The following is a 72089-nucleotide window of genomic DNA, read 5'->3' as shown; positions in this document are numbered from 1 at the left end:
ACCCAGAGCTTCAGCCCCAGGCCCCAGCAAGTCTAATGCCAGCCCTGGTGATTCACGACCCATTTTGGGGTCCCGACACACAGTTTGAGAACCACTGTTTAGCGCAGAATACAGCACTTCCAGGACTTGACAGGGAGCCACAAGGGGACCAGGCCCTTGTTTAGCTAAAGAGAGGCCCGGATGCCAAGAAGTATTGAGTGTCCACAGCTCCTAGTATGGAATATGGCCTCTCAGTCAGCAAATCTCCTGTGCCTCTGGTGTGCTACCTTAGTCAACCAGAATACAGTGTACACTGCACAGGTCGATACCTGTGTTCATCAGGCATGGACACAGCCTGCACTTAGATAAGCATTTGGCTTCTAATCACGTCAGCAAGAGCTGTGGATGCATGTGCTGAAGGCAGAGTATGGCCAGAGGTCAGAGACAATAACGCAATACCCTGAAGAACACCAGGCAGGCCCTGCAATGGAAACAAGCAAGACCACCATTATCAAAGATGCTTTCTAAAGTTAGGTAGCTACATTTTTGTGGTGTCCAACTTGACACCCTTGGGCCTGATTTGAAGAGGTGTGGAGCACCCAGAGCCCTTCAATTGCTTTTGAAGGCGCTAAAAGAATCCGTGAACGTCAAGGCCCAGCTGACTTGCGTTGGGAGCCCAAGAACTGGGGTACTAAAAACAAGTGGCCCCCTGTTGAAAACTCTGGCAGCTTTAGGGTGGGCATTTCAAAAGCGCTCACCACCCACCCAGCGCTGATGTCAATGGGAGTTTTACCGTTGGCTGAAACGGGAGTGACACTAGGACACCATTAAGGGAGCTTGAAAAATCTCACCCTAAATTTCTTGTCTACAACATCTCCCCTGAAGGCTGTTGCTCTCTCTGTACAAGGACTGTCAGGCTTCTTCTTGTTCCCAACCTGGAAGCTTTCATGGGAGAGACAAATATGTAAGCATATGTTTTCTAGTGTCTGTCTCTATTTACGCATGTCTCTGGATGCCTGACTGGCCTGGAGAAATAAAGATGGCAGCCGGGGAGGGTGTGCCAATGTGCTCACAGAAATGATGTATTTGTTCTGCATCTCTAATTCTCTCACACACAAAAGGAAACAGAATTGTTTTTTTTTAAAAAATACAACTAAAGAGGAACAAGCTACATGTTTCCAAATGCTTCTACTCCACAAATATAATGCTCACTATCAGGTCATCTCTCGAAAACTCGACTTTTCTGGAAAAAAAAAAATCTGGAAACTCTTGGGGTTTGTTTTTTAATTTAGCTGTAACCCTCTTGCTTGCTCTGTGTGGTGCTCTGTCCCCCACTAGTGGTGCTAGGTCTCCTACAGAATGAGCAGCCTGCTACAGCGTTGGCTCACAGACATGCGTCTTGTGGCTCATGCAGTAACAGCTCATGCGTTTAGTGCCAAAGGTCCCACATTTGAACTTAGATTCATAAGAACTTAGGTTCTTAGCTGCTGCATAACCATGTAGGTTCCTAAATTTTCTCAGCATCTAAGTTTTGCAGTAAAAGTTTCCTCAGCATCTACGTTCCTTCCTCTCGGCATACGCACTGCTGCCTCCCTCTAGGTGTCTGCACAACTAAGCCCCAGAGTTATCCATAAACCATAGGAATGAGAGGTGTTCCTCTGCCTAACTTGTGTGTGAGGCCTGATCTCATGTGTAAACTTGCACAGAGGCTGTCTACCTCCCCACAAATCAATTGTAGGAGGAAGTACCCTTATAACCTTTAGCCAAGTGCTTGGTGTACTCATCTGGGATGTGGGAGACCGCCGGTTCAAATTTTGGGATGTATACGTAGGGGCATGGCCAGCAGATCAAGGGACGTGATCGTTCCCCTCTATTCGACATTGGTGAGGTCTCATCTAAAGTACTGTGTTCAGTTGTGGGCCCCACACTACAAGAAGGATGTGGAAAAATTGGAAAACATCCAGCGGAGGGCAACAAAAATGATTAGGGGACTGGAACACATGACTTATGAGGAGAGGCTGAGGGAACTGGGCATGTTTAGTCTATGGAAGAGAAGAATGAGGGGGGATTTGATAGCTGCTTTCAACTACCTGAAAGGGGGTTCCAAAGAGGATGAATCTAGACTGTTCTCAGTGGTAGCGGATGACAGAACAAGGAGTAATGGTCTCAAGTTGCAGTGGGCGAGGTTTAGGTTGGATATTAGGAAAAACTTTTTCACTAGGAGGGTGGTGAAACACTGGAATGCGTTACCTAGGGAGGTGGTGGGATCTCCTTCCTTAGAGGTTTTTAAGGTCAGGCTTGGCAAAGCCCTGGCTGGGATGATTTAGTTGGGGATTGGTCCTGCTTTGAGCAGGGGGTTGGATTAGATGACCTCCTGAGGTCCCTTCCAACCCTGATCTTCTATGATTCTATGATCCCCCACAGCCCATGTGTAGGTTGGCATGACATAGGGTAAATTCCCCAGGAGAGGAACAAGTAATATGGACTAGAGCATGTGTGTTGGCACTGTACAGCAGCAGCCGTTTATCCTATGAATTCAAACCCTGACACACATTCCCTTTAGCATCCCAGCCTTCGAGCGAGATTGGACATTTATAGCAAATTTTGTGGCTGTGGTGCGCGCAATAGCAGCTGAGCCCATTTGATCTAAACAAGGTATGCTGGCATCAAAAGTGAAGGACAGATGTACTGGAAAGAGGACTGATAACTAATGAGTCGAATGGCTCAGGAATGGGATGCAGGCGACAACACATTCCTGCTGTGGGTCAGTTCAGCTCTTAGTTTAGCTCCTAGCAGACGTGACGACCGGCAGTCCTAGCCCAGACTTAAAGTGTTAAAGCAAGTGGAAGACAACTAAGCTTTCAGTTCCACAGCTGTCCCCCTAGAACAGGAAAAGATCCCCATCAGCACAGAGGTAGGGGAGAGGACGCTTGCCCAACTGCTAAATAAATAGCACACCATTGCAGTGCCAAGAACGGTCAACCAAGCACCTTTTCCCACCATTAAAACTCACAGAATGGGCTTTTTAAGAGGACTGGTTTCAGAGTAGCAGCCGTGTTAGTCTGCATCCGCAGAAAGAACAGGAGGACTTGTGGCATCTTAGAGACTAACTACAGCCACCGACACTTTGTGTGGGCTGTCACAGTGTTACTCGCTCACTGGGGATTCACGGCTGCAAGGAGTAACACAACTAATTTGGTATTCATAGTGGCATTATTATGCATTTTCAGAAGTGTAGATTTAGACACTGTAATGGACAGTGCATTATCTGCAAATGTGTTCTCAAGATCAGAGCTGGTTTAAAGGTTATTCAACCTGGGAGAAATTATGCTGTAATTAAATTTACCTTGCATTTATCTATTCAAGGAAACATAACTGCAGTTTAAGGGGGGCGGGGGGAATACTTTAAGAGCTACATTTTTATTATCAGTAGCACAGAGGATACAAATTAGTCTCTCTCCCTTCACTGAGCAATGTTATTGGCCATATAATATAGGAGCTGGCTCAAAATAAATCTCCTTTGAGATAAGGGCAATGGGGGGAGCGGAGACAGCACACAGCAAGGTAACAAAATCAGGCTATATATTAAAATAGAACAAAACTGGGATTTGGGAGTGGGAGGGGTCAATGGGGGGATGATTTGTGTTGTAATTTTCAATCCCGACAAGGTGGACAGAAGAGAAGGGGCAGTCCTACCTTATAGTCTGTCCTTTGCCACCCTCGCTAGACAGCTAGACAGGTGTCAAGTGCATCCCTGGGCGATGCTTATGGAGGCCCTGCTCTGGCTGCACCCCCTCCCTACATTCACTGATCACTCCTTTCTTTAAAGGTGACCCTCCCCCATCTAAAGTTTCCATCCCCCGCATGGTAACATGAGCCTCAGTTCTCACCTACTGCTTCCTTCAATCCCTCTCTCAGCTCCCTCAGGCCCTTCCCAGCAAACGAACAACCACTGCCCCCAATTGCCCAAGCTCCCCAAAGTCTGCAAAACGTAAGGCCCCTGCAACTGTTTATTCACCTACAGTCCAATCCCACTCTCCTAATGGTTTGAGGCCCACCAAGGGCGGGACAATAAAACTCTTCCCTTGGAGTACATTTTACAAAGCAGCCCTTCAGCGAGATAGACTCTCACATGTCAGGAACTTCCTGAGCCCCAAGTGATTGCAGCAACTGTTGTTTTAGCAACGCTATAGTCCTTGAGCACAGTCAATATTTGGACAGCACAAAAAAAAAAAAGGCCACCGAAGCACTGCCCAGAGACCCACACGCAAGGGGCGAGCAAGCCTTGTGTTTGCAGTGTGTGTTCAGGAATGTTCTCCAGCACGACCTTGCCTTAGTTAAGCCAGTCATTATGACAATGGAGACGTGGTCTGAAATCCCAGCTCTGGGAGCTTGTCAGCCCTCTCAATGCTAAGAAGAAAACAAACAGACTGCAGCACAGCTCTGAGTGAGCCAGCATTACCCAGCCTGTGCTCTGAGGGGAGAGGGCACACTGATATTCAGCACAAAGGAGGATAGGCATCTGGATAGGCACAAAACAGAGACAAGCCTGGTCTCTAAGCAGGCAGATTGCCCTTGTGGTTAAGGAACTGGACTAGGACCCACAGAACTGGAGTCAAATCCCAGCTCTGCTACAGACTTCCTGTGTGACCTTGGGCAAATCATTTAATCTCTCTGTGCCTCCGTTTCCCATCTGTAACACAGGGACAATACGTCCTTTCTCTGCCTCGCCTATTTCATTATAAACTTTTTGGGTTAGGGCCTCTCTTTACATATTTGTACAGCACTTTGCAGACGGGAGCTCTGTTCTCAGTCAGAACCTCTAGGCTCTGTCATAATACAAAGAATTGGGCAGATTATATAGATACACAGGCAGGGTACTGGGAGAATGAGCACATAATGGTTGGGAGTCAGGGGGGTCCTAAATTCTAATCCTGGCTCACTCATAGGCCGGAAGGAACCATGTGATCAGCTAGTCCGACCTCCTGCACATTGCAGCTCACAGAATCTCACCCACCCACTCCCGTAATAGGCCCCTAACCTCTGGCTGAGTTACTGAAGTCCTCAGATCATGATTTAAAAGCTTCAATTTACAGAGAATCCAGAGTCTGCCAATCTGACCTGGGGGAAAATTCCTTCCCAACCCCAAACATGGCAATTAGGTGGACCCGGAACATGTCAGCAAGACCCACCAGCCAGACACTTGGGAAAGAATTCTCTGTAGTAACTGAGAGCATTCCTCCTGGAGCGTCCCATCTCCGGCCGGCTGGGGATGTGCGCTACTAGCAGTCGCAGATGGCCCCCGACACCCTATTGCTGCGTGGCTTTGAACAAGTCACAAAGTCCCTATACCTCACTTCCTCCCCAGTCAAATGGAGCTAATCCGTAGGGACACAGTGACTCAATGTTCGGGAAGTGCTTTGTTTGAACATCTAAAGGCGCTATATAGAAGCTACCTGATCCCATTAGGTCAAGACAGAATGAGTGCTCAGCTAACACAGCAAAACCGTCCAAAGGAGACTATTCTACACTTCCTTGGAGGATGAGTCTTCCAGTCCGATATTTTGTTGGGGTTGGGGGGCTCGGCAGTGGCTAGAGGAAAGCCCATTAAATAACTACGGAAGCACCAGGCACACGCAGTGACAGAGACTTTCAGAATGCTTTGCTTCCCACTGCTAAAAAGTGCTTCCATGCGTCTATGAGCTCTTTAAACAGCCACCCTGCTGAAGCCCGAAGAAGCCTTCTCCCAGCTGACTCATACTGTCGGAATTGCTCTGCTCACTGCATTGTGCTTCACATTAAACTTCCAGCTCCTTAGAGGGCACATGCTAGGCGCTCAGGCTGCAATGTCTGTGAAAAATGTAAACACAGCCCTGCGCGGCTTGCCACTGCTGTACATAGCAGCTGCTGACCACGGTTCATACTGTCCAATCAGGAACTTAGAACAGTTCAAATGCCCATCCCTAATCTTAGCTCTGCACTGGTTTACTGAGGGGACGAGGGGAAATAAAAAAAATAGCAATGAGGTGGCTAAAATCATGCCGAAAGCCTTAGGAATTCTTTGAGCTTTAACTAAAAGGAGACTTTCCTCTCCTAATCTGGGTTTCAGTGTGTTTGCATTCTTCACGCTTAGGGCTTGATTCTTCACGGCACAGTCAGATGCTGAGTGTTGAGGCCAAAGAAAAATAAAGCAAGGAGCAGGACAAAGAGCATAGAGGCCCTGACCCTGTGTTAATAAGAGGGCGGCAACACCAATGCCAAGTTACTCCTGGAGGAACGAGGTCGCAGAGGGGAGTGTGTCCAAAGTCCAAAACTTCCCCAAGGAGCTCAGGGGGAGTAGGTGTTCACTTGAGTATTTTGCCTGGTTTCAAGGTGCACATGAGTTTCTGATGCAGGCTGCCTTCCTGATCTCAGTGGTATAAAGTGAAACTAAGGAAATTCAGTCCGACAGAGGTAGATGAACCACACCCATATTTCAGGCTTGATTTTCTCCATTGTGCACCTATTTTTCACATTTTATTTGAACCCCAGATACGAATCTAAGCCCTTGTCCCTGATGTGGGAGAAAGCCAAGTAGTTGGAGTCATGCACACTTATTTTCACCTGTCAGTCATTCAGTGGTTGCAAAGTTATAGGTACACATCTCGCAGGCAGAAATTGCTCACATGGAAAGAGATGCCAGGCTTCATCCAAGCGGACTATTTATGCCTGTGGAATTCACTGATAACTAGACATACATCTAAGCTTTCATTTCGCTTGCAGGCTGGAAAATGCCAAAATGCTATGGGTTAATAAATTAGAAGAAATAGCCTTCAGCCACTGGCAAAACCAAATAGTCCCATAACCTTTATTTTAATTTTTGCAGAGTACATTATCTTCCAACTTAATGCATCATTGCCTACAGCCACCCACAGCCTGAAACCACACATTCACAAAGCCCAGACAATTTATAATATATTCATGCATGCAATTTCAGGTCTCTTGGCTTCTCAAGAGGTTTGCCTTGTGACTCTTCCATAAGGTGACAAGAGCACTTCACGGTTCTCACACCTTGACACAAAGCACAAGGCACCCACAGCAGACAAGCCCAGAGACGCAGAAGCATGTGCATTGATTGACAGGGCAGAGCTTGAAAATCAGCTGGATGGAGAACAAGAGGCAAATACCTTGTCAATATAACAAGACTTGGTGGTGGCTAAGCAGTCATTATGGGTAACTGGAGTTTGAGTCCCTAGTTGAGAGCCAGATTTCAGTGTGATGCTGTCCCCAGCTAAAGATTAAGATGGAAACAATGGGAAGAAAAGCAGAACTCGATTGCACACATCAGAATGCCTGCCCATGACTCTCAGTGGCCACCTAAATCTCACCAGCTCCATGAGGAACCCTTCCGGAAGCACCGCGTTCTTTGATGCAGATCTGGGCCATGCAAAGAGCAGTGGTTGAAGCAGGGACATGTATTAGAGGATAGCCCCTGAGGAGTCTTGGGATTTGCTGAGCTGTGGATTGTGGGAAATTTGAGCATTTTGTGTTTCCTTCCACAATATCCTTGCAGGCACATTAGGTCTCAGAAGGCCCAGGAAAATCATCCACAATGCACCACAGGTAGGAACAGTGCTAGGAAATCGGGGATGCATGCCCAGCAGTCAGTGTGGCTAACACCGCTGAGTGCAGCGCGGGGCGTAACCATGAGTGAGAGAGTTCAGCAGATGAATGCGTTGTTCATGTTATCTGGTCCCACGTTAAGCCCAAGCGATGCAAGTCTGTAACCCAAAACAGAGCCATGAAGGGGAAGCATGTTGCAACCCTCCCTTGTTGCCATTGAAAGAAGACTAGGAGAGAGGTGTTAAAAACATGAAACCCCTTTCTTTGAGAGGCCCCTGGAGAAGCTGCTTTTCTCCTGTCGTGATTGCCCTCTGCACTTTGCATCCTACACTGCAGCCCCTGCTTACGGAGGTGTTTTAATCAGGCCACGAGTTCGCTGCGTATTGTGTGGTGCTGTGTTGCATGCAGGTGTGAAGTCACAGCATTTCTGCCACAAGTAAATAGCTACTCCCGCCCCCCCCAAAAGTGTCACTATTCTGCAGCTCCTTCTGGAATGCCCGAGGCATTCAAAACACAAGCACCATCTGCATGGGGTGAGGGCTCTGCAAGAGCTGACAGACACTGCTGTCGACATCACACGTTTTTTAAACCTGACCCTGGGAACTTAGTACAAAGGCATTCAAAAGAGACAGTTAACACAGGTGACTGGAGCACTGAATGTGATCATAAATACAGTAATGGCCTCTTCCTGCTATTCCGAGCACAGCAGAAGCAGTGAGAGTGATGTTCAATGAGGAAAAAGGACACAAACACAGGGAGAGCCGAGAATATATTGAAGTGGCACAAATAATGTGATAAAAATATGCAATTTATGTGGAGGGAAAAAAAATCTATTGAAGTCCCAGCAGGGCCTGTGTGGAATTTGACCTAGGTTGAGTCTAAAAAAAAAAATAATAATAAAATAAAAATAAAAAATCACCCCTCCTCAAAGAGCACAGGCCAATGCCTGAAGCAGACTTGAGAGATACAGGGTCCTTTTTGGCTGATCCCTCAGCACAAAGCGAAATTCAGGCAGAAAGCAAACATAACCTGGGCAGATTCATTTAACGATTCTGAAAAATTGCTCTGCCAGACTTCCCCAGCTCTGCTTAGTTCTGCCCAATGGTCATTTCAGCAACAGAAGGATTGAGCCCAAGAGGTAGCCAGTGGCAAAAGTGTCCTCTGAGTGAATGACAACAGTATCAAGGTTCTTTTTAGTGATGATAGAACGGCCTCAAAATGCCTCTGAGAGGTAGATCGGTGTCATTATGACCATTGTACAGAACAACGGAAACTGAGGCACAGATTACGTGACTTGTCCATGATCTAAGGACAAGTCTGTGGCACCATCAGGAATAGAACCTAGGACACTGGCCCCCAGAGCACTGCTGTAACTTCTAAACAACACTGCCTCCCAGTTGCCATCGTATCCCAATCTGTCTTTGTACAGCTTTCACACCTTGACAGGTAAATTGCTTTGCAGGTTACACTGTAACTCCCAGTAACCCACTTTTACAATACACAGTCATTCATTTCCATAGCTACGATACTGTTGCCATGGTGATAGCAAGAAGAATAGTAGAAGAAAACAAAAAGTTGAGATGCACTATGTTCCCATGACAGGGGGAAAAAGGTGACAGATGCTTGCTGTAAAAATTGCATGATAGGTTATGGCCAGTCTCATATTTTAATCCTTGAAGAGCTTTGTGACTTAGTAGATGGGGTAGTGAATGGAGGAAAAGGCTCATCTTTGAGAGAAAGAGAAAAATTGCAAGGAAACCCCTATATTAGCTCCATTAGGCCCAATCGTCCATAGGAGCTGAGAATGCTCAAGACCCCCCCAAGAAGTCCTCAGTAGTTTCTGATCTCAAGCGTTTATGCAGTTGTGCTAAGACAATGCAAACAAGTCAGCCAAACCCAGAATACTGTCACTTCCACTCAAACTTGAGGGGGTCCGGGAAAAGGCAAACCAGTTCTGGTTTTGTAAAACAAAAGCCAGAGCAATAAGCTCGGTCAAATCCAAGTTTACCCTCAGTAAGGATTTCTCAAGTATTAGTGTCTCCCAGCCCTACAGAAACACAAATGGCATATGAGACACTAGAGGAGTCCAGTGAGTAAAAAAACCTCCCCCCAAACATATCATATGCAGACAGGCATGCCCTCTCCTTAGAGCTAGGTAGTGCTGTGTGACAGGAAAATAAGCAGCAGCTCGTTCAAGATGGCCATTTAGGGCTTTTTTTTTTTTTTTTTTTTTAAGTTTCTGGCAACTGAAACGTTTTCAGCAGTTGGGCAAACATTTTTGGTTTTGTGGAACATTTTTGCTCAACCAGCTGAGATTTTTCAGCTTTCAGTTGCCAAAAACTGAAGGGGGGGGTGGGGGAGAAACCAGGTTTCACGTTTTCAACAAAAGCCTGAAGAAACAAAGCTGTTGAAAAATTTGACAAACTTATTTTTTCCTCCCTTTTCATTTTCCATCCATTATTTTCCATGGACAAGACACCATGTTTCTTGACCAGGTGTCCAGGAGACCCAGGTTGAACTTTCAGCACTTTTATTGGCTCTCTGTGTGGCTTTGGACAGGTCACTCAAGCATCTCGGTGTCTCAGTTCCCCGTCTCTACAACAGGGTAAACCGTCCCTACTTCACCGAGGTATTGTGATAAAAGCCATTCATGACAGTGAGGTGCTCAGATACCATGGTGAGGAAATCCTGCATCTTGGCAGGGGGTTAGACTAGATAACCCTCGTGGTCCCTCCTAACCCCATGATTCTAGCTAGGTAGATATCACCGCTACATCTCACCTACCGCTTACGCAGCTGTTGGTTAGTCCTCACAACGTCCTGCTTTAAAGCTCATTTTGTACTGTAAATTGTTGCGGGCATTGAAACAACCAACTGTGGGCTGGATTTCAGAGAACAAGTGTCCTCAAGGGTTTAGTGTAGAGAATTAGGCGTCCCGTGTACCAGGCTCTCTCCTTGACTCTGCCACCACTTTGCTATGAGGCTTTTGGCAACTCGCTTAACAACCGATTTTTCAAAGGTGGCCTCAAAGTTTGGTTGCTTCTTTTTTTGAGTGCCCAGCTTGAGGCACCTTGGGTGTGATTTTCAAAGGGCCTGGGACCTGCTTCTGAAAATAAAACACAAGGGACCAGATATAGGTGCCTAACTGCCTCTTCAGGGACCTTAGGCCATCATTCAAGTCCCACTGATGTCGTCAGAACCACTGCTCAGCTGCTGCCTATCCCCGTAGGTGCCTACGTTTCCCAGCAGCAGGAGGATACAAAGCCACCTCACCTACCCCAAAGCAGGATTCTCAAGCTAGGCATTCCTGCACCTAGCTTGCCAGCCAGGCCCAATGTACTCAGAGCATGGCAAAGACCTGACACCTGTCACAAAAGACAGCTGCAAGGATGTGTCCCCCCTTGCTTCGTGGTTAGGGCAGTCACCTAGGAAGCAGAGACCCAGGATCAAATCCCTGCTCTGACTGATTTGGAGCCAGGCCCTGAATCCAGGTCTCCCAACATTCCAGGTGAGTACCCAAACCACCACGCTGTTTGCTATAATAGTCCCTCTCTTCTTCTTCTCCCTCCGTGGCAAGAAAGGTCTGGATTTTGGCTATTAGGGCATGAGCTACCATAGCAGCTTAGATGTCTACCTCCAGGAGAGGGTTCACAGGTGAGGGGGAAAAAGGGGAAATTTAAAAAATGAAATTTGAAGGGAGAAATTTAAAAAAAAAATTAAAAAATCAAATTTTTCCCTCATTATTTGAACAATTGCAACCAGCTCAAGTTCTTAACACCGCAGAGGCCCAATTTGCCATTTGTAATTTCATCTTGATACTTTTAGCAAACAAGTGGTGGAGCCGTGAATTAAAACCCAGCTCTTCTATGTCCCAGTCCAGTGCTCTATTCCAGCTCTGACAGAGACTCCCCGTGACCTTAAACAAGTCCCTTAATATCTTCCTGCTTTACTTCCCGGTCTGAAAAATGGATCCAATATGCCCTTTGTCTCGCTTGTCTATTTAGATTTCACGTTCTTTAGGAAAGAGACCACCTCTGACTATGCTTGTACAGTGCCTAGTATAATGGGTCCTCTAAGTGCTAATATAGTATCTCTACTAAGAATATGGGATAACGTTATAGGATATGTAGCCATCCGTGCTGCGTATGTAAGATTTTCATCAATGTTTTTTATATTACTTTTTAGAGTGGGAAGATGCAGGAAGTTGGGTTCTTCCCTTTACTATGGAAATGCCATTCATTTTAAAGCCTGCAAAGTGCCCCTGTACTGCACAGTAGCCCATGGAAGTTATTCCTGACTGCACTAGTCTCAGAGGCAGCATTTCAGGGGATGGTGGCATCATTTAATGAGTTGTCATACACACAGGATTTTTGGAGGGGAGGGGCAGGAGCAGACAGACTATTTGAATGCTGTATCCTTAACTGAACCCATCGCTCAGCAGAAAAGCTATATCTCCACTTCTTATTTCAAATTTTGCATTGCCACACGTACCTGAAAAAAGCAGACAGACTAGGCTATTCTGTCTGCTGGAAACATGCATCAGGTCAGGGGAGAGCAAACAATAAAGCATTGTTTAATACACTGTAACGGGCCCGGCAAATATTTAACTGTCTTAATATAAATGACCTCTGTGTCATTTTATTAACTTGGAAGACACTGTAGTCTCTTGTGCAGGAGGCAGAAGAAAATGCATACGCTGTACGAGAAAATAAAGAGGAAATTGAGGGAAGATGTTATCGTGGCTTTTTTACAGAGTCTGCGTAGGGCTGCTTGGGAGGTGCAGTTAATACAATTTTAATAGATTATAGACAGTGCCCATCATGTCCTGCTTGTTTACAAGATACCTGCATTCATCCTGCTCACTCCAGGAATAGAAAGCGTTTAAAAAGAGACATAGGTCACGCATTTCAGCATGAATAAACTGTGAAAAGACAGACCACACCCAAGCAGAGCTTTCTATAAGCCAAAGGGAGAGCCACCATAGACTCCATACAGTCCAGGAAGGACTTTGCTATTGACAGCCTAATGGATGTGAAAGACACTCAGATACTATGGTGATGGGCAGGAGTATAAGAGCCTTAGATAGGTCGCTCTCTCCCTTGCACTGGGAAATGCAAGACTACTTGGTACTCTAGACAATTTGGGTCACATCATCTACTTTCACAAGCGGTACGCACTGGGATGTGCTGGTGCAGCATCAACTCCCTACAAAGCAGCTGAAATCACTGCAAAGCGAGCAGGTTGCACTACATTATCCATTCCCAGGATGACTTCCACTGCCAAGCAGGGTTCGTTCAGAGACATTACTGTAGAGTTATTGTCCCCCATTTACTCTGAGATACATTATAGGATGGTCCCAGTAATTAACATTCACGTTTCTCACGGGGACACCTAAGGAAGCTGTTATGGAACCAAAATGATCATGTGGCTTCACAGGGGCCGCATGCTTCGCTTCATGGATGTGAAGTTGCACTGATTTTGGGAAGACTACTCCCACGGGAAGAGGAGCATGCGCATAGTTTGCGGGATGCAGGCATACATCTAGGAATAGGAGCGGCTGTCTTATTCAAGAAGGTGTACAACTAAAAGCCTTCCATTATTTACAGTGAAATTGAAAAACGAAATCCAATAGCTCTAGTATGAAGTTTTCAGCAACTCCTTTAGTCATACCTGTAGGGTCTATTCCGACACGTATTGTATTACAATAGCACCTAGAGGCCCCACCTGAAACTGTGGCCCACGTTGCTGGGCACTGTACATACACATCATATGAGATGGTTCCTGCCCCAGAGAGCTTACAGTCTAACTAGACAACATGAAAAGTTGAAGAGGAAACAGAGGCACACAGAAGTGAAATGACTTGCCCAGCCCCACAGCAGGCAAGTGTTAGAGCCGGCAGGAGACCCTTTTCTTCTGATTCACAGTCCATTAGACCATGCTGCCTTCCATCCCCTCCCTTCTCCCATGATTCCACAGCAATAAAGGGACATCTCACCTGTTCTCCGACTGAATCACTAAACTTGGTCGATCCAAAGAGAGAGACAGAGTGCCTTAGTCTGTAAACTCCTAGCGTTTGAGGCAGTCAGGCTGGTACAACAGTCTTACAACTTCATAAAATTGAATTCAAGTGTTACATATTACACCTGCAGAATGGTTCAATATGTTCTGCACTTTTATATTACAAGGATATTTGACTCTATTCCAGTTTGAGGTCCTTATAAAAATATTTGATATGTTCCAGAAGTATTACGGCACTCTGCAGTGCACACAGCAATTTTAAATTATTGCAGCACTTCACATATTTTCTTTGTATAAGTACTTGGGTTTGCACAGTTTTGTACCATGTGGAGCAATTTAATAATATTGGAGATCATCAAATTTTATGAGTGGGAGTTTAGAACTGATCAGGATTCTGGACGTGTGCAATGTAATTTTAAAATCATTAAACTTTCAAAAACGCTTAACAGCATCAGTGATGGGCTCACCCATGCCGGACCCTAAAGAGGCAATGTTAGTACCCCTAAAAATTTTTGTCTGCTGCAGACCTGAAGTATTGGCTATGTTAAAACAGCTCTGGAAAAAAAGAAGATTAACACATTGGCAAAGGTTAAACTATTAGGTATTTTTTCAACAATTCTGAATCTTAAGCACTTCCTTAGACCATCAATATCTATTAAATGAGTTTCTTTGCATTTAGTCCTATGCCAGCCTAGATGAGACAGGTGCTTTTCAAGCACCGGCTAAGGTCCATGAAAAGAACATGGGAGGATCATGCCTACAATCCAGGAAGAATATTTTTTTGGTAAGACGTCATGACTGATTTAGTTGGGGATTGGTCCTGCTTTGACCAGGGGATTGGACTAGATGAACTCCTGAGGTCCCTTCCAACCCTGATATTCTATGACCACTGGAATATATTGGAGAGCTTCTACACCTTACGGCAGTATTTAAATGGCCATTAGCCAGGATGGGTAAGGAATGGTGTCCCTAGCCTCTGTTTGTCAGAGGGTGGAGATGGATGGCAGGAGAGAGATCACTTGATCATTACCTGTTCGGTTCACTCCCTCTGGGGCACCTGGCATTGGCCACTGTCTGGAGACAGGATACTGGGCTGGATGGACCTTTGGTCTGACCCAGTATGGCCATTCTTATGTTCTTAAACTTGTATCCTCCAAGCACTTGACACACACTAACTACTCAATCACGCCTCATAACACCATGGTGGAGGTAAAGTAGGTATCTCTAGTCTAGAGAAATTGAGGCAATAAGATTAAGTGACTGGCTCAAAACGGAGGAGCCAATGACAGAGCTGAGATAACAATTTAAGAGTCAAGGGGACCAAGCATACAACAAAGTGACAGATCACTCCCCACACAATATAAGATTTGTATCAAATACCTTGTTTTCTCATAAAAGTAATAGTACTTTAACTGTGTCAATAAAGGCAAAGCAGTAAAAAAAAACAAAAAGCCCCCCAAGCGGTGGAGAGTGGGGTTATACCAGTATAGCTATATCAGTAAAAACCACATCTCTGACCAAAATATTTATACCAGTACAAACATCTGTGCATAAACAAGGCCTAAATCAAAACACAACAACAACTCTGACTCTTGCCTCTCCTGCAAAACAATTTTGAAAGCTCTGGATTGTTTCTCCACAGGCCTTTCAAACAGTAATAAACCAATATGAGGTTGAAAAGAAGTGAGTAGCAACTGCTTCATTTAATGAAGTATTTTACAGCATTTTTCCTCATTGTGGAAGAACACACAACAGCCCACATGCAGTAAATAGCAGCAAGGCTATAGACAGAGAGATGGTAAAATTTAACATTTTGTTGATTTTATTAAATTTTCTTTCAAATCACTGAGTAATTTACCTCTCATCGCGCAAATGTTGTATTTACCAGCAGAGAAGCACCTGTTCTATATTTCTGCCTGCTCATGCTCTGCTGTTTGAGGGTAATCATCTACCTCAGTTTAATCCCTTAGCACCTGGAGTGGAGATTTCCTTTCAGGAAATACCAGACTGAAATTTATGAAAACTTAAGTTGCAGGCTAGCAACAATGAGGAAGGCTTTTCAAACTACCACGTAAAATTATACCGCCAGTTTATCTTATGCAATTCAACTTGTCTGGTTTCTGTAATGCATTCAACCCAAGTGCTTTTGGAGCCATCTTGGGTTTGTGACCATGTAGCCATACACACACGCGCGCGCGCTCCCATTGGGCACCTCATGCCTCTCAAAATAGGTGTCTCTTGGATATGAAGTGCAGTGGTTCTTCAATAAGCGTTTGGATACATAAGCACTGAAAGACCGGCCACGGTCAACAGCTAAACCCAGCTTCAGTTCCCCCACCATCCGAGCATTGCTACGAGCAGACCTACAAAGATGGCCACAGTGTGCCAGCTCTCTAACCTTTAAGTTACTGAGCTAAGAGGGGAGCTCCAGCCTCTAGGCCTAAAACCAGAGACAGCAGGATGTCCTAACACCATGCTGGTTTCCGTATTCCCTCCCCTTGCCAATGTCCCATGTCGCAGCCAGCCAGCCAGCCACTACAGGGCAGTAACATTCCACTCATCTATCAGTGCTCCAATCAGACGTGGACGGCATAAATTGCATCAGAAATCTGACCAATTAAATATAGCTTTTGGACACCTACCAAACAGCATATTTCACACACTTTATGAGGCACCGCCTAGCGGTTATTTTGACAGGAGGTTATCAGTTAGCAACCTCGTAATAAAAAATTTAAGAGGACTGAAAGAGCAACTCTGGAATCTGCTGAAGTCCACACTGATATTCACAGTTAGCCAGCCAAAAGTTGAAAAGGTTGGAGAATATAATTTCATAATAGCATAACTCTGTGTCATCAACCCATTAAGAGTCAGAACTCATCTATGTATGTTCCTCCTTTTTGACTCCATGCATCTCAACTTCTCTATTAAACTCAAGACAGTTCTCAAATTTAGTAGCCTCAAAGGGAGAAGAACAATCTCTGGTTTCCCCGCCAACTCCATAAGTTTACTCCAGGCAGAAAAATCAGAAGTTTCCACAGAAATAAGCTAGGAAGATCGTCAGACTGAGTGTGCATTATGTCTGGTATGATGTTATATATAGTAGACACACAAAACATCATTTAAAGTTGTATTCCATCACCCTTCTTGATAGCAATGCGAAGCACTCTCTTTATCGTCTTGTATTTGATTGGTTATCACTCCCCACCCCAGAAGTGGCTGCATATCAGTGCTGTTGCACGGACAGTTTTTACAAAGGGCTTTGGAAACAATAAATGAAAGGGAAGGAATTTTAAAATGTAAAATTGTGCAATGTCTTGTTCCCTAGATCAACAGTTATGGATCCATTACCATCCTTCCAACAAAAGGCTGGACAAAAAAAACTCACCACCACGTCCATCAATGTTGCCTGATTAATCATCTCACTAATCAGCACTAGATCCAGATTTGGCTGTACAGAATGCTAGCAAGCCAAGCTGCTTCAAGAAGCTGAATTTTAGCCGTGCATGTGAAGTTAGATATAAAAATAAAATAAAACCACAATTTCAGCCACCACAGTGTCCGGTTAGCAGCCTGAAGAAAAATAGGGATTTATCTGGGTGTAGAGTACCGCTCCTCGCAGATGTTTTGTTTGCAGGGAATTAGATTTTCTATAGGCTAGCCATGAAACGGTGTTTGTCCCCATGATCCATTGCAGGTGGCTTCTAATTTTGAGACCTGCATGGTTTTCTTACATACTTTAAACCTACGCTAGGACTACTTTATGTGCCAGTTTTTGTACCAGCAAGGGGCAGAAAAATAATTCTGGAGCTCTAGGTGTTTCTAAGAGAATGGAGAGCAAAAAACTAACTAGCCCTCATAAAAAGGTAATTAGATATCAACTGAATTTGATACTAAGTCTTTAAAAAAAAAAAAAAATGCGTCGTGGTACTCAGGGTTAGAGCCACCAAAAAGAATCAAGCACCGACATCCAACATTTACACGCCAGCGGTATATGCAATAATCCTGGCTCAGCAACTGCCTAACCCTAGAGGTGCTTGAAGTCCCTAGGTGCCTGAGTTTCCACCATTAAAGTCTCCATAATGCCTACATTTCTGCTAATGAGCATGCACACAGCAGCCTCAGTGTAGGCATCTGGGTGCCTAAATTGTGCCTCTCCCCACAGCCGGATCCTTACACTAGGCATTGCCCTGTTCCAATCTGTTATGCACTGTGCATGCCTAAACCCACAAAATGGAGACGGCAGCAGCCTCCCTTATAGCTTCATCTAAGCAGTGGACTATGGGATATTCTGGTGTCTCTCTCTTAAGCTCTCCTGTTGAGCTGCTCTACTGCGTATCAATAATTAAATATGCATTGGGCCAGCGAGAGAAAGATGATGACTCTCTGGAATCCCTGGAAGTGGGGAACCCAATTCAAATCCTTTCTTCATATCACGCAGAAGCACACCCAGGTCTCCCACATCCTGGGTGAATGCCACTGGGATAAAGGTTATGAGGGAGGCTGCTGCTTCCTCCCCTCCCGCAGCATGGCTTAGGTGCCCAACTCCAACAGAGAGTTCACGACTGAGAATCTCACCCTCTGACCCTGACTTAGGTGCTTAATTCCCTTTGAGGGACAGAGCTTAGGTCCCACCTGCCTCCTTGGCATTTCCTACTGGCTAGCTTAGGTGGCTCCCAGCTCAAGAGTGCTGGCTTTTGTTGATCCCATTCTTGGATGCTTAACTCTCCCCATACATTGCTAGGGAGCCTTGGCACTAAAAGCAGGGCTGTGGATTCTACTTGGATAGCAGGGCACCTAAGAGTTAGGCAATGCAATGCTAGAGGCCTCGTCTACACAGAAGAGTTACTAAACAGGAGTTGTAGCACGCTAGCTGGAGTACAGTACATAAACTGTTCCATTTTGATCTGTATCACTGTACACGTGACAGTGCTGCAGTACCCATGTTCTTTTGTGTATCTAGCCCTCAGTCCCGTGCATTTTACAGCTCTCACAACGCATGTTAATCTGACTGCCAAGTGCAATATTTGAATGGTTTTTCCTTCTTAAAGGAATTTTGGCTGAATTTTTTTGCTGACTGTCCAAGGTGATTTATGGACTCTTTTGTATCAGTCAATCACATTACTGAAGTAAGAGGGATAGGAAATCTTATCAATAAATAAGCTTGTATTCAGAAAACTGAAGCCTTACATCACTGAGTAGGGACACAGTATGAAAAGGAAGAAGATAGCAAGTGTTTTATTAATATTTTGACCTCATTTGCAGTAGAAGATTGTCATGTTAAAGTTTTTAGGACTGAGAAAGAAAATCCAAGTTGATTCTTAAAAACCAAAACACACCCCCCAGCCCCACCCCCCCCTTTCTTCATGGCATGGCTATTCTACTATTGGGGGGAGGGATAGCTCAGTGGTTTGAGCATTGGCTTGCTAAACTCAGGGTTGTGAGTTCAATCCTTGAGGGGGCCATTTAGAGATCTGGGGCAAAAATTTGAGCAGGGGGTTGGACTAGATGACTTCCTGAGGTCCCTTCCAACACGGATATTCTATGATTCTAATCTTCTGTAGGTTACCTACATCTTCCTCTGAAGTATCTAGTACTGGCCACTGGCAGAGTCAGGATACTGGGGTAGATGAACTACTTCAGTTCCTATGTTTGTGAAAGCATCAGCTTCCTCCTCCTTCAGAGTGTTGAGTGCAGACCACCACCACCCATGTTATGGGGTTATTGTAAATCTGATGCAAGTGGATCCAACTTCTGGCTAGCCACATTTTGAGGACTATCCTTAACACACATTTACTGAACGTGCAGTATATTCTGCAGTAGGGTAATGGCACAATAAACATAGTATGGATAGGAATGTGTTTAGCCACATTCTGTACACTATTCTTAGCATGAAGAATCACCACACAGCCAGACTACAGTAACCAACACTTGGCCATCCTTTTTCAACCATTGTTCATCACTGTTTTGAATCTGATAGGACCTGGAGCAATGCATCCTTATGCACGTATTTATTCTTCAACTGGTATTACCTGTAATTCTTTTTATTTTCTTATTATCATTCACCGTAGAGTTATGTCCTTGCATTGGCCCTACAGGGTACCACACACACTCAAGTATACACATTAGTTCCCAACAGAGAGAGTCCAAAAATTCTCAGGTTCCATAAGGACACTTGCGTCTCAAGCTATTGATTGTTCAAATGAAAGACGTTATAACCTCTGTTTCCTAAGGGGTTTGTCTGTACTAATGTAGCCTGCCCTGCATATATGTAAGGACACTTGTTAACATGACTTAGGTTATGCTTTTCAAAAAGCTATTTCAAATGCAAACTAAAGTTAAGAATTCCACACATCCATAAGCAAAGGTTCACTACCAAGCTAAAACCTCCTTTGACAAGTTTCAGCCCTGAGCAACTTTCTACAACAGAGTTAAATAGGGGATAAAATGGAAATGACGACAAACCCTTAACTATAGTGGCAGTAGCCAGCAGTGCTATAATTAAAGTTCTTCACTTTGAAGATTTGTATAAAGAAAGATTGATGGGGACTTTCTGATCAATTCCACTTGTCTAAAAAGACACCGTTAGTTCATTCCGTATAATAGGTACCTGCAAAGAGGAGAGAACAATTTTTTCCATATTACTGAAGACAGGCAAAAAATTAGAACATGTGAAAATGCAATGTATCTACGCACTCATCTCAATAAAACATCCTGACTCCTAAACACAAAACAGCTATGTTCATATTTGTATTACATTCTTGTACGTAAGCCATGATTTATTGCTTATTCTTTGTATGTTTTGTTGTAAATAGTAATAGTAGTAAGCTTGAAAGCACTGTTTAGACTAATGCCTCCAACAATAAGTATGAACTTCTTGATATTACATTTTAAATTAAAAAGATACCTGATGCAGTCAGGTGCTTACAATTGTTCATTTAAGGTGACTCTTGTGAGGGATCTTTCTACTACACTGGAACAATCTGAAAAGTGAGCATAACTAAATTTAAATTGTACACTTCAAGGTATTTCATTAATTAGCTATAGGGCTCAGCCACGAAGTTAATTGATTAATCCTACTTCTGTGAATGGAGTGGAAACACTAAAAGAGAAGGCCTGGAGAGTGAATCAGCTAAGCCTTTGAGTCACAAAGGCCTTATCCCTTTGATGAGGAGAAGTGCCAGATTAATCTTCATAAATGGTGTAATTACTTGTGCCTGGAGCTCAGCCAAGTCATTCCAAATAAAAATTAAATTATACAACTGATTGCATGTTCAGTCTCCTCTCCAGAATGTTAGAACAACCATACAGCCTTACAATACAAGCAGACATCTACGGTTTACTCATTACAGTGTAGAAAGTATCCCCCTACCACTGAACAGGAGAAACTAGTCAAGAAAATATAGCTACAATGCCATTGTTTATATTAGGATAGCATCCAAAGATCCCTAATCAGGGCCCCACTGTACTAAGCAGAGTACCCACATGACTTAGAAGCCTAAGGGTATGTCTATACTTCCAAGAAAAAACTCTGGTGCCAAATCTCAGCACTCAAGTCAAGTGACTCAGGCTTGCGAGGCTAAAAATAGCAGTGTAGACATTCCTGCTTGGGATGGATCCCAGGTTCTGAAACCTGGCAAGGGAGAAGGGTCTTAGAGCCCATGCTCCAGCTTGAGCAGGAATGTCTACACTGCTATTTTGAACCCCATGAGCCCAAGTCAAATGACCCAGGCTGTGAGACTGGGTGCTGTTTTTTCTTTGCAGTGTAGACAGACCCTAAGTGACTCAGAAACTTTGGAAAACACTACCAATGGGTCTTTGCCCAAAGCTTTACAGTCTAAAGACAAGAAACAACAGAAGGGAGAACCAAGGATTAACAGATAAGTTATTGAGGAGCAGCCCTGAACCATTTCAAAGAATTCCCTATCCAACCATGATGGACTTTATATCCCTTCCTCTCCACCCTGACTTCATCCCCACTTGAAAAGTGACCTTGAAGTCACTACATACTTTTATATTTTGCTATAATAAGCCAAGCACAAAAGTCCTGAGCAACTGAGTCAAAGTAATTAGGATGAGTGACACAGGACACCTGAATCCAGAGCCTATGTCTGATAAGTTAGCCGGCCCAGCCAAAAAGATGTTCTCTAGGAACCTAAGATATATTTTTATTCATTGCAACTGAACCTAAGTGATTACACTGCCAAGCTTTGGCAATGTGTCAGGGCAGAGGCTACAACCTACAGTTTGTGTCACTGATTACTCTCCATCCTCAATAAATATTGTTTTTAAATTAGACCATTTGAGTCTTATACTGTTTAGGAATTTCACGCACACCATTCAGAACCTTTGATCTCCAGGAAGAGGTAGTGAAGGAAGGTTGCCCCTCTTTGGGATTTTTCTGTCAAGGAGACCCTAGTGTCCTTGCCCATGCGTCTCATGCAAGGCCTGCAGTCCCATGATGGCCACAGATGAGAACAGCTTTTAAAGGAGGCCAAAAGGTGACACTTCTAAACCAGACTGATATTCATACCTTCTAGCCCCCAAAAGGGCTCCTTGAATAAGGAGTTCTAGAGCCAAACCTCCAGATGAATAACTGACTAAACCAGAAGTGATGTTCAAGGAAACCTATGGAAACTGAGCTGACTGCACACTGCACTGGTGTATGAGTTTACATCAGGGATTCTCCCTTCACTCTGTGACTGAAGAATGGAGGCTGCTGTATTCCTAGCAGGAAACCCAAGACTGAAGTGAAAAACCAAAGAGGCAGAACAAAAGGAACATTCCCTGCAAACACTATCAGCCCTCCAAAGAGAAAAACATGCAAAGTGGAATGCATATTAAGGGTCCACCCACGTGGGAGATTAAACTAGTTGAACCACATTAAAATCTTGTCTACCCCAAAGAATTTAATCTGTGGTCGCCCTTCTGTAGCAAGAATCCAGTTCCTTGCAGCACTGCCATTTCAAATTCCCTAGTGTAGGTCTTAACACACTCCTTACTCAACATAAGCTTCCCAGGTAAGTGTGGAAAAGGACAGTTTTATCATCAAGGAGCAGACTTTTGAGAATGAGTTAATCTAGTGAGATTTAACCCCCAATGCAGATGGGTATCTACAAATAATTCTAAAAACAACCTTGCAAGAAGTTAGCTAAATGGTAGAAGTATTTATTGGTATAACTGGGTAACAGTTAGCTGGTACAGCAAAGTTCTTTTCTGCATCTACAAACGCTTTACAAATACAAACCTGTCTTCACATGGAATCAAACTTTCCTGATTCATCCCCTCCTTATGAGGGGGAGATCTCTTGATAAATAGATTTTTAGATAGCCATATGATTCTTCTGCAGCCTATTTCAGTCTTTGCCAAGCACATTAATTCCACCAGACCAAATTGGCTTTAAAGGTGATGTACCACAAATAGGGTATTAAAAGTTAAATAGAATAGAAAGTACATTAGCCAATCGGGAATATTTACAGTTTTGCTTACAAGAGATGCAGTTCTTATTTTCACTATTATGTTCAAGTCTTACACTGCAATCAGGAGGCGGCTAGGAACTTACACCCAGCAGGTTTAGTACTCGCTTGTGGGTCTTTTACCAAGACGACGAATATATGTAATTACTCCCAGACTCATCCCATTCTAATACACATTCCATTGGGTGGCACAATTAGTAGGATTGCAAGATGGATTTGAGGAAATAAAGACCAAAGAACACTGGAGATCTGCAGTGTAATTTTATTCACCTGGGAACAAAGGGTCAGAAGTCACAGCACAAGAGTTCATTTTGCTTTGTAAACTCATTAAAAGGACATTCTCTGTTCCAAAAAATATTTAACATTTTAAATGCAAAGTCACCAAAGGAAACTGTAAAAGCTCAAACACATTAAACTGTTTAATAAAATACTGATTTTTCAGTTTGTTTTCTTTATAATCACTTGCAAAAGTATTGCTTTCCATATCGCCTTGCATATGCAGTATTAAATACAATAGGTAAAGAAATTAAAGTAGAACATGCTGAAAGAGTAAAAACTACATTTACTCTAGAATAGGAATGTGTTGCTGAAAGGTTCTAGCCCTGTAGCACATTAGCAAAAATTACATAAAAGACACCAGGACTGAAGACATTAGGGCTAAGAGACCTCCAACTGATATTACACATTCATCTACTGAGACTGAAATTCAGTCTCCAATCTCTTTCCATGCACTTGAAAATATTTAAGGATCTTTAAATGGAGATAATGAAACTGAGAACATTAGATAAAAGACTTGCTTATTCAAAGGACACAAGTTTCCCTAATGTCCTAATACACCTAACTCTGACCTTAAAAAAAATAAAAATAAAAATAAAATCCTGGAGTAAAACCAGTTATGTCCCCAAAAGTGTCTAACATGTATCAAAAATTATAGCAGCTACAAAATAACCTACTGTGTTGTCTAAATGCACCCAAGGCCATTTTATATTAAATACTGAAGTGTAGGCTTAAAACATTTGTCCTATTTGCAACGAAAGATCAATTGCATACAAGCCATCCCTTTTTATCCAGGCTAGTCAGACCTATGAAGGTTAGATTGCCTCCACTTGTCCCAAAATTGACCTGTTGAATTTAGCTTCCTCAAATTTTTAAAATTCAGAGGAGATTTCTTACTAATTTCACTGAACCTCTTGAACTGTAACCAGAACTTCAAGGAAATACAGGTGCCTTCAACATAATAAAGACTGCTGAAAAGTGTTTCCCCCTCCCCCCCGATCCACCTTCCTTCATTGAACAAAGTTCTTCAGTTAGGAGTGAGCCACATTATACAGTGTTTCCTTACTAGTTTTGACTAGTTATATTCAGTTTCCAAAGATGTTAAGTAGTCCCAACATGTCAGCATGAGCACAGCGCCTTCATTACCTAGAGTTAATGCACTTCCAAGATCTGCATTTTCCCTACAACAGGGCATATGAGCCCCACCGACATAAGGCACTTACCTACAGGGAAAGGGACGGGGTAAGAACTCATGTAACATGCAAGTTTAAGGAAAGAGTCCCTTTGGAGAACAGTTTAAGATCGCGCAAACTATCAGTTCACTGCCAGTTAATTTACTGCGTGCTGGTCTAATAAACTGCTCTTCCATTTCAGATAATGTCAGGTCCTCCCATTGGCAGTCACTCCATTAGTCCTTGATCTTTGACGGTCATATTTCACAGAAACAATAAGGAAAAGCAGGAGGGTTGCTCCTTGGATAGCCGCCAGCAGGAAAAAGTAATAGTTTAAAAAGCAGCCATTAATGTTACCTAGAAAGAATTGGAGAGGAAAAGTAAATACACATAGGGAGTATACAATCCCACTCAGTCCTATAAGAACTAAGATTTATCTCTGCAAAAGGTGTCGGCAAAACAGAACCAGATCATATTTCCATCATGTAACCAGTATTTCAGTTTTTGGCATTATCTAGAATATAAATTGCATTTCTAGGAAAATACACAGCCTGCAAGCTGTGCTTTGTATTTTGTGCTTGTATCTCAAAGTCAGTAATGCCTTTGATTTCTCCTCAATAATTGTACACAACCCCACAATGTTACAGGAATTACATGTATACAGAGGGGAGCACAAGCCCCCCTTGGCCTACACAGTTTTTAAAAAAGAATGAGCAGCCGGAGAAAAGTAGACATATAGACAGAAAAGCTGTGCTTGTATCTCCTTTTTTATAACTGATTTTCAACTAATGCAGAACACGAATTCATTTAATAAACTCTTAAAAGGGAGAGAGAAATGTAAGTGCTAACCAGAAATGTTTATAAGTGATGTACCAATGCTTTGCCTTGTGGACTCACTCATACTTCTGATAAAACAGTGTAGCTGAAAAACTATGAAATGCATATCTAAATATATTTTTGCTCGTCTCCCAATTTAAACAAAGGAGATCACACACACAGAGTCACTTTATTAAATTATTATTATTAAAAGAGCTACCTTGCTAAAAAGGAAAGCAACTCTCCTGCTGGAAATGCTACAAACCAAATATGCTCTCAAGATTGTTATCAGAGTAAGAAAAAAGCCTCTGAACTTAATGTGCTTTTAATTTGCAGGCTATAGTTTCTTCATTTTAAATCAGAACCCCCAAAATATATTTTCTCCTCAATTGGAGAATGCCCTCTCACTCTAAAACTGAGCTTAATAAGTAAATGGACAATCTTGCTCTCCTGCAAGGTATGGAGAGTTAGAACAAGATTAAGTGGTTAGGTTTATGGCTTACTGCTTATATAGAAAGGTAATCAGTTAAAAAAAAATTAAATGGATTATGTTGATATAGAAAAAGTTTTGATATGAAAACGACAAATCACTGAAGATTTCATCTCACAGACATGTGCAAAACTATATGGCCAAAACTAATCCAATGCATATTCAAAGGAATGAGTGAGGAACATTTCCAACTGCCCGGCCCTACCTCCACCTCTAATTCTTCACTGAAAACATCATTTGTTTTTGTCAGGTTTCAGAGTAGCAGCCGTGTTAGTCTGTATTCGCAAAAAGAAAAGGAGTACTTGTGGCACCTTAGAGACTAACCAATTTATTTGAGCATAAGCTTTCGTGAGCTACAGCTCACTTCATTGGATGCATAAAGTGGAAAATACAGTGAGGATAGGTTGTAGATCCTTGATAATGTGTTCTCTCTCCACCTTGATCATCACTTCAAAAGGTTCTCTCTCCCCCCACCCCACTCTCCTGCTGGTAATAGCTCATCTTAAGTGATCACTCTCCCTACAATGTGTATTTTTTCATGGTCTGTGTATATAAATCTCCTCACTGTATTTTCCACTTTATGCATCCGATGAAGTGAGCTGTAGCTCACGAAAGCTTATGCTCAAATAAATTGGTTAGTCTCTAAGGTGCCACAAGTACTCCTTTTCTGTTTGTTTTTGTGCATTTCTTTAAACCTTGAGGCATTTTCACTGGGACTTCCTAGCAATTCTGCATACAAGACGTAATGTATATCAAAGATTTACGAATGATGATTTTTTACTTTTATTACCTGAATTGTCAAAAACCTTATTTTTCCAATCCACTTGCCACAAATTTGTACAAGTAACTCTCGGGCTTGGTCTACACTACCAACTTATGTTGGTATAACACCACCGCTCAGGGATGTGTAGACAGTGCTATGTCGATGGAAGGGCTTCTCCCATTGACACAGCTACTGCCTCTCGAGAGAGGCTTTCCCATCAGTATAGTTAGTGTCTTCACTAGGCACTACAGTGGTGCAGCTGCAGCACTTCCAGTGTGGACAAACCCTTGAACTATAAGTTGTTTAGAAGCCATTCATTATGCACATGCAATATTTGAGATCAGAGCAGCTTTGGACGATACCACTCATATGGTGTCTCTCTAACCCAACTGGATATATAACTGAGAATCAACTTTTAAATACAAGTTCAAAGCTTGCTTTCTCTAAATAGTCTCCAATATGCACTAAAAATGTATTCTATGAAGAATCCTGGCAGAAATCCCATTTGCTAACATATTTACAGAAAGTAAACAGTGAAAGCAAAGTTTGTGTAAAAGTCTGCACTGTCATTGCCAATATCTAGTCATTAACAGCCTTACACAAGACAGTTTTTCTCTTCTAGGTCCACTGGATCGTTCTCTTTTCATCCCTTTAGCCATCCAGTGTTCTAATTAAATACATCCACAGTTTTTAGCCAATACTACCAAAGCTGTTTCATGGAAAACAAGTTTCAGAGTAGCAGCCATGTTAGTCTGTACTGGCAAAAAGAAAAGGAGTACTTGTGGCACCTTAGAGACTCACCAATTTATTTGAGCATAAGCTTTCGATGAAGTGAGCTGTAGCTCACGAAAGCTTATGCTCAAATAAATTGGTTAGTAGCAAGGTGCCACAAGTACTCCTTTTCTTCATGGAAAACAGAAGTTTATGCAAGAAAGATGGTAAATGGTCTAACTTTAGTGATCTCCTAGAATATAGTGAAACTGTAAAGCTTTAAGGTAAAAACATACGTTTTATAACATCACTGAAATGGATGAAGCACAAACAGAATTCTGAATTTCACTTATTACAATTTCTTTAGACAACTTCTTAGCCTTGTTCAACGTTACATGGTGCCTGTGTGTCTGAAGGCCTCAATCTCCCCTCCCTGATCAGCTGAATGGGGAAATAAAGAGTTACAAAAATGGATGCTATCATGAAAAATTTAAAAGCATTATTCATATCAAGCCATTACTGCAATTCTCTTTCAACTCTCTCAGAGCAAAGTTAGGAATCCATCCAACTATGTGGAACTTCTTTCTGGTTCAATTCACCTCTGACATTTCCTCAAAGTTGTTTTAAGCTAGTGATTTGTGGCACATTAAATACTTCTAAATTAAGAAAGCTCATTGGTAAAACATTATCCTTCTATTAAGAAATAAGCTCCTGCTATTGCTGAATTTTCAAGAATACACTATGGCTCACTTCCAACATGCGAAGAGCTACAGTCAATTGGACCATTATGACTATTATAAGCGAAAGGGGGAAGCAAGAAATAGAGAAGCACACGTCAATCCTTACAAGCTTTGAATGCAGCACACATACGTGTTGAGATTAAGTTATTGTAATTATTGAAGTTTAAGATCTAATTAAATAAGCTTATTATAAAAAGCAATAAAAGCAAAAGCAGCCTTCTCTTGACATTTAAAATACAATATACTCCCAAAACTCCATTTGAAGAGCAGAAATAGTAATTTTCCTTTGTGGGACGGGATGTTAACTCCATGAAATCTTGATTTTTATGGCAGAAATAATTTAATCATTTCAATGTAACAATCAACGCTTAAGTGCCAGCAGACAGTGTGCTCTACTGCCATCAATGGGAAGTAGTGAGAACACATGGGAGAACAGTTAATGCTCCTAGTTTATACTGCATTTCTTTAAAAATTTATAGTTGTAGAATATCTAATGAAAAATTCACAAACTCTTCATTCACAATAAAGCTTCAGTCTCACAACTGATGGGGAGGGCCCTTGAAGGCCTTACTCGGTCTTACTGATTTAAAATTTGATACATCATTTGCTAAAACATTTTAAAAATAAACAGTGAATTTAATACTTTGAAAAGTATTCGATAGCACTAAAAAAAAAGCCCTATTTATTCACTGGAGAGTAACAGTCCACGTAGCAGCAACACAAGATACTACAAACCAAAGCCACCCCACTGGTAGGCCTCAACCCCGATTCCAAGGTACAAACTCTGGGACTGCAAGGGGAGGTTAGAGCTCTGCAGCTGCTGTTTAGGGCCCAGATAGATAGGGATTTCTGATAATTCCCTAGTAACAGCTGTCCACTGGGAAGCAGACTGAGCACCCCCAGCTTATTCTACGCAGCTGACCAAAGGAGCCACCTGAGGCAACACCTTTCAGTCTTAATCAACCCAGGAAGCATTTGAGCCAATCTATATTTTTAGATGAGGGTGCTACCTTTTCTGGGACTGTTTTATCATAGCCTAAGGAAAACAAGATGAGATGGATCATGCTAGAAAAGGGGGAGGGGGGAGGCTAAAAAGGCATTTCTAATTAAAATTGTCAAGTGTGACAAACATTATTTTATAACTAGTAACTTCCTCCATATTTAGTGCACATCTTTTGAATTATATTTATGGTGTAAGAATGGACAGATTTGATCACCAAAGTTGCCATGGCAGAATAAATCTTGACCAATATTAACAACTTGTTTTAAAGTCTTTTTATTTTCAGGATGAACAACCAACCACCCCAGAGGAACTAAGTCTCCCACCGAGAATTTGCTGGTCTGGTCCTGTGTTGTTCAGCCATTGCTCTATTAGTCTCTTATGCTGCCTAGGGTTTAGCAAGAGAGACAAGGTGGGCGAGGTAATATCTTTTATTGGACCTCACCTACCTTGTCTCTCTCAAGTCTTGGGACCAACAGGACAACAACGCTGCATACGGGATTTCCCAGGCAGCTCAAGAATCTCAAAGAAAACAGAGTTTCCCATTCACTTCATCTGAAAAATCTCAAAATGCTAAATTATGGAAATATTTTCTACAACATAAAGATTACTCCTGTGAAAGCCATGACAAAAACACATCCTTAAAAACTCAACAATTACAGGTGTGTCAAAACAAAATGCTTGTTACCACTGTACAACCAGATGAAATGCTGGACCTCTGTCTTTGGAATAAATTTTGTATTTGTGATGACTCCTGTGTAAAGATTAAGCTTTTGGCCATCTGTTTTTAAAAGAAGGAACTTGTAAAATAAAGATGCCAACTTATGGCATGAATGCAGTTTCCAGACAGACTGTTAAAAAAAGCCTAAATCACATCTGAACAAGCAGAAAGGGCAAAAAAAAAAAAAATAAAAAATTCAACACCAAGTTTAACTTTAGGCATAATTTTTAGAGGGTACATAAAACTGCACCTGCATATCAATGTTAACCTAATTTATTACATCTTTCACACACACTTCTTGCTGGAACTAATCAAGCCCCTGAAGTCTGTAAATGATTTTATGAAATTCCTAAGGTGCCACCTACTGGTGCCAATGATTTTGTTTAACTTCAACTGACAGTGAAACGTATGGCTTAGGTTGGACTATAAGATAAACTGATTGCTAGGTAGAAATGCAAATTTAACTCTTGTATGATAATTGCCACAAAGTAACATGAAATGCAAATAGGAGATGCAAATAATCAGCACTATGCAGTCAAAAACCTGTTTCATTATTTTCACTGAAAATTGGGAAATTAAAAATATTTTGAGACAGCAAAAAAGATTCAACTTTCTTCAACTGCTTCTACTAATCTAGACATTCCAGCTAAAATATTCTTAAAATGTACAAATATCTTCTGGTAATCAAAAATAGAAACACAGCTGAGCAATTAACTGAATCAGCTCTTTTATAAAGTCCACTTTACAACATATGCATTTCTAATGTATCCATTTAAGACAGTATCTCAGCTCCAACTGTAGCAATATGCAAGATGAAATTGTGTCTTTGCCATATTAGGAGGGTTTACAAATTCAAAGTGTTACAATTCTAAGCTAAGAAAGTTCCCACCCTTGAAATATAATGATGTCTGATTAAGCATTTTACTTCATTATCCTCCAATACATTGAAGATTACTTACCAAAATCTGTATGATTACTCATCCAGCCAATTGCGTTAATAGACACCAACGCCAGCAGTCCTGAGCCAACAAATGATCCAATCCCAGAAAAGAAAAAGAACAGTCCCATAATGGCACTCTGCATGGATTTAGGAGCAGCTGAATATGCAAACTCTAGGCCTGTATTAAAAGAAAAAAGGTATCAATCTGTAAGAAATTAATGTGCTTGGTTACCAGCTCAACGTGCCTGCTAATGACAAATATCTACAAACATTGAAAACAATACATTTATACAAGGTTAAAAACAAGAACTTAGATTTTCAGGACACTAAGGGTACCCAACTCCCATTGATTTCCAATGAGTATCTTACTCCCGTGGACTGCTCTGAAAGTCTTAGTAAAGGTTATCAATGGTTTATATTTGCATTAAATCCTGAACTTATATATAAATAAAATATTTTTATTTTATGTGCTGCACCACTCTCCTCTTGTTCTTTTAAGAAGTGTACAATCTTTTAGCAAACAAGTTTTCTCAGAAATCTCATGCGCTTCTGGAACTCATTCACTTTATTTTACAAGTCAACTGATATCAATCAAGTCTCATCGTATACCAGAATCAACAGACCATCTAGGGAGTTTACATTATACTTGGCTTTCAACCTTATCCAAAGTGAGTTATGCAGCTAGGACACTGTCCAGCCAAACTGTTTTTAATCATGGTTTGTCTAGTCTGCTTTAGAACAGTTTTTAAAAGATCATGTTTGAGCCTTGATGGAAGGTGACTACAATTTGACTTAGGCTTGAAAATGTTTTAAAGTAGTTTTCATAACAAAAGCCAGCTCTCTTGACTCCCATATGGTCTTCACAGCTAGACCATACTACCTCATGTTTTGTATTAGGCCATTTCCTGACAAGCAAAGCCTCAACTATGCCAGCCAGTCTTCTTGCCCCTCTGCCTGCTCAAGAAGTGGCTTAGACTGGTGAAGATCCAGATTTACCAAAGAAATTGTTTCTCTGACAGGGCTGTTATGGGAATTTGATGATCCTTTTCCCGTCATTCAGTTTTTGATCTCGGAGACTGCCATTTCTATACTGAGTTTTTTTTTTTACTGGATGATATTTATAACCACACTGCCCTCTGACAAGAACAGTAGCCTCAAGGATAGACTGAGGCAAATCCTACATCCCCCATGGACATTCGTTTCTGTCAACTTGCAGCACTTAGGATAAGTCTCAATAGTTTTTTTAAAAACTCTGCTGGGAGGACGGGAAATTAACTATTTAACTTTACTTTGGGCAGATGGAACCTAGAATCTGCATATCAGACTAATCTGTAGCACCAGTGCCCCAACATGATATGCTGTTATAGGCCTGATCCCACAAAACTTACGTACATGCTTAACTTTACATAGTCAGAATTCTACCTAAGTCAATGGGACTACTCACAGGTCGTAAAGGCAAGGAGCCACAATTTTTTTTGCAGAATGACAGCCAAGGTATGGTCTACAGGTAAGGGCAAGGGATGGAAGACTTAAGTCAGTCAAAGTAGTCTGCCTCTTCCTGAAATTAATGGGAAGGACTCTCCATACCTCCTTTTTGCCTCTTTGCTGAGGCATGGTTGTGCACAGGAAGCAAGCTCAGAGCCATCCTCTGTTCACATAATGTTGAAACAGCAAGTATTTCTTTAACACTGCTTGACTATCACTACTGATCCATACACAGCGCTTGATAGGAACACAATGGTGTTTTCCTTTAAGGGAAAAGGCTTAAGACTTCAAGCCAGATGGGTCAATTAGTCAGGGCCAGAGGGTGCAGTTCTGTTCAGACAAGGAAGTGCATCAGAACTACATGTTCTCCCTTATTGATCTGTAGTGCCACGTGGGAGATCGTGTCTGAACCACCACACTGTTTTCCCTTCTCCTTGAAGCAAAGAAAACTTGAATGCTGCAAAGTGACATCTCTTGATTGAAGAGCCCTTTTTCAGAAGTCAGACTGGAGGCTCCGATAAATGTAAATCCAGAATGTGAGGCTCAGTGTCCTTATACATATACAGAAGCCAACAGTATGATTCAGTATTCTATTTAATATGACAAACACTAAAAAGGTTAAAAATTTGTCCAAATCCTATTTATTGGGATGTTTTCCCACTAATTACATTTGAAATCATCTCTCTCATTCTTATTTGGCCAAACCCCAATTAAAAATGGAGCAGTCTGTTCATCTTAAAACAAAACTGTAACCTTTCACTAAATAACCCGTTGTCAGAAAAGTTTCCAGACTATCTGAGATTCCGTCTGGTGACCACGCTGGATACTGTTCACACAACTCAAACTGAAGTACACTGAGTGAAAGAACTCCAGTCTGATTTTTTTTTCTCCTTGGTTCCTTCACAAAAGCATTGGACTTGAGTGATACCTTTAGGGGGAAAAAAACCCCAAAAGAATGTAATCCTACAAACTTCTGTAATTAAAAAAAAATAAAAATCATGCTTCCAAACTTGAATAATGTTCCTAGTCACCTGAATATTTAATCTGGCCTAAAGAACATAAAATCTTTTCTTTGCCTTCAGCAATATTGCTGCCTGCTGGCAGCCATTGATAGCAATTTCATGCTACCTCAAATAAGCAGTTGTGAAATTAAGCCCTCTAGTTGGTGGTGTCAGGTCATATGATTCCCAGCTAAATAAGGGTGCTTTAAGAGGATTGCAGGGAATAATACAAAAGATTAATGCAATGTGTGTCATCTTTTTAAAGGTACCTGAAGTGAAACTAATATGGTTTAATAAAAGTATGCTCAGCTTTACTGTAAACAAAAACAAACATTTTTCTCCTTTTAACATATTTAGTTTTTTTGAACCAAGTGCTTTCAAATCAACACAGTATTGTAACCATTAACATTTCACTTTTTTTAAACTGAATTTCATAGCACAACGGATGCGCCCATCAAATTTAAAAGTCACATTTATCCTGAAGTATCTTCCATTCAATCTTAAGGCACCTTGTTGTCAGTCATTTAATTTAGATAATGATCAGAAGATTGAAACAAAGCTTTGTAAAACAAAAGGAAGGAAAGGGTAATATAAAGAGCAATTAAGATCTGTATGAACTCCCCAGTTCAAACAGGCATATTTGTATTCCCCCTCCCCCCACCAAAAAAACCTGGCCATACAGGTTTTGAAGTTACAAAACCATTATTAGAGCAGCCACAAGCGCAAAAGAACAGCAGTGTATTTGCATGAGAATAGGACTGGCCTTAAAAGGTTTTACTTCCTGTCTATTAAATCAAGTAGTACAAACCACCTGGAACTTAGAGCTCAACAGAAGAATTTATCACTTTTTTAAACCACTGATCCTTTGACAAATACATTGCAGATACAGGTTACATTTTGTTTGGAAACTTCTATAAATTGTGTAATAATTCGCACAGTCAAAAGAGAAAGAGGACATCTCAAAGAGGGAGGCACCAAATACCTTTTTCCAGTAAAAAAGGCATTTCTTCTAAGTCAGTTGTGTACATGAATTCAGATTTCGAGTTAACATGATTTCCCCAATGTTGCTAAGCAACTATTGCTTTATTCTCTGCTTTAAGCTTTCTCTGTAGTTGAGAAAGACATTAAAACAGAGATGACATTCAGAAAGTGACTTGTTTAAGCAAGAATTCCAATTGCTTATTCTGAAGTGATAGAAACAGTCTTTAGGAGCTGGGGGTAGAAAAATATCCTAAGGTAACAGGAGATGTTATGGATGTTATTACACATTTAATAAAACTTTACATCGTAGAGGGCAGCACTGATTATTGCAAAGGATCTGCTCTGCACTCCCACAACACATCTTCCATATAGGTTAGCAATGCCAGACCAGAGAGCAAGGCACACCCTACCAGCAGACAGAAAAACAATGAAGAAAAGCTTGCACCTGCTGCGCAGGACAGTTTATTATACTCCCAAGTAACGAAGAGCAAAATCAAGTTAAAAAGTCAAATGTTGGGGAAAACATGTGAAAGGACAAGTGCCTCAGAAGTAGAGAAGGAAATAGCAGGAGGTACAAAGAGTTAAAGGTTATGAAATGAACATGAAAAAAAAGCATGAAATGAAAGCTCCTGATCCCTTCTGTTCCCAACCGAGTAAGGTTGGGAACAAATCAGTACCAAGCAGGCCATGACAGAGGTCAGTTTGCTACAGCCAGGATGGCCTCTGAGGCCATACCTCACCTATCTGAATATGGTGGACTTTTAGATGACTTGAGATAGCTTTATGCACCTTCATATTGTAAAAGGTGGTCATAAAACCCAACATCTAGTGCCCATTCATGTAAATGCATAATGCTTCTTTCACATGCAAAATTCATGGAGGATAGGTCCATCAATGGCGTCCCTAGCCTCTGTTTGCCAGAAGCTGGGAATGGGCAATAAGGAATGGACCACTTGATGATTACCTGTTCTGTTCATTTCCTCTGGGGCGCCTGGCATTGGCCATTGTCGGAAGACTGGCCATACTGGGTCATACCAATGGTCCATCTAGCCCAGTATCCGTTCTTATGTTCTCCTTCTGCACCAAAACCCAGCCCACTCAGAGGGTCTTACCATTTCCTAGTACTGGTGTGCCATAGCAGGACAGATGGAAGCAGAGGGCTGACGAGCTAAAGGCTCTTGAACTGAGAGGGAAGCAGACTATACGGGAACTGGGGATAGCACAAGCCATGTGCTCCGATTCTAACTTACTGATTTAGTCAAGTGGGACAAAAGGAGGAGTAACCTCTGAAAACCATCTTGTCCCATGATGGGAAAAAGAAAATGTGAAATCCTATCTAAGGCAGAGGTTCTCAGACTCCCTGAGAAGGCACAGCCACGAGCTGGGGAGGTGCTAGCTGCCTGTCTTTTGTCTTTTGCCAGACTGGATTCAGAGCTCCGCTTGGTGTGGGGGCTGGCCAAGGAGGGGTGGACACTAGGGGAAGCAGCTTCACCCAGTGCTCTGCTGCTCAGCTTGGTTATGCCCACAGCAATGCAGGGTCTCTCCTGCCTCCCCATCTTCCCCCGGCAACTTCCATATTTCCTCTGTGCTCCATTCTCCAGTGGAGCTGGGGCTCCTCCATCTCGCCCTGTGCTCTCTTTGGCTGAAGTAGCCCATGCAGTATCCGAAGGGCTCCCCTCCATTCCCACAGGCCCCCCATCTCATCCCTATCCTATTCTGAGAGCTCCCCTCCATTCACTACTGATCTGCTGCTCATCTTTAGGCAGTGGGGCTGGGCAAACTGGGATGACTAGAATGGCTCTCTTTCTGATCAGCTGCAGCTGTTAACTTCCAGTTCAGCACCCACATCACAATAGCAGCCCCTGTGCAAAGCGGGCTCTGAGCTCTGCAGCAGCTCCTAGAACCACCTTCCTCCCTGTTCCCTGGTGCCACAGGGTGCCTGGTCACATTAGGTGCCAGGGTCCTGCGCAGTTCCTGCCTGGGGTGATGTGCTGCCTTCTGCAGGGCACCAGTGCAGCTGGAGAGTAACCAGTTGGTCTCAGCCAGGTATAGCCCCAGCTTCCCTGACCAAGCCACAGCAGAGGCCCATCCCAGCTACTGGCTCCGCACCATCATCGACTTCCCGCTGTACTGGACCCACACACAGCTCAGTGCTGCTGGACCTGCGAGTACCACAATCTGTCTCACTGCCCAGCAACCCCACTGCTCCTGCCCACCTGCACTAAAGGGGGGCCCTGCTCCCTACCCGTGAGCCTAGTACCAGGAACTCAGTGACTTCTTCCCATGGCCCCTGAAAACGGGGTAGGAGGTGCAGTGTCAACTGGTGTTACGGTTTCCAAAAGCATTTGGGCAGTGTTATTTTAGCTGCTCTGATCTGTATTTTCTGAACACAAAAGGTGCTTTATGAAATAAAACGAGTACTTCGACACAAATACTCATACCTATACTGATCAAAGCCCTTTAACTATTACTTGTATTCCTGCAAAGTATATGATTTTCAGTTCTTCATGTTCTCACAGTAAACTATGGGGGAGGGGGGAAATTGTTGTATGGTACTAAGTTCAGAATCCCTCAGCTAAGGGGAAGTTCAATGTTAATTTGTATAGATGTTTAAAGTTTAAGATACTGAATTACTGTGGCTATTAATATATCAGTTTATGTTATGGCTCTAAACAAAAGCTTCATGTGACTATGTTAACTGGAGTAAGGTCACTGAGGGAGTGATCTCACATTAGGACTAGCTAGCTACTATGTTCATACTGTATTAAAATTACCTATTTATAGACCTAATTGCAATAGGTCACTAGTGTTAACAACTGAATATTGTTCACAAGCTCCAAATAGGTTTCAGAGTAGCAGCCGTGTTAGTCTGTATCCGCAAAAAGAAAAGGAGTACTTGTGGCACCTTAGAAACTAACAAATTTATTTGGGCACAAGCTTTTGTGAGCAACAGCATCCAATGAAGCGAGCTGTAGCTCACGAAAGCTTATGCTCAAATAAATTTGTTAGTCTCTAAGGTGCCACAAGTACTCCTCTTCTTTAAGCTCCAAATAGTAAACAGAAAGAAGTTTATTGAAAGAATCACAACAGCAATATATTTATTGTTTAATTATAAAAAGAAACCAAATGCAAGCCATGTCACGTACAAAACAGCAGCAACAGATAAACGGTCTGTGCTTTTTTTTGTGTGCTAATGAACCCTAATATGCGTGAAATAGACCAGAAAATAAGATTTTATAGTCTCATTCACACTCTCCTCCCACTTCAGCTTCAGCCTAAAATCAATATGATCTCTCACTGCTGTCCACTACATAACACAAGGATGGCATCCAAGAGATTTACAGACACTTGTGATTCAGTTCCAGGAAGATGTGGTTTGAGTGGCGCTTCAGTTTACCTAGTACTTACCACATGGAGTACTAAATAAAATATGCCTTTAACAATTATTCTAGAGAGAAAAGCAGGTCTTGGAAAGCATTTCCAGCAGATTCCTTAAAGCTTTTTACTAGAGCTACTTAACAGTAAGCAGAATACTGCCCCTCTGACCTTGTTGGCTTATAGATCAATGCCTCCTGACTGGCATAGCCACACTAACTATCAGCCCTGCTTTAAGAACAAACCAGCAGTCTGCATGCCAAGCCAAGACAGTGATCCTGAAAGATTCTTTTTCAATCCAGAAAGATTGATCAAAAATGTTTGTTTATATCATGGGCTAGAGAGATAAAAGCATTCATTTTTCAATTCCAATGTTATGGTAAATTAACAATAGGTGACATTTGTTTTTAACTTTTCATGGTAAGTTTCATGCTCAGGAAAGCAAAAAGATTAACTGCTGCACTAGCAAGCCATGTGAGAGATTTCCCAAAACACAGTCATCTTTAGGCTAGCCTACCCCTTGGCTTTTCTTGACCTGAGACTGCAAGGGGTGCTACGTTGTGTGGCAGATTATGTTGGCAAAAGAAGAAATCAAGTTCAGTTTACTTGGGAAAACACCATTTTGCAAAATGAAAAACAAAACAGCAACAAAGACGACTGCCTCCATGAGACAGACCTCTTTGGTATTTGGAAGACAGACATAATCTAGGTATTCTTTAGAAGTACTTTTTGCTAAAACAATGGAACTCCAATTATCTGATCTAATTGGGATTAGGGCTAGATCGAATAACCAAAAAAAACCAGATAAACCTCAGAATGGGCAGGTAGGGCTCCTGCTGTTAGCCCCAGTGGCTGGGGATCTGCTGTTTTAATTTTAAATGAATTTGTTTTAAATAATTTCACCTCTACATTAGAGGTAGAAGAGTGCATCAATTCCTAAAGCTAGGATACAAACAATGTTGTTGTGCTGCATGTATGTATCAGACACATCTGAAATGCACTGGTGGGGGGGGGGGTTGGGGGAAATCACCATTTCTACTACAGATACACTAATATTAACAGAAAATGCATTTCTTCCTCCCCTGCACCTGCCTGGTAGTTGGAATACATTTATGAAGAATGATAAATGTGTTTGGCTTTTAGCAGATGTTCAGAAGATGGTGCAGTTTTCCAAGCTATTCTTATGGTCAATGGGCTAATAACATGGGTTAGTGCCAAAGAGCCTGTGGTTGTGAAGAAGCCTAATTAAACAACTTGACTGTTTATTGGCTCAGTCTTGTAGTTCGTACTCTGGCAAAACTCACTTTGTCTCAGTAAAAACTACAGGATTAAGTACAGGGTCATCTTTCGTAATATCTAGACATTAAATGGCAACAAGAGAAAACTTCTAGTGAGATTCTGACCTGGCACCCACCACTTCCAAGCTTCAACATGGATATTTGCTAGTTGGGATCACACTCAACTATAGATCATTTTGGATTTCACCTGTTGCTGCTGTTAGTGGTTCACATTGGTCAAGGATGCATCCTTTGTTTCATACTACCTCCCTCATTATCTTTAAGAAAGGCTGGAAAAAGGACAATTACTTTTGGTCACAGGAAAGTACAGTTAATCCATTATCTTTACCAGGATGCCACTGTTCTCTCATCCTCATGCCACTGTTCTCTCATCCTCATGCCACTGTTCTCTCATCCTCATGCCACAGATTTTGGATCTTGCATTCTAAACAAACATTTTCTATGTACATATCAATAACTGTGTGTGTCACCTTCATTATTTCACATCCATTTCTAAATTGTACACTTAAGTTCTTAATCAACAAGCTGCCATTATATTACCTGATGCATTTGAGATTAAATAAACCTCTTTTATTCTTCTAAAGTATTAATCTATATGTCCTAATGTGCATTAATCCGATCACAACTGGTCATTTAATCTAACTGGTAAATGTTATAAAGTTTGCGGACGACACCAAGCTGGGATGGGTTGCAAGTGCTTTGGAAGACAGGATTCAAATTCAAAATGATCGGGACAAACTGGAGAAATGGTCTGAAGTAAACAGGATGAAATTCAATATGGACAAATGCAAAGTACTCCACTTATGAAGGAACAATCAGTTGCACAAATACAAAATGGGAAATAACTACCTAGGAAGGAGTACTGGGGAAAGGGATCTGGGGGCCATAGTGGATCACAAGCTAAATATGAGTCAACAGTGTAAAGCTGTTGGGGGAAAAAAAAAAGCGAACATCGCTCCGGGATGTATTAGCAAGAGTATTGTAAGCAACACATGAGAAGCAATTCTTCCACTCTACTCTGCACCGATGAGGCCTCAACTGGGGTATTGTGTCCAGTTCGGGGTGCCACATTTCAGGAAAGATGAGAATAAACTGGACAGAGACCAGAGAAGAGCAACAAAAATGATTAAAGGTCTAGAAAACGTGGTCTATGAGGGAAGCTTTTAAAAATTGGGTTTGGTTAGTCTGGAAAAGAGAAGACAGAGGGGACACGATAACCTTTTACGTAAGTGAAAACTGTTGTTATAAAGAGGAAGAAAAAATGTTTTTCTTAACCTCTGAGGAGAGGACAAGAAACACTGGGCTTAAATGGCAGCAAGGGAGGTTTAGGCTGGACATTAGGAAAAACTTCCTGTCAGGGTGGTTAAGCACTGGAATAAATTGCCTAGGTAGGTTGTGGAATCTCCATCATTGGAGATTTTTTAAGAGCAGGTTAGACAAACACCTGTCAGGAATGGTCTAGATAATTAGTCCTGCCACAAGTGCAGGAGACAGGACTAGATGACCTCTCGAGGTCCCTTCCAATTCTATGATTCTATGTCAAAAACAATTAAAAGCAGTCTGCTAATCTTTTGACCCAGTGTAACCTACAGGAATTTAGTTCCCTTCCCTTAAAAATTACTATGTATCTTTTTATGTTATAATTATAATGTATTAGGAAAATGATCAGACAGACAAAAGTTACGATTTTTTAAAACTTACCTGCTATGCTTGCAAATATTTCACTGAATCCAATCAGTACATATTGAGGAATCTGCCACCATATTGGCAAATCAGCAGCATAATATGTAACATGTCCAATTGTCTGATTAATTGTTTTAACCTTTACAATACTCAGTCTGTTGCCTTCCAAAATTCCTAAAAGAAAAAAACAAAAGATAATCCTAAAATGCAAAAGTTATTTCTTCATACCTAGGACTAAATTAGGATCGAATTACTGCATGACATGATTACCTGAACCATGCAACAAAAGCTTAGGTACTGGGAACAAGTACTTCATAATATTCATATATCAAGCACTACATAGTCTACTTTTCCTATTACTATTTCAGAAAATTCAGTTCCTCTGCCACAGGATTACAGTTATTCTATTCTTATTTATCAGCTATAATTACACAAATCCTTACCCCATTTCAGGTGGATTAGCTCAAAGAGCCTTCTGATACAAACTTAAATTTTTTTTTTAAAGGCAAACTACTCCTTTGAATTATTGCATCTGCAAGCATGAAAGTAGTACATCAGTGACTATTTTACTTTTTAAAATGGTCACCAGTGCTACATGAATGCTGTTTACCATATTCATAATGGTTTACTGTTGATCACTTACATTTATATAGCACCTTTCATAACACAGAATTCCAAAACTCTTTACAAGCTGATTTACAAGTTATACTGTACATAGAAATCACATTAGTGTCTGCATTTCAGTGTCACGTAGAGTGTGAAATGCAACAGTTTAACAGCGCTCATCAACGCAATAGGACACTTTAGAGCAGAAAGTGAATCTTATCCCACTGAAACTGTAGGGGAAATTTCAGTAGTTCGCTTACAGTTTACCCACACTGAAATTAGGCATACTGCTACAAAGAATGCTTGGGATCTTTAATAACCACAAGTGACCAGGGCTTCTATTTTATGCCTCACCCAAAAGAATATACTTCCAATTACCAATACCAAAGAGCCCACAACCCAATCAATTTGGTACACTAGCTCATTGCTGTTTTGAAGGGAAGAGTAGGACCTATTGAATCATTAACATTAGTTTCCTGAAGTACTCCGGTTGTACAGGCACGTCTCCATCCAAGTGCAGATAAGGATCAGCCTGGTCTAGGTTAGCAGATCAAGACCTGACCTTATACCCAAGAAGGAAAACAATGGAATAATAATAAAGATTTCATACATCTGCAGCATGCCATGTATAAGGCACTGCTGACACAGTGTGCTTAAATGACTAAATATAGTAGTCAATTTCCTCACTTTTATCTGATCCAGATAAAAAGCAGTGGGTGCACGACCCAGACAGCTGCACATGTGCCATAATGTTGAGTCCCTGATAAAACACGTATATGACATGAGACCAAGCTTGGGGGGAAAAAAAACAAAAAAAACCCTGCTCTTGTTTTGAAAGTCTGAATGTGGTGTCAAAACTGAGCAAGGGGATTCTAGAATGGAGATGCTTACAGTTTCATACTAAAGATAATTTTGTAGTTCACAGTTGTGCAATAGCTGTGTGGGGCTCGAGCTCTGGGAGTGAGTCAAAAGGTTCAAGCATGCTTATATGTACAATAAGTGGTCTGTAATGTGCTCTTGAGAAGGGTGGAAAGCATCCTGTATCATAGCACAAGCTTAACCATTAATGGTAGTTAAGAATCAATCGTAGAAAAGAAAGCTTCTAACTGTTCTATATAGTCTATTATATTGAAACAGCAGTTGGGGAAAAATGGATACTATTAATCCTGAAACTCCTCCAGTTATATCTTGCTGGTGCAACTACCTCCTTGAACACATTTCAAAATTTACTTCCCCCTGTAAACAATCAGGGTCCAGATACTCAAAGGGGAAAATAGGGGTGCGAACCCCAAATAGTAAGCAATTGGATCAACTGGTTGTACGCAATGTTATTGTGTAGAAAAATATGTCAAGTAATATCTTATGAAAGGTTGTAATGTTCTGAACTAGATGGTCATCACAAGATACATATGCAGACTGTGGTTATGAATAGATATGTATTAAATAATATGCTCATGAGCAGTACTACAATTTCAACTACGTCTCTCGGCAAAGAAAATCTCCTTCCAAGCCTGTTGTTCACACGAAACTAACTTCAAGTACACATCCACTGTCCAGCCAGAAAAAGACAATGGTGGACCATTAGAGTTAATGGGAAGCCATTGCATCAACTTGAAACTGAAAAGAAAACCCCAGTCTTGGAACACTCAGCGTATGTCTATGACAGCTACAGCCATGCTGCTGTAGTCAGAAGCTGTAGTAAATCCAGCTTTCTTCCATTGACCTAATGCTGAGGTTGGCTTAACGACAAGCTTGTCTACGCTTAAGCATTACAGTGGCGCAGCTAGGTCGACAGAAGAATTCTTCCATCCTAGCGCTGTCGACACAGGGACTTAGACCTGGTCTACACTACAAATGTATGTCGGTATAATGACACCGCTCAGGGATATGGAAAATCCACACCACTGAGTGGCGTAGTTATACCAACGTAACCCCTGCTGTAGACAGTGCTATGTCATTGGAAGGGCTTCTCCCATAGACACAGGTAGCGTCTTCACGAAGCACTACAGTGGCACTGTAAGTATAGACAAGGGTTGGCCCTCAGAGGTGTGGATTTTTCATACTCCTGAGTAATGCAGTTAGGCCAACCTAATTTTCTAGTGTAGACCAGGGCTACACTTAAAGCTGCAGTGGTGGAGCACTTTAGCGAAGATGCTATGACGCTGACAGGAGAGCTTCTTGATGTAGTTAATCGATGTAATCCACCACCCCAAGAGACAGCAGCTATATTGATGGGAGAAGCACGGTCTACGCTGGGATTTTTCACACCTCTGAGCAAGGTAGTTATATGACTGTAAGGTTGTAGTGTAGACCTGGCCTCAGGTGTGTCAACGTTTTACACCCCGTAGCAATGTAGCTAGGTCAACCTAAGTTTTAGGTGTAGACCAGTCTTCAGAGAGGAGGGAGTTTCCCCCACCATGAGGCACCAGAATCTAAGAGAAAGAAAAAAAATGCAAACTCTTAAAAGAGAAGGAAGGGAGTTGAAGTGAAGGACATCCAGAAACTGAGGGCCAGCATCTGTGGAGTGCTGTCTATGGAACACTAGATCTCCCCTATGACTGTTCAGAGACAATAGCTAACTTATATTAGAAAAGGGAATTTAGCTAATATAGAACAGTAAGTCACATCTTTATTGTCTGTGTAATTTGTATGTTTGCTTTTCCCTACTGTTTCATCTTTGAACTGGTGATTTTTCTATTAAATAAACCTTTTGTTTATTCTTACTCCATGCAATTTCTCTGTTGTGCAAACTAAATGGAGGCTGTTTTCACACCTTGGGAGATGACAACCAGAGAAGAATGTCTGGCAGTTAAGATCTCAGGGTAGATGAATTTGAGGAGACTCCTTGTTGGGGTCACCCTGCAAGTAGTAACTAGGCTGGAAGAAGCCAGGAAGAGATCTTTATGCCTGTAGGCTGGCTGCTGATGTCAGGGCTCTGAGCATAGCATTACGGTACCCAAGGTTACAGGACAGGCAGTGAAAGAACCCCCTATTAATCTGAGTGATTAAATAAAATGTCACCCCCACACTTTTTAAAAAATACTGTTTTCATCAACAATGAACAGCTTTAGGGCAAAGGCTGTTCTGAACGCAACATTTTCTTGTGCCACAAGCACTCTCTTCTATATTTCCCTCATTTCTTTTAAGCTGAAATATAGCCAGTTTTCTACATTTTTAAAAAAATATGGCAATAGGGACTCTAAGGAACTGACAATTCAGCTTCTCACTCTAATTTTAGAATGTTTACAAATAAACTAAGCTGCAAAACCAGTTAAAGTCTTGCTGAAATTTAATTATGTCATATATAATAGTGTGACATGACTTCACTTCAAAAGTATATGGTGATCCTTTATAGCTAGAAGAGTATAGTATTCATAGGCAACTTCATCAGATATCCTGCCACCAAGACGTGGCTATTTATGAACCCTCAACTTCAAACTAACTTACCATAAATTTCTCTTCAAACCTGAAGATTTTAGAAGCTAGAATCTATTGATTCTTTGTCAGACTGTATTTGAATGTGACAAGTTTCAAGACAAGTTTAAGATTCTTTTAACTATTAAAACTTTCAGATTAAATTCATGCTGTAATTGTTTAGAGTCTATAAACGAAGTCAATTTTCCAGTTGAATAACCTTAAATACTGCTGCTAAGAATTTACAATAAAATGCATGAAGCAAGCACAGCAGATGTTCCTTTAATCTAATCAGTTGTATTCACTCAATTTATAAGGTATTTAAAATAAACTAAACAACCTAATAGGCAGCCTAACTCATGTCCAGAACTACTGCCAGTTAGGCAAATATATTAAAAATGAAAATAAGGCACACACAAGTTATTTCCAAGACTGCAGATTAAAAATATTAGCATCTTCATATTGTTCCATATTGTCATCAAGACTTCTGTCTAACAAAATGGTGGTCTGGTAGTTATGCTGCAGTTTAAGAGTCAAATGAAAATAGCTTTTATAAATGCCATTGATTAGCCTGCCCTATACGATGAAACACTTCATGAATTATTTAGACCAATGGAAGCAAATTTGTGTTAATTTCAGCCCCAGAAGTCATCTGACTTGGGTTCTCACATTCTAGGATGTTAGCTTACTCCAAACACAGGTCAAGATTGAAGTTCTCCACCAGGCTTCACATTAGTTTTACCCAGCCCAGTGAACCAAAACAACTGGACTTCTGCTGGGGAAAAGAATGATTTTAGGCAGATATCACATGTCTAAATCAAATACTAATCCTGAAAATTAAGTCATCTGAAACTTCTTGGAGTTCTACTGTATACAACCAGACTGCAACTCAATTAGTTTATTTCAGGAGTGCTTCTGTTTCAATACTAGTGGGGACATGAATTGTGATTTTACAAGTCAAGTCAAGTCAGAATTCTGAGCCAGCAAGTTCTATTTATAGGGCTGGCATTCAACATTTCTGGCATTGTCGTCCCCAAGTGGCAGAGGGGAGCTCTACCCAAATGTTCTCAAGTGCCACAGAATAAGAGAAATATTCCTATTTTAAGTTCAAATGACTTTACAGTAAGAACTTTACTTGCCCACATACAAAAATGACCTTGGTCTAATAAGGTAATTACCTCTCTCATTGGGAGAAACCTTAATAGCCCTATAAAGTGTCCCTCTCTCTAAAATATAGGAAATTACAAGTGTCGAGATTAATTTATTTAACGCTATAATGCTTTATCAATATGTTCATTACAGTGATACTGGGTGAAGGGTATAGGTTCCATGAAGCATTGCTCAGAGATGTTCAGTTCCACATCAGCAGTGCTTAACAACATTAAATCATCCCCATAACCAGATGATTTATGGTTTGAACAGCGATGCCATCTTTTTCCTTTTGTGCTACAGCTAAGCTATTTTACACTACAATAATTCCAAACATTAGGGAACATTAAGGCAAGGGGGAAAAAAGCCAAAGTCGGAGGAAAGTCTTGCTCAGCAATAAGCCAATTTTATTACTTCAGCTAAAGAAACAGTTTTAAACAGAGTTTCAAGTTTATTTAATATTTGAAAATCAGACTGTATTAAAGGCACACACTGATTTTTACAGATCCTTGTTTTTCCTGTGCTTAACTTTTAAGTGGCATGATGATTAAAATCAGGTGACATTGCTTTGGAGTTTCCTTAATATTTAGAATACGGAATTAGAATTTTGCATTTATTTTATGAAGTGGAATTCTTTCCCATCTGATCACCAGCTATGAGCCAAAACAGGCTGAACTCCTCAGTGACATCATATGGTTGATGATGATAAAAGTAGCTCTTCTGCTACTTTTCAGTATGCTTGACCTTGATGATAGCTTACAGAAAAGGCAAATCTTTCATCCTGGAGATTGCTAGTTAAACTGCCGCAAGTTAAGCTTCTTTAAAAGTGTTAATTTATAACCTTGTTTCAAGCAGAAAAATGGTCTAGTCGTTTTACACTATTAATAAAAACATGAAAGCTTAGCAATAGTTAGAGTAAAACCCCTCATTAGGCACACACATTCATGCAGCCCATCCAAGAGACTCCTGAACACTTATCAGTTGAAGACTCCAGAAACATTTTAGATACTCAACAGGACTCTGCAGAAGTTAATCAGATGTGTATCTAAGTTGCCTTCTTACCTGCGGCAAATGCAGAGCACATCACAAAGAACATTCCAACTGCAATCCTCTTCAAAGATGAGGGGAGCAAGCCATTCCTCTTCAGAATGGGATCTACCACTTTATCCTTTAAGGGTATTAGGATCAGAATAAGCACTGCATCAAACATAGTCAACCAGGCTGCAGGAAACTAAAAACAGAGTAGATAGATTAATTCAGCCATGTTCTACTTACCACCTGATTTGTTCTTTTCTTTAAAAATAGCATTTTTTCATGCAATAATGAAAACCTGGGAGAAACCAAAGTATTTGTTACAAGTTACAGACTCACATTAAAATAAAATCGTTCAGTCATTTCTCAACATTACCATTAATGCATTTTTCTTAGCTTAGCTCTTCGGGTTTTTACTTAGCTACAGGATTTTACAATTCTTCTGGCTTAAAACAGTAAAGATGGTTTCTCTCCAAAGTAAGTAGGATGCCACTGCATGCTCCCTCTCCTGGAATTCACATCCCTCTGTGTTGAGCTTTGGGAGTTTTCCCAGAAAGCAGTGCCCACTGGGGTTGCACAGGCAGCCTCTTGCAACATCCAATGTTCAGAACCAAGATTACAAGAGCCCCAACTGCCTCAGTTCCTTCTGCTGAACCCAGCAGTTCCGAGAGCAGAATTCAGAGGAAGAAAGAAAGGTGGACAAAGAGCGTGAATATGAAGAGACACTCTCCAAAAGTCACCTGATCCATAAGTCACTGGAGTTCTGCTTTGAAAATGATGGCACAACATAGTTGCACATTTGAGCATACTAGGAATGTTACCAAATGGAGTACCTCAGCTAACTAGACTGCTGGTTGTTTGCAGATAAAACTGAAAAAGAAGTTCCACTAATCAAACCTTTTCATACCTTTAAGACCATCAGGGTGCATAGTAATATAGTTGGCAGGCACTGTAATGCAAACATCTCAAACACTGAAGAGCCCAATCACAGAAGGCTGGTAAAATTTTTCTTGAGGGAGAGTGGCAAGCCTGTTGCCATTGGTGGGCAATGGCCCACCCACTTAGCACCCAGGCCCAGCCAAATCTGAGCACCAGAAGCAATGCTTAAAGTGAGGGAGGTTGCAGAGGGTCGCAGACCCAGGGGAAGGGGGGTGGGGGGAGGGGGGAAAGGTATTTAAAGATTGAGCCAGGTTACAGAGAGGGGCAGTTTTATAGTAAAGCTGCTGCTGCCTCAGACCACTGTGCTCACGTCCACTTCCCCTTTAACACAGGTTCAGACACGGGCTCATGCCACCCACCTCCAGTTACTGTCTGCCTTCCCACTGGTGGACTGTTTGGGAGATAAGAGCAATGGGCAAGGCATACCTCTGCCAATGGGGAGGAAGTAAGCATAGCCAGGTGGCATGGGATGCAGCTGAAGCTCGTGTCGATAGAAAACAGAGTGGTTAAAACACAGAGGTTCAACCACCTCTGTCACTCATACAGGTGAGTGGGCATTAACCATAGCTGGATGGCTTAACAGTGAGCCCCTTCCCTGCTGGCATGACGGAAGAGCGGCTGTGCCAAATTTGTATAGCACTGCAACCTGGCACACAGGGTCCTTCTGCTCCTGGCCTCTGCCTCCACTCAACTCTCTAATGGACACAGGTTCCATCACATGGAGTTTGGACGGGGAGCAGAAGCCCATGTGTACCACCACTGAGATTTGGTCCAGCTGTTCCTCTGTCATGATAGCTGGCAAGGGGTTCTGGCTGGTAGACAGATTTGGGGAGACTAAGCCTCTATCTCTAGCCAGCTGCTGCCTACAGGCCCCATGCTGCAAGCCACCTGAGCATTCAACACCACTGAATTTAAATGGGAATGATTAGATTGTACTATCACTTCTAAACAGAGCCCCAATGAGTTTCAGACGGCTGACAGAGCCAGACTCGTCATCTGAACCATCACTAGATGGAACAAAAAATGAATAACGAATAGAACGTCATGATCAATGCTGCCTCCTTTTGAGGGAGGAACATTAGCATCTTAACATTTGTTTTCTGTGTGTCTTGGACGTGCTTAATAGAAAAAATCATTATCCTGCAGGAGCTTTCAAGCCATTAAGATCCATCAATCACAGAACACCTGTCTGTTGAATGACTGATTGTGCAGCTAATGTCTGGTAAACAAATACACCAAGATGTGTCTATAACAGCAATCAAAGGCAATCTTAATGTCATATATGGTTGAAAGTGATTTAATGCAATTAAATATTCCCTGCTTGTTTATTTTGCTTCCAAAAATCTGTTCCTGAGTCTGACTATAGGTTTATATTTCCTATTACTCAATTGTTTCTATTCTCTCCATGAGAAATATTTAGTAGCCAGGTCTGTAGATCTTCCATTAAAATTATGACTTTTCATAGTTGTCACAGCATAGTAGAAAGAGTATTTTACTCATATAATGCAAAATACAATTAAAGTCAAATTATACCTGTCAAATGAACAAAGTCTATTGTGTGATACTTTTATCCTTTCCAATTTGCAAGATTCAGTAATTCACAATGAGATTCCCATTCTACCAAGCTTTAAAATCTTTAGAATCAGTTCCATATGGGCAAACTGAGATATTCCATTAAGCACTAAGGAAATGTTCTTATGCAACTCCAAAAATAGCTTTAGGCATATTCAACCTATCCCATTGCACTATTTCCACTATAAATACTATTCCAACTAGTAAAGTCCAAATGAAAATTTAGAGCATGTCCAAGCATCTAACGCTCCATCCAGTTTTTGTTAAAGGAGGACTCTAAAAGAATCTTTGTATATAAACCCTCACAACTGTGCCAGCAACTGGGGCCAGTTCATGTACGTCTAGGAGCCATACATATATGATTTGAACCCCTAGAGAGAAGATGCAACATCATTAAGTCCTTCTACCATACCTGTCCCAAACCAGTTGGGTTTGGGGAGAGGCTGTGTGCACAAGATAAATAACATCATTTAACTAACTCAACTTGAGTGTTTGAAACCCAGTTGATTTTATGGCAGCTGCGACCGTGGCCTATGAGACCCACTTGAGATACATAATCTCTGCCACATCTGTCCCATTTAAAGGTAATGTTTCAACCGTCTGGGCTCTGCCTTCTGCAAGTTCTTTTCACTTCTGCTAAGCTGGACTGCTTCCTCTCATAACTCCAGAGACCTTTGTTAAGCTCGTTTCCAAAGGCTGCGGTCTTGTGTGATCTTCCCATTTGTCCACATCCATTTCTTTGAGGTCTTGCTTGCACACATCCTTGAAATGCAATTTTGGGCATCTTCTGGGTCTTTTTCCAGATGCCAGTTTGCTGTAGAGGATGTCCTTTGGGATGCGCCCATCACTCATTAAGCACACATGCCCAAGCCAGCAGAGGTGTCTCATTTGAGGAGCGTTTGCATGCTGGGTATGCTGCCCTGCTTGAACACCTCAGTGTTCATGACTTTGTCCCTCCAGGAGATTCCAAAGATTCAACAAAGGCAACGCATATGAAAGCTGTTGAGCCTCTTTTCTGGATGAGAGTATATGGTCCATGTCTCACTCTCACACAAAAGTATGCTGATAATGCATGCTTGATACACACCGGTGTGTGTTCTGTCAGTTTGTTTTGCTATACCCTCTTGTTCAATCTAGACATTGTTGTGGCAGCTTTTCCAATGGAGATGTTGAATTCTGTTTCAAGTGAGAGATTGACTGCGACAGTCAACCCCAGGTATGTTAACTCATTCACCACTTCAGGTTCATAGTTGTTTATCTTGAGGAAGGATGCCTCCTCAACTCCTTTGCACATTATGTTAATCGTTTTTAGGCTTATGGTAAGCCCAAAGTCTTGGTAGACTTTGGAAAAAACGTCCAGAAAGTTTTGAAGACACGCTTCTGTGTGGGTTGTCACTGCTGCATCATCAGCAAAGAGGTGGTATTGGATAAGGGCCTCCTGAGTCTTGGTTTTAGATTTAAGTCTTGCAAGAGTAAACTGCTTTCCATCAGATCTTGTGTGCAAGTAGATTCCCTCAGTTGAGGAACCAAAAGTTTGTTTCAATAGCAAGGAGAAGAAGATCCGAAACAGAGCAAGTACACAGCCTTGCTTAACTCTGCTACGAATCTGGAAAGCCTCAGACTGAGCTGTTGTATTGAACTGTGCTGTACATGTTTTCATGGAAGGATAGAATTATGCTTAAGAGCTTGGGGGGACAAGTAGTTACCTTAAAAATTAATTCAACAATTAACGTTTGACAATTTTTTGTATTCCATATTACACTCTGTCTTCCAACTATTTCAAGACAATGATTCAAGTCTTTTGAATCCATGAACTGTTTTATATTTATTTATATTTATTATTTATATTTATTTATATTTATATTTATTATTTATATTTATTTATAACTGTTAAATATTTCCAAACAGATCAAATTTGCAAAATTATTAGTTACGGGACCATCACATACTCTGGACTAAAAAACAAATCTTAAACATTCTGCTGAACTGATCATCTTTTTGCTTGCCACTAGAGTCAGCAAGCGTGATCTAAAAGAAATGATTAAAAAAATTTAAAGCTTGATTTTTTAAATAGGTTTAATTTTTAAAATACATTTGATATTAAAGTTGAAATCACCCGATTAAAATCATTTAATTTAAATACCAAAAATATTAAGCAATACATGTCTACTGCCAAGTTTTAAAGAAAGTCAAGGCACCGAATGGGTGGAAGTCACTAGTTAAGCACCTGATACCAGAATTTGTTGCGGTGCTAAATTAGCTTTTTGGCAGCAGCAGCCTCTTTGGCAGGCACAGAGGGAATATTTATTCAGTTACTCATTCATTTTAAGTTAAAAACCCAATTAAGAATTGGAAAAGAAGGGAAAAAAAATTTCTTCCAATTTCTGAATAAAAACTAGATGGGAAGTGGTGTGATCTACTAGTTCTAAAACTCTGAAGCTTATGGTGACCAAAAACAATCAGTTTAATTCACTAGCTACAGATATTTCCTTTATTAAATCAGTTTGCTTTAAATGCAAAATGTTTTGATACATTTTTGATAATTTTTTTCTTATGTATCCATCACTTAAGGCAGTTTTATTTAACAAAAAAGCATTTAAGATGTTTTTGTACATTTTAATTGAATCTGAATGACCACCCAAGTAGAGCTTGACACAAATCACAAGTAAAAAAAAGTTAGTCTATTTAACAGAAAATGGTGAAGGATGCATTTTGCAACACAATAAATGTAAGAATTAAGTTAAACTATATAATTGCTTATACAAATGTGAGTAGATATCATATATGCTCCTGGTTAGGGAAAGGTACTAAATTTAGCATGCTATATTTAGTTGCAAATCAATGTATATTAATGGCTATCAAATAATGAGTAACAACCTCTCTCTCTGGAAAATAAACAGTACAAATGCAAAACCTGATTGAAATCTATTTAATTCAAGGTTTCAAGCTTATTTAAATCAAAATTTAAATCAGTGGCTTAAAATCACTGATTTAATTCAATCGACCCCATTCAGGAAAACTTTCACATTTTGGGGGGGGGGGGGGGGGGGAAGAGAAGAAATCAGCTGTGTATTTTGCGTAACCGACTTTTACTATCTCACAACATTAACCAGTATCACAAAACTTAAAGATTGATTTGGATAATACAGTACAAAATGTAGGAAGTTTTTTGGCATTACTGAATTTGATAATGGACAACAGAACGAACAAGTATCGCCAGCACTGCTGTGTTTCACACAATTCAATCACAAGTTTTTTGGAGACTCACAGCTTCCCATTTCTACATATCAGGAGTTGGGAAATTGAGAGTATGCACATATTTTTACATATTCCACTACTTCCATATCAAGAAACTACAATCTTTATCCTGTTCACTTTAGACAAATACTGTAATGCTTACATTGAATGTTGTGTGCATCTAAGAAAAATGTAGGTCTGATGAGCCATGACTCAACTGCTCTTTTACTTAGCTACCGCAAATCATCATATCCTGATGGGTAAGAGCAAGTCTGATAGCTTTAAAAAAAAAAAAAAAAAAGACTACACATGTACACATTTTTAGAAATGTAGTGTTGTAGGATGCCTTTCATATGACCCAAATAGAGGAAAAAAAAAAAAAAAAAATGAAAAAACCCCACAAACCTACTTTGAGATGGTTTTAAAATATACTTGCAGAATTATTTTTCAGATTGAAGCAGCAAAAGGGCTACAATGGAAGCACTGCAGAAAAGGGAGCCGACATTCACTTATAGACTGGCTGGTAGAAGAACCATTTAAAATATCAAGACAGACACACGAGGATGATGTTCCACTATCCAGTCTTCAAATTCCACATTATTAAACAAACACTAAATACAACTGAAGTTATTTTTAAAGCCATTTTAAAGTTATAACAAACGGTCTTATGGTATGAGTGGCATTTTAAACCATTTTCAACTAAAGCCAGTAATAGTCCTTCATTGCTTATTTGAACCAATTCAATTTCTGAACCGAACAGTCCACTTACCAAAAAATAAAGGAGCCAAAGGCTAGAATAAGTTTCTGACTAACGTTTATTCCCAAAGCAGAAACACGCACACTTACAGTATTTTTAAAGTTACAGTGCATCTCTACAGTCACTAGGTTACAGGTGTGTACACACAACCTTCTGTAATTTTTTAATGCATATTTATACGCATAATATTCTTTAGGGGCCGAGGCAGAGAAGTATCACACTGTGCTTTGTTTAAAAAGAATATTTACTGCAGTGTTCAGTCCACACTTCATTAATTTCCCCATGTCAGATAAAGGCACAGGCCTGTTTCATTAAGTCTTAGTCAAGTTAGAGGAAAACTATTCATTTTGTTCAGCCTAGCAATCAGTTAGCTCAAACATGACAGTTGTGAGGCTTAAGTAATATTTGAATAAGCTCTGAAACTGTCTCATGAAAAAAAAAAAAAAGATAGAAATGCAAGTAATATTAACAGAGGGCAAGAAGGGCTTCATAGAAAGAATAAAGTAAAACTTATTTGCAACTACCAGGGACCTGCAGGCAAGTTAAAATAAACTGTGCTCTATTTAAATGGACATCTCAAATGTGGCCCAAAGTTTGATTATGCTAAGTCTAAATTTAACAAACCTTGGACCAATGAAAATATTTCCATTTTTAAAAATTTCTATCAGAATTTTTAAATTAACATTCCCCTCCACTAACAAACTCAAACACAACAGCACTTAAAAACTGGAAGTGAAATTGACATGACTTCCAGCATCCAAGTTAAGGGAAATTTAAAAATAAGCAGCAGAAAATTAGCGAACAGAATTTTAAAAATACCTTCACTTATCTAATATGTTATTATTAGTAACATAGCTGAGGAAAAAATTTAAAATATAAGATTTAAGTTGATTGCACCCCTTTAAGCATGCAGAAGTCTCAGAACACTTTCAATTTAATTTATTAACTGTATCGAATCAGGCAAACAGAAGCTATAGGTTGATGAAAAGTCAGTTTGATGCACCTAACCAATTTTACTTTCAGCTCTGAGACCATTTTCTAAGACTTAAAAGAGAACCAAAATACACAGATGGCTTTCAAATTTAATGTTACTTTAATTTTACTTATGTGGTATTTTACAGTACACACATTTTTTATATTTGCATTTGTGAATAAAAACAATGAAAGCAATCTTGACCTATTCACATTACTAAATTTATGCCAGTGGTTTAATTTCAAAGGCGTATTTAGTAAGCCTGGTAATTCATTTATACGGATAAACTTTTTGTGTAAAATGGAAATGATTGTTTCAGTAACCACTTCACGTTAGACTTTGCAAGCTCTTCTTTGAAGTTGGTTCCATAACATCCTTCAATATGCTAGATTATCCACGTTACCTGCAATTACTGATTAATCAAGATAAAATGCAAATATAAGTAAGGGTATGTCTACACTGTAATTAAAAACCTGCAGTTGGCCCAACCCAGCTGACTCAGGCTAAGTGACTGTTTAATTGTGATGTAGAAGTTTGTGCTTGGGCCCAACTCCAAATGTCTATATTGCAATTAAGCAGCCCCAGAGCCCAAGCCCCATGAGCCCAAGTCAGCTAGCATGGGCCAGCTGTGGGTTTTTCATTGCAGTGTAAATGACCTGTGCTTCACTTTTAGCATGAGTTGTCCAACTGAGTTAGTGGGAATATCTGTCTGCAGTGTTCCCTCTAATTTTTTATGTGCATGTGTGGAATGAATTTTGTTATGTGCACCAACACAGATGTAATAGAATACCAACTGAAATGTATTAAATATTTGGATGTTAATCTTTTTAATCGCTTGACAGCCCTAATGGTTTAGTTTTGAAATATGCCTGAATGAACAAAACATGTATAAGATTAAGTTAAATATAGGCATTAGTTAATAAAAACCAAGTGTAGTTACGTAAATTACAATTCTACTGCTTAACATTAGGAAACACAAATTTCAGCTTTGTACTGGAAAAGTGACACTACAATGAAGCTACCCTACAGATACCATTTAACCCCAACAAAAGAAATTAGTGTCCATATCATCACTCATTACATCGGACCATTAGCTTAGCTCAGGGAGTTTCAACTGAACAAAAACAAAACAAAAAACCCTCCACATTTTGGCCAACTTACCGTATGAATATGGGTGGTGACATTTGAAATTTCAGGGATTTTCAAATGTAGACTCTGCAAAACGTATGTAGTCTGCATCTAACATTAAGAAAAATTAGTTGACATTGTTACTTGATAAGTCATACTCTGAAGTGAAACTACTTAAAATGTCAGTGACTCACAAGGATTGCATTTGAATGTACTAGACAGCTGTTCAAAACAAGGTTTTCTAGTGAGATCCTGCCACATCTCTCCAGGCCCAGAATTGGAGCTTAGTAAAAAGCACAAACTCTTAGACTCAAAGGCCAGAAGGGACCATCATGATCATCTAGTCTGACCCCCTGCACATTGCAGGCCACAGAATCTCGCCTACCCACTCCTGTAACAGACCCATAACCTCTGGCTGAGTTACTGAAGTCCTCAAATCGTGATTTAAAGTCTTTACTGTAAATGGTGGATTCTCTGTAATTTAGTTTAAACCTGCATGTGACCTGCACCCCATGCATTAGCAGAAGACCAAAAAAAAAAAAAAAAAAAAAAAAAAGCCAGGCTCTCTGCCAATTTGAGCCAGGGAAAAATTCCTGTCTGATCCCAAATATGGCAGTTAGACTCCGAGCAAATACAAATTTCAGCTTTGTATGGAAAATTGACACTATGGTGAAGTTTCCCTACAGACTCTATTTAATCCCAACAAAAACAATTAGTGTCCATATCTTCACTTGTTACATTGGACCATTAGATCAGACCCACCAGACACGCCTGGGAAAGAATTCTCTGTAGTAGCCCAGAGCCTTCCCCATCTAGTACCCCATCACCGGCTGTTGGGGATATTTGCTACTAGCAGTTGCAGATTGCCTACACTGAGTGGCATGTAGCCAGTCTCATCTTCCCATTCCCTCCATAAGCTTAGCAAATTCAGTCCTAAAGCCAAATCTTCTTGTACAAGACCTAATAGCAACAGAACCAGTCACAGGAACTTTTTTAAAAATAACTTTTAAGTGGAAATTTTTAAAGCTCTAAACAGCCTTCCAAAGTGTTTGCAACCTAAGCTCTGCAGCATCCTGCCAACTTAGAGAAATACAGTGAAAGGCACTAAAATAAAGTAAAACTGACTCAACTGTTTTCACTGACAAAGATAAGTGAATTGGAAAAGGAAACAAACAGTTTAATATTGAAAAGTACATTAGATATTTACAAATTTTAGCTTTAAGACTCCAATTATCAGGTTAACATACATATTTTGAAAATATTCTTAATATCCTTTTAGACCATTTATTCATCCCTCAACTTCAGAGGGAATTTTACATTCATGAAAGACACTACGTAGCAATTTACATTTAGATACAAGGGCATATTGGTGAACTAATATACGTCACCCCATGACCATTTTGTTTAAAAAGTCAAACATTTTTGTCATTACTAAGCACTGGCTTGTTACATAATTTTAGTTACATTGTGCAAACAAATATACATCTCTGAGAACTAGTCTGGGGTGAACCCCAAAACTAACGAGTGCATATTACATAAAAAAGTCAGCTAGTCCATAATAAAATACGACTAGGCAAAAACTGTTAGATTTCTAGCCTCTTTCAGAATTTTAGCCATTGACATTGCTAAACTATTCTATTTAACAAAAGCTTATGGAACATTTTCCCCATTTTTTTTTTTAAATGTTCCTTCAAAGTTGATGCAATTTTCAGAGAGGAATGAATTTTTACAATTTAGACTCCGAGCTGTGATTTAATGATAGCACCTACAGAGCTTCCAATTGCAGTGTTGAGAATGTAAACTTATGGTCTTTATGACTGGTCAGAGTCACTCACCTGAAAATACACTGTCCAGTAAGGTATAAGAGCCAAAAAGACAGGGATAATCTTGACAAGGGCTTTCACATCTTCCACTTTATCTTCTCTGAATGGCCCTCCATGAGAGATCTTCGCCATCTCAAACAGGCTTTGCTTGCGAGGATTCTGAAGTACTTCCTGGATTTCACTTTTGAAAATAAAGTTGAAGTTAATTCAAAAAACTCATGGACAACTTTGTATTGCTTTTTCATCAAAAAGGACCTTGTGCATTTCAGAAGTGGGAACAGAAGATACAGAAGAAAAAACATATCAGTCAAAGCGGATCAGAAAGGGACAAATTAAGCTAAATATTCATTATAAAAGTTTACTAGACATATTCTGGTTTCAGAGTAGCAGCCGTGTTAGTCTGTATCCACAAGTACTTTTTTTTAGACATATTCTAATCTTTCTTCATCCACTGGGCATGACTAAGCATTAAAAAAATGCAACAGTTGAAAGTGATAACTGGTTTATTTACACCATCAGAAAATAAGTTATTCTAACTTATTTATGCACTTGACGAAGTGAACACATGAAATTCCGTGCTGCACGAGGCACCTGAAACCCTTTGCCAACCTACAGTGGCTAGCTGAAGCCACCATTTCACGAGGACCTCAGTGTGTGGAAGACAGTAGCTCAAAGAGATTGTTAGAAATAGCAGTTATACAGCTCTGTTGCCTCATCAAGTCTGTTGGGATACAAAGGCAAATAAAAACCCTTTTAAAATCAAGATGAGCCCATGGAGAGAGCAAAGCACAAAAGAAAGATGGTTAATTAGTGCTCTGTGAAAAAATGTATTTAGCAAATGCTAGTCCAGAGTCTGAGGTGTGTCCAGATTCACTGGGAGTATGTCTATGCTACAGTGGCATACCTACAGCGCTGCAACTGTGCACTGTAAAGTAGATGCTTCCTATATCAACAGAAGGGGGTTTTCCACTAATGTAAGTAAATCCACCCCTCAGAGAAGCGTGAGCTTGTATCCTTGTATTGACCTATCCACATCGCCATCAAGGACTAGGTCGACCTAACTATGGTGTTTGGGCACAAAATTTTTCATGACTTAGCTAGGTCTACACTAAAAAGTTAGGTCAACTCAGCTACGTCCCTCGGGGTCTGAAAAATCCACACCCTGAGTGATAGTTAAGCCTACCTAACCCCTGGTTTAGACAGTGTTATGTTGATGTAAGAATTCTTTTGTCAACCCAGCTACCATCTCTTGGGAAGGCGGATTAACTACAGTGAAGGGAGAACCCCTTCTGTCACTGTAGTGAGTGCCTACACTGAAGCGCTACAGTGAGGCCGCTGCAGCATTGCTAGAGAGGACATAGCCTAAGCTATAGGTATAAACCAGGCTTGAAAGGAGAAGAACCACAGGCAAAATTTTGGAGTAGTGGAAGAACAGCAAGTCTGATTTTGCTGCACACAGGGACTAGATGGAAAACAAGGATATATTCTTTATTAGGACATATACACCCAAGCACTCAAAGATCTAAATGAAAGTCGAAGTCTAAAACGGTACAGAATAGACTAGAAAACGAAGCAGCAGCCAGCCAGTTATACAACCATTAAGCAAAGCGGCTTGAGACCTTAGTTGAAATTTGAAGAGAGTTAAGCCTGTACTTAAGAGTTCTTAACAAACCTATTAGTTCGGTGTTCCCTGGATCTCTTTCGTGAGCAACAAGAGTACGCCAGAATCTTAAACATGTCTGTGAAGGCACTGCCATCAGGTGGCTTTGTGATGAAGAAACTCTGACCACACAAAAATACCATGAACGAAATCCCAATGCAAACTGTTGGGATGATATATCCAATAACGAAGCTGACATTCTGCTGAATGTATGCAATGCCTCCCAGGGAGACAATAGCTCCCAAATTAATGCTCCAATAAAACCAATTAAAAAATCTTCTTGTGGCTTCTGGACCTCGGTCTTTGACCTGAAAGAGATTAAAAAATAAACAAGTCATTAGCTTTCTGAAAGGGCTGAAGCCTGTTTATTAGAATTCAGTCAACTCCAATACACACTCAAAAGTTAGGTTTAATTTATAGTCAAACTAAAATGACTAAAGTGTTCTAGGGTTAGTATGGTAGTTAATGAAGTCACACTGTACTGTAAAAAGAAAAGGAGTACTTAGAGACTAACAAATTTATTTGAGCATAAATATGACCTTCCAACGAAGTTAGTACATATTCAACACATGGAAAGAAGAACTGTACCAGAGTGGACCTACTTTGCTCTTAGTTACAGTCATTACTTCCACAACATTAGTATCTCTTGGTTACAGTACATAGAATATTAGGGTTGGAAGAGACCTCAAGAGGTCATCTAGTCCAATCCCCTGCTCAAAGCAGGACCAACACCAACTAAAGCATCCCGGTCAAGGGTTTGCCAAGCCGGGCCTTAAAAACCTCTCAGGAAGGAGATTCCACCACCTCCCTAGGTAGCCCATTCCAGTGCTTCACCACCCTCCTAATGAAATAGTGTTTCCTAATATCTAACCTAGATCCCCCCCACTGCAACTTGAGACCATTGCTTCTTGTTCTGTCATCTGCCACCACTGAGAACAGCCTACCTCCATCCTCTTCAGAACCTTGAAAGCTGCTATCAACTCTCCCTTCACTCTTCTCTTCTGTGGACTAAATAACCCCAGTTCCCTCAGCCTTTCCTCGTAAATCATGTACCCCAGCCCCCGATCATCTTCATTGCCCTCGCTGGACTCTCTCCAATTTGTCCACATCCCTTCTGTAGTGGGGAAACCAAAACTGGATGCAGTATTCCAGGTGGTGGCCTCACCAGTGCTGAATAGAGGGGAATAATCACTTCCTTTGATCTGCTGGCAATGCTCCTACTAATACAGCCCATTATGCCATTGGCCTTCTTGGCAACAAGGGCACACTGTGGACTCATATGCAGCTTCTCGTTTACTATAATCCCCAGGTCCTTTTCTGCAGAACTGCTGCTTAGCCAGTCAGTCCCCAGTCTGTAGCGGTACATCTCTAAACATGAATTCCTAAAATGAAACGTTCTGTCTGACAACTATGAAGTCCATGTAGGATTCAAAATAATGTTTATGTTTTACATTCTAATAAGGCAGTTATAAGTTACCTAAGAATTTTATCATGCTCTAATATACATACTTTAGTTATTACATTTGATTATCTGAATTAAGTTCTCTTCTCTCAAATATTGCAAAGGTCAGCTGCAGAGATTTCAACAGCTTTCCCAAAAAAGTGGTCTATAGTTATAGGGAAAAAGTCTTAAGAGTAAGCAGCTGACTACTTGAAGACTAAGGCACAAACTTTAAATTTAAATATTATTCCTTTTGCAACCGTACTCTAACACTGCATTTTTATAAAATGAGTTTAGGTTTCAAGAGGTTTATCTTTATCACCAACAGGCCCCACCAAACTGAGTACAATATATATTTCCCCTTGTATGACATAAAAATTGAACATGAATTATTCTTCTGCCAGAAGCTTTAACTGAACACCTCTACAGTCAAGCTTATGCTATTTTTTACCTGTGCAATTCCCCCCAGTGCTCCTTATTCTATATCAAATACTATAAATAATAACTGCTTCTAGCTAAGTCATAGGAGCTCTGTATAACTCAGGACAGTATGCAGTTTACCAGAAGTTAAAATTTGGGGAAAAAAAAAACTCTATCTTCCCTTTACTTAATGAATCAGCTACTCTGCAACAGAATCCACAGCATCCCATAACTCTTGCGGCTGCAACACTTAAGTCAGCACCCTGTAGCTGAAAATCAACTCAGAACCACTAATGAATCAGAGTAGCAGCCGTGTTAGTCTGTATTCGCAAAAAGAAAAGGAGTACTTGTGGCACCTTAGAGACTAACCAATTTATTTGAGCATAAGCTTTCGTGAGCTACAGCTCACTTCACTGGAGCTGTAGCTCACGAAAGCTTATGCTCAAATAAATTGGTTAGTCTCTAAGGTGCCACAAGTACTCCTTTTCTTTTTTACTAATGAATCAGCATCAGATACCAGCTTAGTGGAGTCAGATGTCTTATGACTGAGAAGCAAAACTTATTTGCCTGGCACTCAAAAAACTGGACATACATGCCATGATATGCCATGAAAACCCAGCTATGTCTGGGGTAAACCCAGCTTTTTCTGCAGGAAAGAAGTTCTGTTGCTGGTACTGCTCTATAGCTTCTGTATCCAAAGCAGTGAAAAGTACCTTTCAAAATCTTGATTACTTTATTTGACTAGACTGCTGGAGGAGGTGGTGCAACAATTAGTCTGACAAAGCTGCTGTGTGGACCATGGAAGACTGGAGGCCCCTTGCAGTTTCTACTTTTTCTTCAAATTTACATATGATAACTCTCTCAAACAGAAGGTGTCTCCATACAAGAAAGGGGATGGAAGCGGGCTTGCCCTGAGCTTCACGACAGCAGGCCATCAAGAGGATGCACTGTCATCAAGCTTTACATATATAAACTGGAGAGAGGTTATACAGGCAAACAATGATTTCCACTCATTGATCAAATGCCAAGTCTACAATGAAAAGGGAGACCCATAATCCATCTTTGTTGTTCAGACAAGGGCTTGACAAAAAAAAGAGAGGGAAACGATGGATGCTACAGTGAAATGTAGGCCATGGGCCAACAGATCAATGTGGAAAGTAATAGATGCACTAGGTCAGAGAGGGCAGGAATACCTTGGAAGGGGCAAGGTACTTTGGTCTGTAAGAGACCAAAGAAAGAATAAGACTGAACTTTGATTGCTGTTGAGGTTCCTGGGTCCTGTTCCCATTAAACACATGCATATTACTCCCCTCTAGGAATCTGTATTTCTTATGGTAATGAACAGACAATATGCAAATAGTATAAACAAAGAAGTATTAAGCACCTGTTTCTGCTATACATAACTATAGCATTGTTAAGCATTTGAATACATATACTACAGGCTAACAGAGACAGAGCCTCAAGCCAGCCATTTTTCTTTTTCAGGCTTCAGGACAGTTACTACCTGTTCCTGATCACTTTATCAGCATCAGTTTCATTTTCAATATTGCTTCACATCAACTTTCTTTTTAAATCAAAGTGGCATACATGCCAGTGAAGTGCTAGTGAATGATACACCATTTTTATTAAACACAACCTTACAACTTGCATAAGAGTAGGTAAGTTTCTGGCAGACGACTTCCCTTTTCCAATCTCAGCTCTCACTCTGCACTGCCACTCCATGCAAAGAGCTAACTCAGTAGCCTTGTCAAAAGAGAAAAGGGGGAAACGAAAGCAGAGTTTGAGAACGGAAAAGAAGCGTGTATTGAAAAAGCCAGACTCATCAATAAAAATGGATCTCCCTCCATGATGAAGTGGATCTACTAACCACTTCCTTAGACAAAGCAGGTTCACCTGCTAAAACCATATTAAGACTACCTGTTGGATAAATTAGTTATAGCAAAGGGGCAGAAGATAATTTCTTGTCAGCTACAGAAAATTCAGCACAGTTAAAACGCAATCAGTACATTTCCTTTCAAATATAGCACTGGTTCCTTAAGAGATTAGATATACCGTATATGTAGAGTTCTCTACCCTGTAATTCACCCTGCTGGCTATGACTTGAGCTGACCTACAGCGGGAAAAATACTAGTCTAGGCTCTACAGTTTCTAAAAACAGTTATGAATTAATAGACAAATATTTTTACTTATTTCAGGCAAATCTACCCCTTCTGCTGCTATCATCCTAGACACTAAATTTTACCTAGAGATCAACTACTTGAGAATTGCACAAGGATTTTTATTAAGGAGTAATATTTGGCACAATACTGTAGGAATCCTCTTTTCCCCCCCCACACATTCCCATTATTTTCATTCACCCAAGCAGAAAAATTCCTTAGCTCGCTCTGCTCAATTTCATCTGTGTTCAGGCATAGCAGCACCAACAGTTTGATTAAATTCTTAAGACCCAGTGACTGCTGCAGCAGGACAGGGCTAGCATGTAAGCGGCACAGACATGGCCATTTCCCTATGCTTCCAAGAACATTTTACAGGGACACAGAAAGCAGAAACTGGTATTATTAAAAGGTTGCATACCTATAATTAGCTTTGTGAATGGGTGGAAAACAGAAATGGTATATCTGGACTTTAGTAAGGCTTTTGATAGTGTCTCACAGGACCTTCTCAAAGAAACGAGGGGAATATAGCCAAGAGATGAAGCTACCATAAGGTGAGTACATAAATGGTTGGAAAACCATTCCCAGAGAGTAGTTATCAGTGGCTCTCAGTCAAGCTGGAAGGGCATATTGAGTGGGGTCCCATGGGGATTGGTCCTGGGTCTGATTCTGTTTAGTACCTTGATAAACGATTTAGATAATGGCAGAGAAAGTACACTTATAAAGTTTGCAAAAGATACTAAGCTAGAAGGGGTTGCAAGTGCTTTGGATGATAGGAATAAAATTCAAAATGATCTGGACAAACTGGAGAAATGGTCTGAAGTAAACAGGATGAAATTCAATAAGGACAAATGCAAAGTACTCCACTTAGGAAGGAACAATCAGTTGCACACATACAAAATGGGAAATGACTGCCTAGGAAGGAGTACTGCGGAAAGGTATCTGGGGGTCATAGAGGATCACAACCTAAACATGAGTCAATACTGTAACATGATGCTTTCGTTTTTTGCAATCATTCTGGAGTGTATTAACAGAACTGTCTTAAGCAAGACTCAAGAAGTAATTCTTCCACTCTGCGCTGATAAGACCTCAGTTGGAGTATTGTGTCCCATTCCAGGCATCACACTTCAGGAAAAATGTGGACAAATTTGAGAAAGTCCAGAGGAGAACAACAATGATTAAATGGCTAGAAAACATGACCTATGAGGAAAGATTGAAAACAAAACAAACAAACAAAAAACACAAACAAACAAAAACAGGGGGTTGTTTAGTCTGGAAAAGAGAAGACTGAGGGGGGAACACGATAACAGCTTTCAAGTACATAATTGGTCGTCACAAGGAGAAGGAAAAAATTGTTCTCCTTAACCTCTGAGGACCGGACAAGAAGAAATGGGCCTAAATTGCAGCAAGGGCAGTTTAGGTTGGCCATTAGGAAAAACTTCATAAACAATTGCATAGGGAGGCTATGGAATCTCATCATGGGAGGTTTTTAAGAATAGGCTAGACAAACACCGGTCAGGAATGGCCTAGCGCAGGGTCACTACCCGCCCCCTCCCCTCCCCCCCCGCATTTGCCTTCCATTTAGGAACAGTTTCTAGAGGTTTTCAAACTGTGGGGCACACCCCCATAGTGGAGCATGGAGGAATATTCGGAGGCAGGGGAGCAGCCACACCAGGTGTCTCAGGCCAGCCCTGCGCAGCAGGGCTCAGGGAGGGAACACCCTCTCCACCCCATGACTCACCTCAGCAGGCCACCCAGCCTGTCTGGGTTGGGGGGAGGGCACAACCAAAAATTGTAACTCAAAGGGGGGCTCAGTTCAAAAATTTTGGTTATGTCCCCACCCCACCCCCACCCCAGACAGGCTGGGTGGCCCACTGCAGTGAGTTGGGGGGGTGGGGGGGAAGTGTGTGGAAGTGGTGAGCCCCATGGTGGGACTGTCCCAAGCCCCCTAGTGTTGCTGCTTGCCTCCCTGAACGTTCCTCCACGCCCCCACGGGAAGACGCACCCCACCACTTGAAAACCTCTGTACTAAATAAAATGTGTTGTCCTCCATTACAGGATTTTTCTCGCGTACCCCCTGATGAGAGCTCACAAACCAATAGGGGTACACATACCCCAGTCTGAAAACCACTGGTCTAGTTATTACATGGTCTTGCCTTGAGTGCAAAGGACTGGATTAGATGACCTACTGAGGTCCCTTCCAGCCCTAGACTTCTATGATTCTATTACAGCAAAATAACCATTTACCAATAAAACTGTCCAATAAAAGTAACTGATCAGCAATAACAGTTTCAGTATATAAATACAAGATGTTTTAGTTGTGAGCATTCACAATAAAGTGTTGCTACTTCAACGTACCACTTTCTTTCATCTGTGCCAAGTCCAAGGAATTCAAAAGCCACAAGGTGGAGTGTGACAACTACTTAGTCTGCTTGAATATTTCAGAAAAAAATTAATCTACCATGGCCAGCTACACCTCAAAAAAGCCATAGGGAAACTGTTTATGTCCAAGAGAATAAAGTTAAAATCATCCACACTTTTTACAGAAGAGAAAGCATCACGTGCAGGAAAACTAATTTTTTTTTTTTTTTTTTTTTTTTAATACTCAGAGGTCCTTACCTAAATTTATTTCTAAACAAAATTACCCACATGTAAATAAATCACTGGGCAGATTTACACATGTCAACTTTGACGATTTCGCAAACTCCAAACTTCTTGCCAATATCTAGATATTTTAGCATAAGACTCCCACCCCTCTAAGTTTACAGAGGCTACTGAACAGCTCTTCTGCACAAAGACTTTTCATCACTTCTGCTGTTAGAGACTCCCTTTTTCCAGAATAAACAGGCAAAACAGCCACTGCTTGATGCTTTACTCTAAATGTGGCTGACACTTGGACAGCTGGTTATCCAATGCTCAGCTGGCTTCTTGGAGATAAGGTAAGGTCATCTTCCTAGTTTCTACAGATTTTGGCTAAAACATCCTTACTAATACAGCTCATACCAGAGAAACTCAATGGCTCAACCCCTTGGCTTCCTATTACAGAGCAATAACTTCAAACATATTGGCTTCCAAGGTAACACTGACTCTGCTAAACAAAAGCAAATAGCTAATGCAAACACTTAGAACACACTGTACACACTATTGCCTCTTCTGCAAGTGAGTTCATGAACAGCCAGTTTTCCACAGGATAAGCTGCTGCTGGACAGGTTTTCACCTATTTTGCTGAACCAGAAGGGCGTGCACTGAAGGTCTGAACATAGGATGGGAGCCAGGAACTCCCACTGCCTGATTTCCAGCCCCAGTTCTCCCAGAGTTGTGGGTTCTTGGGAAAAATCACTTAACCCACCTCCCCAGTTGTAAAATGGGATAGTACCTCTTTCACAATATAGTGAGGCATAATTTATACAGAGCTGTAAAGCATCACACAGAATCAAGTATTAAATGAGGGGTCAGTATAAGCGAGAAGCACTCACTGAAACACTAACAGGAAAGGCCTCCCAGACCATGTTTTCAAACATAAAATATTTTACTTAGATTTGATTATTGTCAGATGTATATTTACATCTTTCATTGTGAAGAATCCCAAAGTGCTTCATCAACTAGATTTCCATCAATCTACACATAGGAATCACTTAAATCAATTAAATTAAGCCACTGCTGGGGATGAACATCCTAGCTGTTTAACAGTGCACTGCAATACAATAAAACAGTTCAGGGTAGGAAGCAAATGCCTTAGCTCATTGCAACTATGACAAAATTTTAGGTAGGCGGAGTAGACAGACTGAAAGAAGAATCATCAGTTCTTTAATTTCCACATTAGATGAGGACTGCTGTTTTAAGTCTCATCTGTTAGACATTAACTATAGCAGAACAGCTGCCCTTAAAACTGTGCTTGGATATTGGCTCAGCAATAAATTAGAGGGCAGATGGCCACTTGCTGAATCAGATCTTGCTGCACCAGTGTTTTCTTTAGAGATCCATCATCAAAGTATTGACCAGGCCAGACCCTGGCAGCTTGAGATCCAGTGAGATAGGAGACCGAAGTAGCACGCCTGCAGATCCATATGAAAACGGTTGGAAGAATAGAATCAGCACTTCTCATGCAGACTTTATTGCTTTCTCCAGCATCTAGTTGTTTTGCTTTGTTAAATAAAGTAATGCCCCAGTTCTCTGTGGTTAGGACAGTCTTGAAGTAATCCCAGGCAAAATTCCTCATCTTGTGCCTTCTACAGGTAGACTGAAATAAACCAGTGAGCTCTCTCTCAAAACAACATTTATCTTAATGGGTTATGAAACTGCATGCTTCTCAATCAGACACAGTGACACTTTATGTCCACAAATATACAAAACTGCAGATCAGATGGTTACGCAGGAACTGAGTTCTGCGCAAACAGAATTCTTATTTGGTACCAACTAGCACAAGAATATAATGAAATCTGATCCCAGCATCAGCTCCTAATGACTCCTGGGTCCCTGACATTGTTCTTCTGCTTACTCACTCCCGAGTCATGATAGCCAGCTCCACTTCCTCCTGTAGTCATTTACAAAAACAAGCAGAAAAATATGTTTGTTTCCAAAATATTAACACTGTCAGTGTCCACTTACTAGCTGAATAAAGGGCTGTACAGAGGCTATATGGCACAAAGTATTTCCTAGCATTGATAAATAGGTGCTGCAGGTGGCAAAACACACCTCAGCAAGACAGGTGAGTGGCCACACAGGACGCCAAGGACTAAATACTCAAAATTTTCCTCTTTGTCCCCAGCCTACAGAAGGAATGAGTGATGGAGGACAGTTCAGTAGTCAAATTCACCCCTACAAGATTCATGAAGCTGTTCTTACACATCTTTCCATTAGTTATTACTGTGAGAATACACTGATGAGATCTCAGAAAACAAATTTATCCAGTATCAGTTCAGCTCCATAATTTCAAACCTTTACAGTGAAATTTCGACAGTTTACTGTTAGGCCTTCTCCCGTTTCATGATCACATCTGTATTTAACTTGCCTGTGCAGTTTGTTTGGTTTTGTTTTGTTTTTTAAACCCACCGTCAATTTTAGGGCATCATAGATTTGAACTCCATGCCTTAAATTTTTCAGTTAAAGACATGTTTACACTAGGAAAACATGTTTAAAAGTTTCCTACTATTGCTAACACTGCTTTAGCTGCATCAGTGTTACCATACTGCAAGACTTTTGCTAGACCACTATCTGCCATCAGACTTAACCACTACATGCCTGTCAGATTTTTTTAGTACAGAGGAACCAGCCCTTCTGATCACCAGTTTAAGCAGATCTTTTCCAAGAAAGTCTGATTGTCCTGGTGATTAAAACAATGGTGACAGATGACAATCCATCTATCGTACATCACTGCCAGCGTTGCATATGAAGCTGAACTAGCTTTAGCAACAGTGAAAAAGCTTTAGAAAAAGTTTCCCAAATGCAGAAAGGGCCTAAATCATCAATCCCTACCCAGCAAAACAGGAAGTAACTGCAACGTATGCACACTCAAATGGGGAACTGGAAAGTGTCATGTGAAATCACATGTTTATAAACACTATTCTGAGAACCATCAGTCTCAGGGTAATATATTGCATCATGTCAAACCATTTACAAAAACAAGTCTTGCAAAGTACTATTAAGTATTTACACACGGAACAAATATTTAATAATGAGCTCTTCACTCTAGCAGAGAAAGGTTAACACATTCCAATGGTTGGAAGTTGGGAATAAGACTGGGAAAAAGGCATAAATTGTTAACTGTGAGCGCCATTAACCACTGGAACAATTTACCAAGGGTCATGTTGGATTCTCCATCACACACAATTTTAAAATTAAGATTGGATGTTCTTCTAAAAGATATGATCTATTAATTGTTTTAGGGAAGTTTATGGCCTGTATTATAAAGGACGTTAGACTAGACAATCACAGTAGTCTCATCTGACCTTAGAATCCACGAAGCAGCAAAATTCGGTAGTCACATTTACGGCAATTGTGGGTGCTAAACTGACAGGCAAAAACTGTTCTGCACTAAACAGCCACTTGTAAAATATCTGTAAATACCTCTAAATGTGTACTTAACAGACAAACACTGATAATTATGCTCCTAACTTTGGAGGATACATTTGTGTGTCTTTAAGTGATTTTTAAATTGTTTAGTATCATATTTTGTACGAGTCCTATTCTATTTTGAAGGTCTGCCACCCTTTCCACCCCCTAAAAACGAATTTGGATCCTCCAGCTACCAAGCTAATACTGAAATAGTTAGAGTAATTTTTAAGGCCCATAATAAAATGTGTTTGCAAACAACATTTGGAAATCAACTTATGAGAACTAAAGCATAAAATACATGTCTAAATATTTCATCAGGTTACTATTTTCTCTCTTTAAAAAATTAAACTTGTCTGCAGACCTTGACAACAAAACCTTTACATTGCACAGTTGCCTCCAAACTTGATTCTAGTATCACATCAAAGACAGATTTTATTCCAAACAGTACATATCCATCTACCCTGCTTTTTGGGAAATTCCTAGGTAGGGAGAATCATCTAAAGAGCTCAAAACTACAGAACAAGTTAAATAGCATGTTGTAATATATGTAACAAATGATAACCTAGAAAAACAGAGATTGGGAAAGATCCACACCTTTACTGGAAAGTTACTCGTGATTAAGCAGCAGAAGAGAAAATTTCCCTTGCTTCAGTCTACAGTACTAATAAATCACTGTGAAATACCTGCAAGACATAGATGTCTGATTTAAAAAAGTCTTTTCCCACTGGTGTTCAAAGGCAGCTACACTTTTAGTGAAGATAGTGTAAAAAAAAAAAAAACCAAACAAAAAAACAACTCTGTGTCTGTCATTATTCATCTGTTATATTTACCTTCATAAAGTGTTTTGGGGACAGACAAATTGAAAAATGCCTTACAAGATAAAGTCATATTGAAGCTACTTAACTTGATGGGCTCACAAGGGAGTTATACTAGCTTTGACACAACCCATACACTGGGAATGTTCAATTGTGGGCTATAAGAATGTTTACACAACACCCCTAATATTTACATAATACTTTTCATCCAGAAAAGTCCCAAAGAGCTTCCAATGCCAATGAAGGGCAGAGCCAAGCTACATACAGTAAACTGCACAACATTCCGATGGGGAGAAAGGAGGTATTTTTGGCACAGACATTGTGAAAAGCCCCTCTTCTTATGAAAAATTCTCTACTATCCACAGAGACCAGAACTCAATTGTCCAGTGAAGGAACCCAGGACAAGGAGTTAAGAAATCAGTTCTACTCTCTGCTAAGCCACTAACTAAAACTATTTACTTAGTCAAGACACATTCTCTTTACACCTGAGATTCACAATCCATGAAGTGGGAATAATATTGCTACTCTCTGTAAAATAATTTTACATCTCTAATTAGAATGCGCAATAGTAGTGCTTTGTATTAATATTACCTCCAGCCTAAGAGGGCTATACAAACAGTATGCCACATACTATGCAAAGTTAGATTACGCCGTACTGTCTGTCAAATATTTCACGTAAAAAGAAATGGAGTACTTGTGGCACCTGAGAGACTAACAAATTTATTTGAGCGTAAGCATACAGCTCACTTCATCGGATGCATCTCACGAAAGCTTATGCTCAAATAAATTGGTTAGTCTCTAAGGTGCCACAAGTACTCCTTTTCTTTTTGCGAATACAGACTAACACGGCTGCTACTCTGAAATACTTCATGCAGTCATTTTGCTCTGCAGTGATGATCCAATGAATGATCCCTTACCCAAACTGAAGAGAATTACTGTGTTGACACAAAATATATCTGCATGAAAGACACTGCTATTAATAAATTTATTGTATTTACAGCAGCTCTTTCACCTGCCAGGCTCAAGCTGGACACAATGTTAAACAAGCAACTGTCGGGGGATTATAGAGAGGGGACCCACACAATCCTGAGGGGACCCACACAATCCATCTGAAACACCCATAAAACTAATACAATTCCCCTATGCCAGATACTTCTGGACCTTGAAGGGGATAATACTGGCCTGGATGAACCCCACAACACTGGGTCCCTTACCACATTTATACAAGAGTAATGCTGCTTGGAGATATGGAAAACCTGATCTGGGGTCAAAAAATCAGCTGCATTGGCAAAGTTAGCCACCACAGCCACAAGCGCCACAAAGACCCTACAGTGGATTAACACAGTCGCTGTAAGTTAAAAAGTGAAGTTCTTTGTGTCGTGTTCGGCAGAGGGACAGACTAGATGATCAAACGGTCCCGCTCCTAGCCTTGAAGTGTCTGACTCTGTAGGCGGGTTGCCCATTCCCCCAAACCTGGCTGAACCCAGGCCCAAAGGACCAGTCCCCTCCCCCGCGTATCCCACACCCGGGCGAGGCGGCGGCCGGGCGGTACCTCACCTGGTCGGCCCCGAAGGGCGTGATGTTGGCTTTGACGGAGCCCACGCTCAAGCCCACCAGGGCCAAGCCGGCGAAGACGGCGGCGGAGCAGCAGCGGGTGGCTCCCCCCTGGGAGCAGGGGGCGAGGGTGGCGTTGGCCGCCGTCGGGGAGGAGCAGTTCTCCCCGCAGGCCAGCGGGATCTCCCCGCAGAGGGCCTGGCGGGTGCCCGGGGCCGCCAGGGCCGGGAAGGCCAGCATGCCCAGCAGGTAGAGCGCCAGGCTCAGCAGGATGGTGCCGAACTTGCCCAGCAGGGCGTCGGCCAGCCAGCCGCCGAAGGGCGAGACCAGGTAGGTGATGCCCATGAAGATCAGCAGGGCCTGGCTGGCCTGGGCGCCCTCCCAGCCGTAGGGGGGCCCGTTGAGGAAAAGCACCAGGTTGGAGGTGATGCCGTAGAAGGCCACCCGCTCCAGCAGCTCGGCCAGCAGCACGGCGGCGCAGGCCAGGCGCCGGCCCTGGAAGGAGCTAGGGCCGCCGGGCGGACCCCGGCCCCGCCACCTGCCGCTGCCGCTGCCGCCCCCCAGCAGGGGGCTCCGCTCGCCGGGCTCGGCCCCGCGGCTCCCCTCCATGGGGCGGCCTGTGACAGGCGCCAACGCCGAGCCGCAGCCCCCGCTGACCGCGCGCGCCCGCAGCCAACGCTCCCCCGGCAAAGAAACTTCTCCCCTCTGCCCCCTTCTCGGTCTCTAGCTGAGGGCTCCAGCCCCGCCCGCTCGGCCCATGCTATGCGCGCTGATTGGCTGCTTCGGCTGTCACTCCGCCGTGGCGCTTCCGGGTTCGGCGCGCAGGTGTTGCGCGGGGG

At 41.1% G+C, this 72089-nt stretch overlaps 1 protein-coding gene across 1 annotated transcript; it reads right to left on the bottom strand.

Annotated features, from left to right (window-relative positions):
* Positions 1-23325: 23325 nt before the first annotated feature.
* SLC15A4 (solute carrier family 15 member 4) lies at positions 23326-71859 on the bottom strand. Its single transcript, XM_074972586.1, has 8 exons — positions 71254-71859; positions 58826-59121; positions 57166-57334; positions 55364-55441; positions 46755-46923; positions 40542-40697; positions 30720-30878; positions 23326-24876 (listed from the first exon to the last, which is right to left on the bottom strand). Exons 1-8 carry the CDS (start codon positions 71857-71859, stop codon positions 24728-24730), a joined length of 1782 nt encoding a protein of 593 aa, XP_074828687.1. The 3' UTR covers positions 23326-24727.
* Positions 71860-72089: the final 230 nt, after the last annotated feature.

This window comes from Natator depressus, chromosome 15 (genome assembly GCF_965152275.1).
Source record: "Natator depressus isolate rNatDep1 chromosome 15, rNatDep2.hap1, whole genome shotgun sequence".
NCBI lineage: Eukaryota > Metazoa > Chordata > Testudines > Cheloniidae > Natator > Natator depressus.
Note: the sequence above shows the minus strand (reverse complement) of the source record. Positions and strands in the feature narration are given on the sequence as shown.

Bases quoted from the DNA above. Each gene is read 5' to 3' on its own strand.
- SLC15A4 (XM_074972586.1), bottom strand. From the start codon at position 71,859: ATGGAGGGGAGCCGCGGGGCCGAGCCCGGCGAGCGGAGCCCCCTGCTG. The intron at 59,122-71,253 runs GTGAGGTACCGC...AATCTCTTTCAG, and splicing joins CGCCCTTCGGGGCCGACCAG to GTCAAAGACCGAGGTCCAGA. The intron at 40,698-46,754 runs GTAAGAAGGCAA...TTTTTCTTTTAG, and splicing joins GTGCTCTGCATTTGCCGCAG to GAATTTTGGAAGGCAACAGA.